We start from the raw sequence: 72,089 nt of genomic DNA on the forward strand, positions 1-72,089 counted from the left end.
ATGGGCACTCTTGCAATGTATGTTTCTGGCAGTTAGATTCCTCATGTACAAGAAAATACCATCAACTGGAATAGGAGAGATGGATTAGAAATATGGAATTTCAACTTCATTTTCTAGCAAATAGGAGCAAACAATGCAAAAGTAAAGCACTCTTTAACTGATATAGGAGCAATGTCTGGATAAGAAATGAACGATGAGGCACTATAACTTTTTTCATTTTTCTGAGAATGCAAACAACTATGAACATCAGATTAAAACTTCTGAATTATATTTATTCCTTAATTTTTAGTTTTCATTTCAATTTTCCACTAGTTATTAAGTCCTGGTAGAAAGTATGCTAAGCCTGTGCAGCTACATTATATTATAAGTAATAACTGATTAAAATTTATGTTTCAGATTTTAAATTCTGATTGAACAAAGCAAGTTAGACGCAGTCTGTGGTGTACTGCTGATCCATGTTTTTTCCTCAGTGTAGCAATGATGCAGCACATCTAGCAGCTACATCTGTTTCTATGGCAGCAGATCTCTTGCTGTGTCTCTCTACATGTTTTCATTTACAACAGACTGTTTGTACAGTCTAACATGGTTTAGTGGCATACAACTGATACTGTCCAACTAACCAGCCTTGCTACAAATCCACCCAGTGGGCTCCACTGGTAATATGTTCCTTCAGAGGTTCTGAAGTATTTTGGTTCTGTTAGCTGCATGTCCAGTGCTAGGTGAGCTACTCTTGTTGTAATTTTCAAAAATTTTATCTTGAATATCATAAAGTATCCATGTAGCCTCTGCATCACTTCACAGATTAAGATTACTCTCATCAATTCCTTTGGCTCCTCCCCTTACCCTTCTCAAAGACAAGAGCTCAGGGCTTTGTAAACTAGTCACATTTTATATCTTAAGTATGGAGGAAATTAATTGTGTTGCAGTGACCCAGTCTCCATTTATTTGATGAATAACTGAAGAGGAATTAAGAAAGCACTGATTGTACTAATTAGCTGCCTACACTGCTTGATAAAAATCACACACAAATTTAAAAATTCTGATTTTGCTCTTTCAGTACTGCTTACTCTTCCATTTTGTATAGCATCTTCAACTTTCTCCTGACTCACTTTTTTTCTTGGGTAAGGTATAAGTTTTGGGGTTTTTATCTGAATTCTTCCACTTGCATCATAGAAGTTGGTGAATGGAGAGCTCTTTCATACATTTCATTAAAAATACAAGTGTTTTAAGAAACCTTTTTCCACCGTCTGCCTTGGTTTAGCAGGTTAGAAAAGTCTGCAATCTGTTAGGCACACAGAGCTCACAGCACATTTGTTTTGTGTTACCAGTCTGAATGTGCTATATGAAGCTGTCCTGATCATTTAAACTGCATGTTTCTCTTCAGTTCTTCTGCTCATTCTTTGGTAGTAAACCAAGGCACTAGCTTGTCATCATACCCATCATACTATTTAGTAGTTCTCAGGAAACTAAAGCCTAGAAGTGGCCACAGCCTGAAACTATTCCCTGCCCGGCTGGTTCATAATCAGTGTTGGGAGATACAGGATGCTGGAATCACTTCTGTGAAAACTCTCTTCTCTTACAGGAGCAAAGGTAATTGTCTTACATGCTACAGGAGGACAAGAAGTATCAGAGGAGACTGCAACTATACCACACACAAGTTTTCAGCCCCTGCTGATGCTCTATGAAAAAGGTGTACACCTGGACTCTAGTAAGTATCCACACCTCTCCTTGACTGAAGCAAACGAATTTCAGGGTGACTGGCCCACAGGATCAATTATGTAGCTCAGGCAAAGAATTTCACATCAATTCGTACATGAAAGAACACCAAAACAATGCATACTGAGAACTTTGATAGACCTAGCCTGTACTAATTGAACACATTATGGCTAATTTTAGAGAGAATTGAAATATGGCTATTGTTTACAAAGCGTAGTCATATAGTTTACAGGTGAAAATGAGCAAAGCTATTGCTCCCAGTTGTGTGATATTATTCACATAGCAGAGATGGTGTTCTGGCCCTGGCACATGGTAGGAACAGACATCATAATCCACTAACTCTGAAGTAGGAGCAGATACAAGATCACATTGCACTCAGATATGCTCTAGTCTCCTCTGAATGATTTGGCGAGACAGCAGAGGTTTTTCTTATGCATCATTTAGTAGCTACAGAGATTTGACAGATCCACAAATGCCCATGACTCCCATTTCTTTCTGGGCAGCCCTGGAAAAATAACTGATATGGAAAAGATGAATGACACCTGGCCTTTGAAGGTAGGGAGAGGTTTGGAGGGGGGATATAATTTTTTTCCCTCAAACATGAGAAGTGCTAGAAGTGCTTTCTAGGACTGAGCAGAATTGCTTTAGCTAGGGATAAGTTCTTAGCTTTTTTTTTTTTTTTTTAAAACAGGAATGTGCTGATAAGGCCATTGAATGTGAAGATTTATGTTATCTTTTATGGTAATATCACAGATTTCATATATGGGAGGTATAATTAAATGATGTCTATTTGCATTTTTGGAATGCATGAAGACATTACTGCAGGCAAAGAAGAGAAATTTTAGAGAGAGTATTTGCAGCCTCGCCACAATTTTTTCCTTGATTTAAATTGTAGGTTTAGCTTTCTCCTTCTAAACCCTGCCTTGAACATGTTAACTTTGTGTTGTGTGTCTGTATGTGCATGTATGCAGCTGGCTTTCCCTTACTTTTATTTTGAATGTGGAGCATGGAGACACTTTGAAGTTTTATCCCATGTTTGATACATTCTGGGCTTTAAGGTTTGTGAAAAGATTTTGTTTGTGACTTTATGCGCAAGGATTCTAATGCCCTTAAAATGTTCCTGCCAAATTAGGTGTGCATGGATCTGTCACACAAAAGGTCTTCATAAATCTGTACCAAACTGATTCCAGTACAGTCTTGTCTTATGTGAGTTCTTATACCAAGGCCTCTGAAGCTCTTATAAAATCCAGTACACAGTAGATTTAAGTTTCAGTTTAATCAATCATACCTTTGTGTGATCACATTAGTCATCAATCTGGATCACAGTGAGCTCTCTTCAATTAGTGACACTTTTGCTGTAGCCAGAATGGTCTAAGAGAATGTGACAAGGTTTGTCAGTAGAGGTGCTTTCTTGTCTTAGATGAAGTTCTGTAATATAATGTCTACATCAAAGATACCCTTCAGAGGGGGACTTTTTTTTTAATCCTAAATTCAGATGTTTATAATGTGCCCTTTAAAATGTTTGAACTAATTGTTTTGGCCCCTTTGTGATCCATGGAAAGGGCCATCCCCAAGGGAGAACTCATCAGATTTGCATTACATGTCAGCTTTCAGCAGTCCTACCCTAGTCTGTTTTTCTCTCTTGCATCCTTCACAGGGTCTCTCTCAGCCATACCAGCCATCACTGTCTGTAGCTTTCGCAGGCTACCAACATGTGTCCCAGATGATGGGACACCATAACCTTGGGCCACAGCCCTTATGCTTCACACAGCCTCACTCAAGGCATATAATGGACTGCCACAGCAGCATCTGCTGCTGGCCAAAGGAGAGGCCTCTCCTGAAACTGCCTGCTCACACCATGGGGGAGGACATTCTTCAGCCCCATGCACAAGAAGAAAGTGCCTTCTGTCACCACAGAGGGAACAGTATCACAACTGTACAGACACTTCCCTTTCTTTGAGAGACAACATACTGGTTTTTATTCTCTTTTGCCTGAGGGCTCCCATCTTGACTTCTCATGAAAGTCATGGGACAGGGATTGCCAAGTGACCCAGATTCGCACCACAGCTTGAGGCGAAGTCAGCACAGCCCACATGCCTTGGCGTGGAGCATGTCCCATGTGTGATGTTGTACCACACAGCACTGTGCTGCCTGGCTGGAGTCTGCAGTGACAGCAGCTGCCCAGTGTCCCCAGCCACAGCACGTTATCTGCTCCAAGGACACACAAGTACAAAGGGGCAGCCTGCACAAAGGCCCAGGCACACTTGGGAAAGCTTCTCAGAGTCAGCGTGCTGCGCTGCCATGCATTGCAGGGACTCTGCTACTCCCTGTGGTCCATCCTAGGCCATTGGCAATTCTGTTACTGCTGCGTCTTCCACCCCAGGCACCTTGGCCCTGCCATTGCTTTCAGGGTGTTTCAAGACAGGCTTGGAGACAGTTTTTGCTGTTTGCTTACCACACTACCTTGTGTGCCTTCTAGGTAAGACTGCTTTTTAAAGTGTGCTGTTACACATAAGGTTTTTCACTGTTGCCAGCAAAGGGTGTATGACACCTGTTGACTCCTGCATCCTAACTTCTTCCCCTGGGGAGAGCCTGTCCTCTCAGGTTTGCCTCTGACATTTGTCCTGTTCTCATTCACAAATCCAAGGCTGACCTCACCATGTCTGGCAGCTCTACCCAACACTAGCAAGGTGGTTTAGGGGCATTAGGGGCTTAGCAATGCAGCTGGTACTGTGGAATGATTGAGCAGGCACGTCCCCACATGACTTAAAGTTCTCAATTCACTTGGGGTTTTTTGTAAAATGTTTTTTGGTTAAAGTTTGTTTGGACACTGTTCCTTATAAATTCTTACCACTGTGCAAGGTCTCAAGGTTTCTCACTGATGACCACTTTTACACATCATGAGATAGCTAATATTGAATAATAATCGGGGGGGGGAATGAGACTTTGCTTCACTACAGAGATAAACAAAAACAAATGAGGAATTTTATCTTTATTTCATGATGTTAGCACAATAAACTCACACAGTAGCATTGATCTGTACTTATTTAACAAAATACATTTATAGCAATTTACAAATTATTTTCCATTTGAAAACATGGCATAACATTTTATTAAACACAATACTTTATATAGAGAATTCTCATTTAAAAACATATTTTATTTTTAAGTATTTTCTTTTCTCAGTAAAGCACAGCCTAACAAAGAAATTCGTGCCTGTTAGCAAGTAAGAAATCAGAACACTAAGAAGATGTCACCTGTCAATTTATTTGATTAATTTTAAATTAAGGTACCAGTGGAATGTAAACAAAGAGTAATTTTACAAAAGGCTCCTTATCAAATATACATGCAGAGGTCTGAGTTCCAATGTATATATTATTACATTTCTGCTTTCTAACGTAATATAATTTGATAAGCCATTATTAAAAACAGTAGCCTTTGGCACTTTGAGTAAAAAAGAATATATCAATATTTATGTATAGAACATAATTTCAATGATTACACAAGAGCTTTAAAATCTTTTCTTAAGAAATAGGAAACTTTAGGAAAAATATCACGCTGCACTTGAAATAGTGCAGCAAGTTTTAGAGTAATAAAAGCAACATATATGCCAATATATATCTGACTAAAACCAAGGAATAAAGAACAAACACTCCCACCAGGAATCCTGCTGTTTCCAAAACAGCTAAATTGCCAGAGGGAACATTTTCTAATCTTTGCTTTATTGCCATTATTCTCCATTTCAATTTTCCTTTATTTCCAGGTTCATCTACTTATGCTCTTTTCCCCTGCACTTACAAACTAACAAATGATTGCATCTTATTTCCCTGCATTGATAGGCCAACAGTGTTTGTGTCTTACCCATTCCTTTAAAGCTAATCCTACCTGCTTTATCCTGTACCTAGACTAAAATAAATCCAAAGGGTTTTGTTCATGAGAGTCTAAGTGTTTGTAATTCCTAGGAATCTTGTACAAAATTTCATATTAAATACCAAGGACTAAAGAGACATCCTTTTTAAAAGAAAAAACAAATCCTGACTTGTAAATACTAGCATCTGAGAACTTATTTCTAAAAATACTTTTTTTTCTTTTTCTCCTGGTATCTATGATTATTTTTCCCAGCTGATGTGCCTTAAAGTGTGTCTTCAACATACAATGCCTTTAACATACACAATATGCTGCAACCCTACTGGGTAGCTTCTTACATGCAACCTGCAGAATACTTTCTCCCAATCATCCTAAGTATGATGGGGAAATTTTGTATCAATAGCAGAAAGAGTATGGTCATTTCCTTAAGGACTGACACTCTTCCACAGCACTGGGTGATGGGCAGGTGAGGGAAGCATTGCTTGGCACAGTTGGCTTGACAGCAAGCATTCAGCTAAGCCTGGAGCACCTGTAAAACTGGGAAGTACATATAAAGCTTTCCATTGACTCGCAAACGCCATCCTCATACTTGTGAAATTACTTAGGTTTGGGGCTGGGTTTGGGATTTTGTTTTGGTTTGGAAGTCTTTTTTTGGGTTTTTGTTTTGATGTTTGGTTGGTTTGGTTTTTTTTTTTTATTTTTGGTCTGTGTTTGTTGTGCTGTTTATCTTGAACAAGATGATTCTTCCTTCTACCTCCGAGTTGGCTGGGGTAGGGTGGGCTTTTCCTTAGAGTTCTGTGGGGTAGGATTTGTAGACAGTTTTTAAGTATAGAGAATGTATCTGTTTCTCTGATACCCTAAATGAGAAGAGGATTTAGACCAAAACTTCTCTCAAGAAGCCAGAGAACAGACCTGATCTGCTACTTCTTATTCAGTGAGAGGACTGCTAAGGCATTCCCTTGCCCTCCTAGCAGGGGAGCTGGCAGGTGTCTGAGAGTAGTTCTCTTTCAGGTAGAAATAGGAGAGAATGAAGAGCTGCAGTGTGTGAGCACTGCCCCTGGCTTCCTTCAGGGTTTAAGTCAGACCCAAATGAAATGAAACATTTCTTCTAGCAGGCCCATTCTAGGACATGCCATGTTTATTCCTTTCAGAGCTTATCCTTTCAATAATTTTTTGGCAATAGAGATTTTTAGCAGGCAAGTTTTTTTCATTATATCCAAAGCTCAGTTTGTTAAAATAATTCATGTTCTCTCAGTTGCAGAGACCTTCTATATTCTTAAGTGGCAGTGGTGGGAAAAATATCATGCTTAAGAAGGCTCTGGAGGGTGTCTCAAGGGAGGTGAACTGTAGTAGTGGCACAATGCAACACTTGTTCAGTGATTCTGCAATACCAAGGCATTCCATTCTTTAAAGCGAAGCACAAATCCCCTACGTGATGGTGATTGGGGTGAAACTTGTGATTGTTCTTGTGGCATACTAAGCAAGTGAGGTGAAATGACTGCTTCTAAGTGTGAGCTATAATATTAATTCCTGTCTCCTTGGAAGCTGGTCAGGAAAGTTGCCATCTATTTTTATTTACTCATGGCTCACCTTTCACATTTGCACATCTTGCAATTATTGGTGTCCTGCCTATTATTTGTTGAAAAACTAATAGAAAAATTGAAGGGTTGCTGAAGGACAGAAGAAGAAGTTTAAAAATGTAAAATCTGAATGACTTGTAGTACTTGATAAGACCCCTTAAAAAACGTAATTTAAAACATTCTACAAGTTAGCCCACTAAGAAGCAGCCTCTTCATTAGTAGCACCTGTTCTTAAACAAAAGTTGAGCAGTAGCAGCAAAACTATTCAAAATAGATAGTCATTCCATTCTAATGGAATGTCACCCACACATTTTTTGTTGCAGTAGACATCTTAAAGAACTACACAAAACCTTTGCAATCTTTGAATGTGACAGATCCACTATAACAAAGCTGTAAATATTTCCTACGCTAAATGAATGCAGCCAGCATCATCATAGTATTAGCAATATTACTTGTAAAGTAACTGCACATCAATATGTCATGTTTGCAGAATCTAATAATTATGCAATTTTTTAAAACATGTAAAGTTATCATCAGCACCATCCTGTATTAAAGATTTGGTGCAAATTCTGCCAAGATGAATATATACCACTGATACAACCTTTGCTGTGAAAAAGTCAGTAAATTTTGGACACAAATATAAAATAAAAGGTTGGCACATTCAGGAAATACAGTGTCTGTGTTCAAGACCATTCTTTTAATTGACATCATCACCCTCAGATATATGTTTTGAATCTGAAGAAACAAGTTGCATGAAAATGCTTCACATTAGTTCTGGCATTGTGCTTTTCCCCCCACCACATGCTGTTCACAGGCTCATGCACATTGCACATCAGCAATGCAGGGCTGCTGGTCAATATTTTGGCACATAAAGGTAAATATCAGCTCAAAACAAAGGGAGCAGAACCTGTGTCAAGATGTGTTTACTTTGTGGTGGTATGGACCAGTTGATATGTCTCCTCTTAATCCTTGTATGCTCGTGTGGGGGATGTGCCTTTATAGAAGATGTTTCTGGTGTTCTCTGGACTGCTCCCTCTCTCAGGGATTAAAATGATGTTACCTTTTCTTCGAAGTGTTGAGTCCCGGCTAGAAGAAATGGACAGAGTCTCTGAGCCAATCTCACTTCCTTCCACTGGTGTGACTCTTATCGTAGTGATTCCATGATGGTGATGCTCAGCGTTATCTATGTTGCTTCTTTTCCTGTCACCTGACCCATAACTGTCTTTTAAGGAGTCACAGCTCTCAGAGTCTCTGTTAAGATCATTTAGCTCGTATGTTTGACGAAGAGTGACTTTTTCAGGACCTTTCCATTTCCATGACCCACTTCCTTCACCTTCTGATGGCATCTGAATTACAGGTCTGTTATTTTCTGGATGGGCCTCAACTCTAACAATGCTGCTTGGCTCATGGTCTGTCAAGGTTTTATATCTGATGGCTCCTGTACAGGTCACTGTGCTTCCCTCTGAACTCTTTGGACTGCCCTGAAGCACCCCTTGCTGCTTAGACATGGCTATTACCTGCATGATTCTTGGCTGGCTATTACTCCTGCATGCAACACTCTTCTCAGCAGCTTTCAGCCATTTAGCTCTAGCTGAACTAGTTTTAGGTGATGAGTTCACGTTCTCCTGAGTCTCTTCAGGAATGTGTACTAGCTGAGATGAGCCAGGACGGGACTGAATAGAGACCCTTGGCCCACCAGTAAGACCTGAGTTGTTACAACCTGGTACACTGCCAGGTTGGATTTTCAGGTATTGGGTAGTTGGGCCATGATGATCACCATTTACACCCACTCTGGAAGGTTCTGAGCTTGACCTCATTTCGATAGCCCTTGGTGGTGACTGGCCAGATTCAGTCTCTATTACCTGCAGTGACAACTTTCGACTTTCATTCTTGTTCTTCCACTGGGACAGCAGCTGTTTGGAACGGGCAGAATCCATTGATGCGTGTATTGTTGCATTTCGTCTTGCTGGATCTTCCAAGGATGGTGTGTTGACTCTTGGCAAAGTGTTGCTGAAAGTAACCATGTTCTCCTTTCCCATTGGGCTTCGTGGTGTTATTATTTCTACATCAGCATTTGCTCTCTTGAGATTGGTCAGAGAGCCCGAATCTCTGTGGTTTCTATTCAGGATACCTTCTGTACGGTGAGAGACAATGCCATCGCTGCTGCCGCCGTTTTTACCTGGCAGGATTCTGCTGGCATCTTGACTGAGGTCTGTCAATGACCTTAGAGGTTCTCTGTGAAAATTTTGGTGAAACACATTCTCGTCACTTGGTAAGAAGTTCCCCACAGCATACAGGCCCTGATATTTGGACAGAAGCATCAACACTCGGTTAAGAAAGTTGTAAAGGACACATTTTAAGGTACTTTCATTGCATTATTTTGCTTTTAAATAGAATTCAGTGACATAATTACTTCAGCTAAACTGATGATATGCTTACTTGCCTTTCCTCACTAGTATAGCCTCAGTCCAAGTCCTCAGTCTGATACCTCTATGTATGTATGAAGTAGTCTCACTAGGATAACTAAAGCATACTATTCATGGCAATAAACAGTCATGAGCTTTCTTCTTTTTACCGAGGAACAGATACAGCCACAGAAATAATGTCTTGTTAGATAAATAGCAAAATAGATGTTTGTAGTCTCTTAGGCAAGACTATTTTACAACTATACTACCATCTACTCTGATTTACTGAACCTTGTTACAGCTAGAGCTGTTCTCAGCTGTTAGCAGATTCTGCCCTTTCTGCTGCACAATAACCATTTAATACAATATCTACATCATAGAAAAATTTATCAACTTTAAATCAATTGCTTTCCAAACTGTGCAGAACTTTAATAAGATTTAGTTATAAAACATTTTCCTAATTAGTAGACTTGCTGTAAAATGCTGTCATTTTGAAAAGACTCCACTGAGGTCGTTCTGTGAGAGGGTCAAATATCTGACTTGATCACTTGAGTTACTTGTTCTTTACACTCCTTTCAGAATTATTTGTAATTTTACACCCCTCCCCATCCTCCTGCTGGTGCATAGTTTTGAGGGCAGATTTACTGAGCACTGGCTATCCAGGACACCGTACTCTCTGCTGCATGATGTCACACAACAGTATATGATGACCTTACAAAGCATACTTTTTTGGGTATTTCAGACATGGGGACAACACCTCCATTTAGGTAAATCTACAACAGGGAATAATTTGAAATAATATTCTCAACAGAGTGCCTTTCTGCTCACAGTGCAATCATAGAAGCTAACTTTAGTAGCTCATGGGGTTTCTGTTATTACCCTGTCTGCTGTTTCTTCTGCCATTGTGAAAGCCATTTTTCCCTGGTCACCTCTGCAGACCATCTGCAGATATCTTAGATTATGTTATCACAGAAAAATGGGGTCAGGAAATTAACTAATTTTGGTATTATACTAAAATTCGTCATTGACTTCTTGGGGGTAAAATCATGCCACTGGCTGTTAAGACTCTTCTGTTCACCTGCCCACACTCAAGCAGAAGCTTGATTGTCAGCAGAAGCTCTGATTGCTCCCAGGCACCTGTGCTGGTCTCTGAACATTCCTGCTGGAGAAATACTGAGAGCAGCGAGCAAAAGCAAGTGCTTGATGAGCTTCCTCCTGACAGGTACAATCAGGCCTGACCTACATGCTTCCTTACAGGACCCTTCCAAGGTGCTCCATCTCTTCTGACACAGTAGAAAGCAAAAGCATAGGAATAACCTGATTTGACCACCCTTTTTCCCCTGCATGGTTTCCCTAAGGACTTCAAAGAATCACAAGTGTGTAATATTGCCTTAAATTTTTTGCAGTTTCAGCAATTCACTCAGCTGAATTGCTCATACCAATTCAATAACTTTTTGAGATCATAAAGTGAACACTGTCAGTATCAACTCAGGTCAGCAACAAATACCAATTAATCAAATATTTTTCTTGTGCTATGCTTTTAAGTGTGGATTAGAAGAGATGAGAATATATAAGTGTTTAATGAAGCACATAAAGTTAGAATTGTTTCTGTATACAATGCCAGATGATTATATTCCACTTTATGCACTGTTATGGAACTTCACATTGAAGTACTTGTTTGCTTTTTCCTCTTTGCTTTTAAAGTCATTATCCCTAATTCATCATCTTCAACACATATTGACTTTATTTATACCTATGACATGTGAGCATGATGAAAAGTTTTCATAAAAATAACCAGTACTCTTATTCCAGCCTTATAAGTTTAATTTGCTAAAACTTAACCATGACTATTATATTTACCAAATAGAGAGCAATTCCTCCTCCTATGAGAAAGCCACAGTAAACATCAACTGGGTGATTCTTATACTGGGTGATACGAGTCAGACCGCATATAATTCCACAGATGATAAAGGCGAAAACCAAGAGTGGTTTAAGAAGTTTTGAGGAGTCTGTTAATGTAGAATTGAAGTACATCTTGAAAAAGAAAGAAATAAAGAAGCAATTGAAGAAACTTAAATATACCTAAGAGGATTTTAATTTCTCACATTCAGTGTTTCTTTTTTATATAGACCACTAGTACACAGTAATATTACAAGTAATCTATTTAATTTTACTTTACAGCCCTATTAAAATTTGCTCACTTACTGCAGAAAGATCTGAAATCACAAGGAATGGATTTCCAAAAACATAGGCAGTGTTGTTTATTGACATCAATTAGGATAAGTATTTTATGCCTCAATACTGTTCCAAATTAGCACCTAAATGTTCTATAAATGTGACTAAGGAGCCACCGCTTGTGAAATGCAGCAGCCAGATGTCATGCCAGATGAAGGCAATAACCTCTTCCTACAAAAGCTACCACCAGATGCTTTAGAGAGCCATTTCTCTACTGAGGGCCATAATATCAGGGAGGTCACAAAAATTAAGTGGAGGTGGTTCATTAGTGTTATTCCAAATTCTGGCCTTTTTCTAGGCAGAATAAATACTGGCAAGCTCTCAGTACATGCACAATACAATTATCTAATGCCATTAACTGGTCGTTACTGTTGTTCTCCTCTGATTTTTACAGCATGAGTGATGGATTTACTTTTTAAACTTCAAGTAAGTTGTCTATAGTACAAACATTGCAGGCCATACTGAAGAAATATTACTGCTCGGAAGTGCAAAATCAGCTGTGATTGCTGCAGCATGTCCCACAATTCTCTGCTAGTGACTGATGGGTTTTATTCACTTGCTTTGCAGTAACACCTTGAAGGCCTCTGGGAGGGATTGTGCCATTTCATCCATGCTGCAAATCTCTGGAGGTGAAACCAAACTACATCACATCAATGCATGGCCCTTAATGCCTCAGATTTAAAAGCAGCAAATCAAGTGAAGACAGCAACAAAGAAAAGGCAGCATACATAACAGTTAATTTGACTGGTAAGTTAAAATACCACTCTGTAAGACAGATAAGCATTTTATATGAGGATGATATGTGGCATCAAATATACTTTAACATAATACTTTTTTTTTGCTTCTTAACAAAGGATATGAAACAGTTGAATATTTTCCTGATTCTTTAACAGCTGAAATAAAACCAGCTTTATTAGTAATTTTATTTTGCTTTCAAATTGGTAGGATAAAAACATCCATCCATCCATCCATCCATCCATCCATCCATCCATCCATCCATCCATGATATCCAGGCAACACATAATTTTACAATATACAGCAAATTACTTTTTGACTTTTGTCTTGTATAAATGAAACTGAACAGAGTTGGTTACTCACCGAAATGTACACTGCTGCAAAGGCTGCCAGGGTGGCATGCTGAGAGGGGAATGACTTTCTGCCAAGGAAGGACACTCAAATTATACTTCTCAGTTCAAATGCACAGTGCTAGTGCTCATTGAAAAAAACACTGGGTGGTACAGCCATCTTATACTTCCTAAGCAACATGTGATCTATCGGTAACATTTGTCATCAGGTGACATTTTTCTCAGAGAGAGGCAAACTACATCTTTATTTGCTATGTCTATAGGTTTATTTAAAAAAAAATAATTCAGCACTTTACATCCTGACAGAAGCTAATGGAGCACAACAACATAGGGAAGTTATTTTAAGAATTACTGGGCCCCTTCTTGATGGCCAGAGAAAGACAATAAATGAAAACATGTCCAAACTCTGAGATAGTAGGCAATATCAGGTCTGCTCTTGAAATTGCTGAGGGCCTTCTACTCCCTCTGAAAATCTGGAGACTTGAATGATGTGGACTGGGTCTTGAGTTACAAACTTCGAATATGAAATTTAAAAGTGACAGCTCAGTTTCTACTTCTCTGACAAGAAAAGGAGGTTTTGTGCAAGCAGGTGCTACATAGAACCATCACATGAGGCTCTTTAACATTTTAGTATTATTCTAGACCCATTTCAATTCTCTAAAAACAACTAAAGAAAAGTGATGTGAATGCAAAAGAGGTTTTTACATAGTAGAGAGAAAAAAAGCTAGGTTTGAATTCAGTAATACCTGTTCCACAGTGGACATCTAGATCACAGAAACCCTAAAAAAGTCTGTGACCTCTGAGCTCTAGGAATGAGTCAGATACAGTGAGGATTTCTCTCTTTACAATGGTATAGATATGTAATGTAACATACTGCATGTCTTAGTGAAGAAGGGATTGTCTACCTTGTAGTCACAACAGCAAGTTTCACCTGAGAAAGCTCAGCTTGGGATAAATACTTAAACTGTAATTCGGCTTCATAGATGGGTTTTGTCACTCTGAGCTCCACATACAGCCAATTTCCTAGCAACACCTGAGTGAGCTAGTTTAAAATAGCGGAGACTGAAACACGGTCCTTTAACTTTAGACAGACATTTGTTCTGCAAAGCAGAAGAGTCTAAATTTCTTTCCTACGCATTTTGCCTTGTCTGTTCTACATAATTAATTGGCAGTTAAAAATGTGCATGTAGTTCAGTGTGAATGCCATGCTGCTGACCTGAATTTGCGCCTATGGTGCCAGCAGGTTCATGACCCTGGCCAAGATGAAATATACATGGTTTCTTTTGCATTTCTAAAGACAGATCTAAATCCTTCTTTATCTTATTTTATTTTTGACCTCCCTGAACAAATCTTTCACAAATAGTATTCCCGTGGAACAAGCTCAGGGTCGAGGACAAGGAATAAAGACATGAAAAAAAGGTAAATGTTTATAATGGCTAATCAACTCCATTACCCTGTGCAGGTTTTAATGAAGCATAAATCTGCTTAGAGTCTCTATGGAACTGATGTGTATATTTGAGTCTACGAACTTTTCTACCACTTAACCTTAATTTGATGGCATTTTTGTAGTATATAAGGTGTGTCACAATGGCACAGTCAATTTTCTCTTTGTTCTCTTTTCTATTCACATGATTTTCAGGGCAAACACAGACTAAATGCATTCTCTGTACTCTCTAATGGTGTCACTGCTTTTGTTCCTCTGTTATCTTTTAATCTAAAATGAAAATAACTCCAGCTAAAAATATGTAGCCTTTTTGTATGGCTCTTTATTGAAAAGGTGAACAAAGGTCTCAAAGAAAAAATGTCCTGAACTCCTATGACAGTGTATCACTCTAAATGCTCATGCATGAGGATGTGTAGAGAGGGAACAACAAGAGAGTCCCACTGAGAGAGAGAGTCATACGGAGTCAGAACATCAGAGATGACAGAGGACAGAGACCTCACTGGAGAGCTGAACAAAAGTGACTGAAAAGGCTCTTTCAAGAAAGTAGAGGAAAAGATGGACAATAGGAACCACTGGATATTTGGGGATGTTGCAGAAAAATGATTTAATATAATCAGTTGGATAATTATGTGCTCCTCTCTATACTTTTCATACAGGAGTCCAAAGGCAAATTTCTGGATCCAAAGTTTCTGGGAAGTACCCAGAATGCCATTAACAAAACCAGAAAAAGTTCCTTCCAAACTGAAATTACTGAAGTCAAATTAAGCTTCTGTACTGTAGAAGCTACACCATAGCTTCTGTATAGGTGACTGAAGAAAGTAACAAATGTTACTGAATAACCAGTAGCAAGTCCTGCTTTGCTGTGGTAAAGTTGAGACTGGCATAAGGAAATAACAACATAATAAAGGAAAAATGCAATAAAATTGAATTAAAGAGAAATTGTGGGTGGTGCCAGAATATTATAGATTGCCAAATCCATCCTCTATGATGAGAATAACTTTGAGATATCAATATATGGCTGTTTTTTCTAGAGAAACAGAAACACCCCAAACCTGATTGCTTAGTCTTAATATGTTACAACTAATTTCATTGGTCTTTTAGAAGTGATGGTATTTAAAATTAGGAGCAATTGGTGGTTTTGGAATGGCTACAGGCAGTCAATTCAAAGCAGTAGATATCATATTTGAGATAACGAAATGAATGAGATGTAATTGTGAAAATGCTTCTGCCTGCTTCTATGTAATTGTGTCCTGATTTCCTGGGACACCATGCAGCTGCAAGACACTGCTTGCAAGCATCAGGCTTCACTGGCAATATCCCAGTAACAGCAAATGGTTATGGGGAAAGAGATAAAAAACCTGTCAGAAGTACCATGCAAGAAAAGACAGGTTTGGGAACACACAGCTTTATACTGTTGTGGTATTTCCTCTAAAAATAGATTCTTTTCAATGTTGCTAATATAAAAAAATTAATCACAGAAACAGAAAACAAACTTGTCCAGCAACTCCCAAACACCTGAACTGTAATGTATGTTATACAGAGGTCTCAGACCAAGCACTTAGGAGACTTCCTCCCCTGTCTGTTACAGGGAACTTACCCACATATCACTTCAAAAAGCAGTAGAAGCTATATATAGTGACAACTGTATAGGAAATTGCCTCCTTTGAAGGGGCAGAACAGCTGCTAATGACTGTGCTTTGGAACCTGACAAAGTTTTCCAAAGCTCACTGCTAGACTAATATCTTAATGGAGAAAATTGAACATCACTAAAAAGATGTTTATGTATTCACCTTTAACTCAGACTTTAACTATGAAAAAAAATCTTGAAATTGGAACAGAAAATAAAAGAAGAAAATAAATGCTTAAAAATGTACACAATGAAGAACAGAACCAACCTTCCAGCGTTGATGATATTGAGATCAGCTCCTGAGCAAATATCTTCCACAACATATGAATTCTCTGAGCAAGATACATTTAAAGATGTATAGTTAGGCTTGCAAACAGTCAGGAAATATGGTGCCTGATATCCTGTTGATAGCTGTATAATATCAGTAACAAGAGCAGTTGCACAAAGACCAAACACATGAACACCTAGGAAAGAAATCAACAGAGCTTGTTAATTTTATTATATGCAATAATTAGGTTGATTAATCATGCAAGCTACGTTCAACAGAGCTCTGATGGCTTTTGTTATTGGACTTGAGAGAATTTAAATGCAGAATAAGAGAATTTAAGTGCAGACCAAAAGCTTATTGCAAAGTTGAATTCTTTAATATAGAAATTTTGGTAGTTTATGCTTGTTTTCTTCCTATTGATACTTAAAGTTTTGTTTTAATGCCTTGATGTCTTCCAAAACTGGAGCTGCTTCAGCATGGAAAGAAGTTTTCTGAATTGACTAAATAGTAGCCAGCTTTGAGGAGAACATATGTGCTTATCCATTCCTTGGAGTTTCTGACTGGAAGACAGACTTTTAGTAGCATGGACAACTGCCCATTAGATCATTGCTCTGAAGACCTGTTCTCTTTTTGCCACCACGGAATCACCAGCTGGTGATAACTTTGGCTACCTTCACCCCTCTGTTGTTTCTTGAGTATTGCGTCCTTGTCACTAATCCAAATATTTAAGTCTATTTCATAAGGGATCAATGCTTCTGACTGATTAATAATGCCAAATTCACAAGGCAATTGAAGTAATGCCATTGCTTTACTGAACATTTTCAACTGCTCTTCTCCTAAAGATTTACCTATAATTCCCTACTTTTATTCATGGAGATAAATTTATTTTTCATGTTAAAATTGAAAGAATGCTAAAGCCATTAAAATATGAAAATACTTCAAATTCAGAGTGGGAATTGGGGATGAAATTCATGTGTCCTTGAGCTTGTTTTTTTGGTGATGGAATACCAAACAGGAGAAGAAGTGAATGTGGAGGTATGTTTACAGTCCTCTTGCTCATGGTGTAATCTACAAACCCTCTGCTTACTTCCTCCCTGCTGCTCTTATGAAGCTTTACTGGTCACAGATTGCATAACCTCACTTGTCACTACCTCCCTGTTTGCCAGACTACCAAAACCCAGGGAATGGTTGTCCTACCAGGTTTTCAATCTGCTGCCTTGCTGGTTGTCTTTGCCTAGGCTGCCTTGTCTAATGAAAAATTTCTGAAAAGAAGAAATCTTTTCTTTAGCCACTCCTTGGGAGAGGAAATTAACAGTAAGAAGGGGATCAAAGTCCAGCTGCCTTTCAAAGTAGAGTTTTCCACAAATGACAATTAAAACAAAGTAAAATGAAAGAATTCAACATGTTCCTCTATCATTTAAGTTGCCAGATTCTAGCCCTTTTTGAGAGGCAGATAAACACATTCCAGAAAAAGAATGTCAAACCTACTGAGAGTTTCTGACAAGTTTTCACTGTCATGCTGAATACTGTGACAGGTGGGTTGACTCCTTATGATGCACTGAAGACAGGCATGGGAAGCTATACACTGAAATAATTAAGAAGCAGCCAGCTCGAGGTAGGCAGGGAAGGAAAAACAAATTACTCTTCTAGAAATACTGACAGTAGTACAGGAGAGGAAAGGGAAAATGGAGAGTATAGATGCAACATTACTGAGTATGGGCCTGCTTTGTAGCAGTCTGAGTTTCTTCTCACATTTTCTAGCAGAAAATCTGTGCTACTGACAGTTCTGCACTGTTCTGAAAGCTGTTTCAGAGAAGCAAACCTGCATGGTGAAAACTGAGTATATGTGGAAAGTTCTTTTTTGTGAGTAACAATTAAAACCCACCAACAAATCTGACAGCTCTTCTAAGAAAAGAATTGAAGTTGCATCCTCCTGCATTAATATTGGCCTCTGTTCCAATCCCATTTCTTCTTTTGGACAGGCAACAGTAGAGAATTCCTTCTCCTATCATTATCTGCAATGACAAAGGAACCATTAAATTGAATGTAGCACTTACTCAGAAGATCCTGATTGAATTTAAAGGGCTGTAATATAACTGTAACACAACCAATGTCATTCACTGACATGCACTCAACTTTAAAAGATTTATATCAATATGTAAACATAAATGCAACTTAGCCTGAATGAGGGCAGGCAAGAAAATGGTTCTGAAATTAAATGCAAATGGCATACAGTATACAGTGCTCAGTGGTATCCAGGCCTTGATCTACAGCTGAAACTTGATGCTTCTACAATAATAAAACAGTAATTATAAAATATCACCTCTAGAATAATCCAGAGCCACTGCAATATCTTAGTGCTCCTGAAGTGGTTTTAGCATTTAGTCTTGGCCACAAGCCTAGCAATCCTGAGCAGCTTCCAATTATGTGACAGCCTGTTCTGTATTTGTTTAATTTGGCTTGGGTTTTAACCAGATCCACAGCAGCAGAAAAAGTTCTGTCCTTATGGTCCCTCGCAACATACCAAGCAAAACAGATTATGACCAAAACCCTAGACAAGAGTTTATGAAAGGAAGAATATCAATAAAAAATTGCACCACTTGCTGGAAAATCCAGACACATTTATACATTTGTAGTCTCAGATTTTATTCTTTTCCTTGTTCAATAATGCAACTATTTGGAATTCTGTACAGGGTTTATACAGAGTTCAGAGTAAGGGTTGGATTGAAATATTGCAATTAATGAGGCAGTTCTCACCAGCAAAAGAGGATTCACTCTGTCTATCCACAGCAGCATTGAAAATGAATCCATGCAATTCACAAAGATACAATGCAATGAGATGCCAAAGCATCTGAATTATGCTGAATCTGCTGTAATTACCAGTGGTGGTTGTCTATACTTATATCTCCACCCTAGGAAAAGGGAGGTAAAGTGGAAAAGCTTAGTCTAACTCTTTATTACCTAAAGTTTTAATAAACTGAAATTTCTTGACCAGGAAGATTGAAGTAGTGAAGGTTCTCCCATGACATAGAAAAGCCAGTGGTAAGGATTATTTAAGGAATTCTAATTAGCTGAGAGCTATGGCCACTACTATCTGTCCACATTTGATCAATTTATTGCTGAAGCTTCCCAGAGAAACCAAGTATTCCAAAATTAAAACTCAGAAAAACTCCAATAGTTTTTAGCCAAGTTCTAGGGAATTTCTGGTACAGGGAAAACACCAGACGGATTAGCTTGTGTGATAGAGCAAAAAACGACAAGGCCTATGTCAAAGAAAATTCAGAGGCTGGTGTTTCCACATAAAAAAAACCTCCCAGAGTAGAGAGGGCAGTAGGAGTGAAACTTCCAGCAGTGAATTTCTCTCCTTGAGAATTGATTTCCCAAATCAATGTGATCTAATGTCCTAGCGATCTCTGTTGGAAAGGACAGTGCTACCTCTAAGCAGGTTTTTATTCAGTGGCTGATAAGAGCTTGAACCTTCACTGATACGATTAAATTACATGTCCTAACATTTCTGAATGAGCAACTTGAGAGAAGATCTATCAGAGGATCAGATTCAGAGTTCTTTGAAGCAAATTGAAATCATGCTGTAATTCAGGTATATCTATGTTCCAGACCTAAAATATCCATCTTGATAATTTCTTCAGGTCCAGGTGTTCCACACTGAAGTCCCCTGCAGTTTTTGAATAAATACATAAAATTTCATCTAAAACACAAGCAATGAGACATATGTCAATAATACAAGTAGGTATTTTCTGTAACCCTTCAGGGCTACAGAACAGACCTGTTTAAATGCATTTGTTACTTAGTAATAATGAGAAAAAAAGCACAGAGAAAAACCAAAATGCAGAGCCTCAAAGCCAAACAGATCCTTGTGTAATGATGGCTTTGGAAAATAAGTCATAAAATGTTAGATTTTTTTTTAATAAAATATTAGTCTAAAGTGAGTAGATTTGTATATGTTCTTCAGTCTTGAGAAAATTATTATACCAACAAAAATAACAGAAAAAAATTCTATTCTAGCATTTATATAAGGTTTAAAAGAGGGATTGACGCTAGAATTTACTTGTCTTCTTCCCATGCTCGCTCTTTCTTTCTCTTTCTTTCTTTCTTTCTTTCTTTCTTTCTTTCTTTCTTTCTTTCTTTCTTTCTTTCTTTCTTTCTTTCTTTCTTTCTTTCTTTCTTTCTTTCTTTCTTTCTTTCTTTCTTTCTTTCTTTCTTTCTTTCTTTCTTTCTTTCTTTCTTTCTTTCTTTCTTTCTTTCTTTCTCTTTCTTTCTCTTTCTTTCTTTCTTTTTCTTCTTATATATACTCTTTGGAAGTATTTCAAATGTGGCTTAATCACACTTGTCTTTTATTGAGTCTTGATGACCTTCTGTCTCATACTGTAGTAAGTCCCTGAAGTGTGGACAGAGGCCAGGATATTCAACGTTACTGGAGATCCTCAATTCCTCACATAGCTCATTCTTTCTTTCCTATCTTTCATAGGTTTCATAAAGTGTGCAATCTATTGAAATGTTCATGAAAACTAACTTACAAAATGCTAAACTCTACAATATGACAATGGCACAATTACAATCTTTATACACTGAGCTTCACCGGCATATTTTTCCAAAGAAAAAGGGAAGGATTGAACAAAAATGTCCCCTAGTTCCTTACTTCCAAAGTGGTATTGAATAATAAGGAGTCAATGCCTTTTGTGCTTTCACTGAAGGAGTTTGAGTATTTTGCACTGTCACTGCCCAGCCTCTAACTAACACAGGCATCACATTCATGCTCAAACAAATACAAATGAACTACACCTTCTTAAGGCTTGCAGCTTTTAGCCAGTTGCACTTTGAAGCTTTGGGATTTACTTTCTTTATCAAACTTTCTATTTTATAGGCATGCTCAAGTATGGATTTGAGTTCCACACATGGCATGCTTCTGGTTAATTTTCTGTACTACTAGTAGAAAGATTCAAGCAAAATAACATTCTCTATTGCAAAATTTCCTGCAATGCTGAAAGAATTGAGTTATAATCAAAGCCCTTAACAAACGCTATATAATGAAAGAAGCATCTTTTATCCTGATTTAAGGAGTTTGATATTATCTAGGCTTAATAAAAACTCTCTGAAGTAAAAGCCAGGTTTTACCACCTACTGTGGCCCAAGTGAGCCTCAATAGATTCCTTTGATAGCTGTTTCAGAAAAATCAAATTTTTTGTCAGCAGAAACACTTAGGAAACCCAGCCAAACCCCAGGACTAACATTTTGTTTTTATTATGGTATTTGGTGTTCGCAGCAATCATTTGCACCAGGATCACTGATAGTCTTAGTTCCCAGTTTCTAAATGTATAATTTTTAGCCTGCTGGTTGTGCAAAATCCTTCAGAAATGGTTTCTAAAGCAACGAAAACCAAATGCAGCTTTAAGAACTGTTAAAAAAAAAAAAGTTTTTAAAATGGTTAAAAAAAAAAGGACAAATGAAGAAAAAACATTCTGGAAAGCAAAGAGAGAACAGCACTTGATAATTTTTATACAGGCATCATATTTTATAGATTTTATAATGGTAAATTGGATAGTATTATGAAATGAATTATCTGGTTGAAGTTAAGGGAATTAAGAGGAGCTGGAAGCAGGGTTATATTTGCAGCTGGCTTTCGAGAAGTGCCTAACAGATGTGTAGTCATTGCTGTCAGGGGGAGAAAAGATCGTTTCAAAAGGGTGATCATGTTTTTTAAGTGCATAGAATCATCCACTCAAGGTGAATTTCTCTGTCCACTTGCAGACAAATGGCAAGTTTGTCTGGCAAATGGAGAAAGAGTGTTGTGAGCATAGTGCTCCTATCTGAACTCCTAAAATCAGAAAAAATGAATTCTCTCCTATGTATAGATGTATGATAATTTCTTTTCTGTAATATAGTGACCCAGCTGCTCATTCTGACAGGATATTTCTGTTCTGTTGAAATCATCTCCTCCTTTGGGTGAATGATTAAACCAGCCCACTTTTGCCTGCTCTTAATGACTAACTTGCAATTTAGAGGTGTTTCAGTGCTATTTGGGAAAATGTAATTGAGTTCACTGACAAGATTGATACCCCGTGTCTCTGAATGAAGCCAGTTCTAACAAAAGTGGCAAGGCTGTGAAAGGCTTGCATTTAAAAAAAAAAACAACTTTCATTTTTGATGTATCTGAGAGTATGGAGATGCCCTGTCTGTAAAAGTTCAAATATTTGTACAACATAACAGAATGATTCAAACTATTCTCATCCAACTGTAGATGCTGTTTCTTAGCATTAAAGAAAGATACCATCAAGACAATGAGAGTAGATGAAGTGCTACAAGGAATGTTCTAAGGAGTGTATCTCCTTTTGTTACAGAAGAATGAAATATGGATTTAAAATCCTAAGGAAACTAGCCTGGTTGACACTCTACAGCCTAACTGAAACCAAAGGAGTTTTTTATACTAACTGAAATTCTGTTCAAATTCTTTATTAACAGTAGCACTTCAAACTTACCGTAATTGATGGTCCAGCAAAAACCAGACTAAGCAACATCAAGAAGGGAACAGACTCTTGTGTAGGTTCAATATATGGCATACTCAGACTCTTGTCATAGCAATTAAATCCAGAGTGAACTGGCTTGAAGACATCAGTAAGTTCAAGAAAATAGAGGCTAACAACAGAAGATGCCAATATGGGCAACTAGAAGAAAAGAAAGCAACAAATTACTGTTTGGAAATGAAATAGCAATGCTTTTGCAAAGACAACATAGTGTGTTAATAAATCTCTTTGATGTTTGCTGTTTATATCTAACTGCTCCTTGTCATGCCTATTTTACTATCTCTAAATAATTAATTCTCTAGAGATACGATACTGTTCACATGGTATCAATAATCCTGCTGCATACCAAGCTAGTCAAAACACCCAGCCCAATCTTTAGCACATATAATTTAGCCTTTTCATCTATGAATCATTAATATAAAAACTTTGATTTAATTTTTTTAAGGAAAGTATCAGAACTGCAGTCTCCCATGTGAGGCCTCAGCACTCTGCTGTTCTTCAATCACCCTTTTTGGTCCTTTAGCAACTCTCTGTCATGTATGACAGTCTTTACATCAAAGTCATTTTGAATTAAGTTTCAAAGTAATAGTTAATGAAAACCAGTATCCAGTTCTTCCTTAGAATCTATATACGTGATAATGCACATCCATTTTGCAATTCTATCAAAAAAGCAATTAACTTTGGCAAGACTCAGTCTGTTTAGAACTTTCATGACTATGGTTCACAATTCTTTTAGCCTCTAGCTATTTAGTTATCTAACCCTTTGCAATTACTTCCACTAATCTATTAAGAGCAGAGTTGGCCTTTCTGGGAGCCCAAATTCACCTCTCACCATGAGCTCCTTAAAGCACAGGATCAAACACTAAATATCTGTGGAAGGAAGTAATTTAAGAGAAGCTATAGCAAAAGGGCATTTAAAGCTATTGGTTTATCAGTGAACAATAAGAGCAGCCCCGCTCCCAAGATGGGCATTGGAGCATTCAGAGGTGACCAGCAGGATGTGATACTCTGCATCCTCCTTAGTAAACACTCAGAAACAAACAACTGGTTGCTCTTTTCCAGAGTCCTCCAGGAACAAGGCAATATGAGAACAGCTTGCTGCTCCTCCACTGAGTTGCAGAGTCCTTCCTGCTCTCTGTCCTGCAGTGAGGGATCCTGTGGGTAACAGCAACTGAGAGCAGGAGAAACAGCGACTGTCCTAAAAGAATTATGGGCATACTTAAATTATATCATCCTTGCAATGCTCAGTTCACATTTACAAAAACATCTGATTGTTTAAAATCAATGTAATTAATCCCATTCTACAATGCAATATAAAATGGGATCCATATGTATTTTGGGAAAATGATAAATAAAATCTACTCTACATGGCAGAGGGACAATGGTTTCTTGCATAAACAGGCAATTTTCTGATTTTTAAGTATTGAGCTTATAAAACTCAGGTTTTTGTGTATAAAATGTAGCTCTGGATGATTAAAGAAGGAGGGTTCTGGCTATATTTAATCAAAATTTCTTTTAATATGACTTTTTGTTTAAAAAGAACAGCTTGTCTTTGATGTGCTGATTTGAAAATGGTGAGTTTTCAAAGTGTTCCAAGCAAAATCTGAAGAGGGTGATGAATAGAAGAATGTTGCTTATCTGGTTATATCTGTGTTCAAGTTGATTGCATTGTAAGGTCACATAGTATAGGGGCTGTGATTGTGTACAAAGGGAGAAAATGTGGATTGGCATCCTTAAGTGCTGTGAGCATTACAGAAATAAGATTAGGCATTTAGGAAGTTGCTTCAGTAAATAGTGTGCATATGTATATTAAATATATGTATAACCCAAACACATCCATATTTGCACTTACATATTATACCATCCATTGATATTATGTACAACAGATAACATACACAGTATGTAATATATATTATGTGAATACAAAATAGATAACAATTATATGATCTGACAGAAATATGTATGGAATAATTACATACAATGTCATTAAATTAAGTCCTGCTTCTTGCCCATCACAGGAAGAAGACCAGTTCTTTAGCAGGATGCATTCTATAATACATATTTTTTATATACATATATAAATATATAATCCTCACTTCATGCTGAATGCAGCCTGACTGACCATAATGCAAGCATACATGATTAGTCAACATAGGCTAGACTGCTTCCAGTCATTATAGATGTGCAGGATGAAATAGGACTTCCCTGAACTCTCCATACTCTGGAAATACTTGAGATTAATAATTTAGATTAAACTTCAGAGTACAGAACTGGGTGCTCTTCTCTCAACATCTTCCTGCGCAGAGACCCTGCTGGTTGGGGTTAGGAGCCTCTGGGCCCAAAGGCTGCCACAGTGGACCCTGTCCTGGTGTGCAGAGAGCTTGCACTGACTCTGTGCTGCTCTTGCTAGGACATTGAAATTCTGTACAGCATTCGAAATCTCAACTTCCCTTCTGCACTACATTTAACTCTTAAAACATTTGCAATGAATGACTTAGTCAGGGGCCATGTCCCATTGGGCAAAGCACCTTACAACAGGACACAAACTTATTCCATTGGGCTAAATGTACAAAATAAGCAGATGCCTATTGTCTCTTCTTTTGAGAAATTATGCCCCTTTACCAGGATGTCCCCAAAGGTTAATTTCCCAGAAAGGAAACACAGAACAGGACCACTCATGGAACACCTTGCATTCAGAGTTTAATCTTCAGTATTTTTCCATCTCTCCAATACCAGGAAGGGAAAGTCTCTCCTTGAACAATAGCTTGTGCATTAACCACAAGGCAAACTCTACTTGGATCACAATATTTTTAGGCAGGCAACTGTTTTAAATGGCAGTATTCAACTATCAAAAATAGTCAATAGTTGAAGTGGTATTATTGTGGAACGGTAAAATAAAAGGTAGTGAATAACTTTTTCTTTAAATTCCTGTATGTAAACTTTAACTCTTTTATTAGTTAAAAAAATCAAGGAATTTTAGGAATTGCATTTTAGTGTCTTATGACTTCAGTACAGGACTCCCATATTATTTCTGATGGTAATTATCTATTCTGCTAAAGAAAATATATAATTCTAAAGGATTATGAATCTCTAGCATAGCTGCTTACGGTACTAATGAGTAGGTCTGTAGTCAATTTGCTGTACACAGATGTCAGATCCCAAAGGACATTTCTCTTCCCATCTTTTTAAAAATACAAATATAAAATGTGTCTTCTAAAAGTCTAACATTTCTAAAAAAGAAAAGGCAAATGTTTCTTAAGTCTTCTATATAGTATAACTGGCTATTTAATATATGAATATTTATGGAGTGTTCTGCTTAAGGCAGCAGCATTCTGTAATTATAGACTTCGGCGCCCAACACCTTGAAAATGTCAAATATAATTAGGTGGTAGAATGTGTATTGTTTTAATTACAAAATGAAATAGGAATTTTCCTGTGCCTAATTAGAATAATAAAACCCCCAATGTCAATTCTTGACTAATCCTGACTAATAAGTCTTTATACTCTTAGTTCCTTGGGTGGATAATGGAGAAAGATGCCTGTTTAGCTTTTAATTTAGACCTGTAAATTTAAAGCTTGACCCAAATGGTAAAACCCTGTTTGGCTTAGAGTCTTAAAGTCAGAAGGTTAATCAGCGCAGCTACTGAAAAAGTTTGATTTGTGGTCTATTTTAACATTTAACAAACTATTTAACATAGTTTTAAAGTGAGATTTTTTGGTTTTTCCCTCCTTGCTGTTTTCTTAAACTGTAAGTTAAAAGCCCTCATTAAACCACAGAACTTTGCTATTAATAATAATTAACTTTATCAATATTTTAAAACTTTTGCTGTATTGAGTCCAAGTATCAGAAAAGATGTTCTCTGTTCCCAAGGGTTCAACCCAGAGATGTTGTAAGGAGAAAACTTCCTGTGTTACATAGTGCAGGACAAACCAAAGCAGCATTCAGCAGCACAACAACTTCTCTGAGCTGATGATGCATGTAACAAATCCTCCTTTGGGCCAAGAGCCACAGGACAGCCCCCACAATGATAGATCACAGAATCTGAAAGAAAAGATGGCTGGCAGAGGAGTTCAGAGGTGGAGGATCACAGTTCTCCAGGCTGTTCATCTCTTCTGTGGATCATGCTGTGATTGCTCTGGGCATCACTTTGGGGTGCTTCTGGTTTACTTGCAAGGATTAAGATTGTCCAGGATGCACAGTGCAGGCACAATTTGCTACAGATCATATGACACAGCCTATGCACGGAAGCCATGCTGGTCCTGCCCAAAACTCAGAAGTTGGTTACTGCTTAACCTCTGGACCCAAAATTGCTGGGGCACCCCCAAGTACATGGAAATGCTTCAGTTAAAACCTTTCTAAGATTAGATTTCCATGACTTTGAATGTATGTAACAAGGAACCTGTAGAGCTATAGCCCACTAAATACAGTATCATCACTCCTACTAACAAGCTACAGGTTTTGTATTGAGTTTGTGAGGACTCGGGACTGAGGCTCATCAAACAGGCTTTGTCCTTAAACCTTAGAAATCAGGCTATGGCTAATTTGTCATATTTTCATATCTTTATATGCTACATCTCTGCATGATTTTTGTATTTATATCTAGCAGTAACAAGTAGTTATTTAGTATAAAATGAACTGGAGTGTAGTGCATCCTAAATCCTTTCTCAGGAGCAGTACAACGTTGATGGGGATTCTTCCTCACTTTGGGAACTACTTTGTTTCATTTTTATGTTTGCTAATGCACGTTTACACCTTCCTCTCTCTTGATTTGTCTTTCCACATTACATCCCTATCTCCTATATGTGGCATGGCTCACATATGTTTGATTCTTGTTTTTGACCTCTCTGTTACCCTTCAGTTTTGCCAGTTGCAGTTCTGCATTTCTTTATCTGACCATTGGGTCAGTTGTTTATAACCTTGAGCTCTCCAGTACCAGTACATGCCCCATCTCCTACCCTACACTTCCAACTCCACCAGATTGCACTCTCTGTAATGCAGGACTACAGGTCTGGTGTGATGGCAGCGGTCTTGCAAATGGGTCAGTGCAAGGTCAAGGCTTAGTAGGGAAGTCTCATTGGAGTGGATAGAACCTGGGAATACCTGGCTTCTATAAATTCTCTAAAACTGTACACTGCTAGTTTTGTATTTTACTCTTATATACATCAACATTTAACTAAGTAAAAAGTCCCTATTTATCTTCAGGAAAATAACATCTTAAAATTCATGGGCTTTGTGTGAATTCAGACCTGGAATGTCACATACTCAGATACCTGAACCTGTTTTGTAGGTTGCAGTTATGTGACTTTTGCTTTGCTAAACTGCACTGTCTGGGCATTCTCACTTATTCTCTCCCAGATCCTGTGGTGATGTTGCCTGTATAAGAGGTAGGCAGAAAACAGAGAAGCAGCATGGATGTAGCTTTCAGAGAAAGTCAAGACATAGTTTGCCAGATGCAGACTGAAGATGGTATGACTAGCCCAGCTGCCAAAAGAAAGGGTTATGGGATGCCTGATACACTGGTGAGATATTTTTTATTTTGTAAATAATTTTTAGACTTGGTTGTTCTGCAACCCTTCCACAGCAAGCAAGGGGTTCCTGAGCATTTGAGCTGCCTCCTGATGTTTCTCTTGTTTTCTGGGAATTGGGAATCTTTGCAAGCAATAAAGTAAATAAACAGGATTGCCTCAAAGAGATAGCAAATTAATGCCATTGCTTTCCCAGCATGAAAAAAATATCAGCCAAGTCTTTGAGAGAAGGATGGTCTAATTAGTAACTATGTTTAGTTCCCATGACAAGGCTGTGGCATTGTGGAAGATTCTATTATATTTATCATAAATGTCAATCCTTGTGCCAAGGAATTCATGGTCTGAATGACAAGGCATAACAGATGGATGAGAAAAGAAAGAGGGCTGTAGTGGTTGGAGGAGACAAGGTGTTGCTTAGCCAGCTACTAACAGCAACTGCAGCTTTCAACCCTCCCTGGCTGCTGTCCTGTTGTACTTTCTGTGAGATTCACAATGGACAGGAGGAGAGAATGGAAAGAGGATAATTTCTCTTATCCTGACAGGGGTGAATACTGAGGTCATTACTGTGATTGAACAGCTTCCAGAATAGGTCAGTATTAAGAAGTGGCACCAGCTAAATTCTGCCATTTTCTCATTTTTGAGAACCCATGACTCTGAAGAGAGAGGACTAAGCATGGGATGCCTATAGAGCAGGGGACTGGCTTGACAGAAAAGTGAGATTTGTAGATTTACTTTTATATTCTAAACTTAATTCTTAAATGTCTCAGGCTTTTTAAAGAAGACATTCAGTCTTTTCAGAAATTTAATGCTTCCATCTGTATAAAGGCTTTTTGCTTTTCTGCCTGAACTTGAGTTTCTGCTGCTCCTTGTCCCTTTTCTGGATGAAGGTTTCATCTGACCCAAAGCTATAAGGAATTAGTCTTTTCTCTAAAGTAGCTGTGCCTCACTTCTATGGAAGTTATGTACAGATACATGCTATAATGGTCTTTCTTCTCCAGGACTTAATGCTATTCGATTTAATTTCAACCTGAAGCTGAATTTCGAATCCCAGATGTCTTTGAAATCTATTATAATTACCATTTTAGAAAATTAAGTTATCTATATTTCCAGCATTTGTTTTAGAATTTGTTTTGTGACTGCCAGCTATAGTCTAGCTTTGGAAATACAACAGTTATCTTGCAACTCTTCAAATGTCTTATCTTTTACCAGATCTTAATAGAAAGGTCTCAGTATGTGTAAGACCAAAAACAGAGCTGATATATCAGTGATACAATTCCTATTTATTTCAGAAATCTCAGTCATGCTGAATGCACAGTAACCCTAAAAGTGTTTTTTTATTTTTCTGTTTTTATAAATATATGTGAAGCAACAATTACACAGGGAGAAACCAACAAAATAAAAATTGTTTAACAAAAAATATTTTGGGGAAGGAATAATCTATAAATACTTTACAAATTTTCTATATTATATATTTTATATATATATTATATTAAATGTGTGTGTTTAAATTCTCAGGCAGAAGTTTAAAACACAAAAACACCAGTAATGCATTTTCTTCAGTGTGACTTCAAACATAATTGATGAGTCCTTATCTTAATTATTATTGTTTGATTACATCAATTATAATAACAATCAATTAAAAATTTATTGTTGTAATCAATTAATAACTACATACAATGAGATTTAGGATATTACAGGTACTGTTGATTACAAAATTTATTTTATGCTCTTGCTGCAATGTTATGGTAAATCAAGAACAGCAGCACTTCAACAAAAGGCAGTGCCATGAAATTTCAGCTAGACATTTTTTCAAAAACCCAGTCTCTAAGGGACAAAGCTGCCAGTCCCTACACAATGCTACAATTTATTGTACTCTCTAAAGCATGCTGATTTCCATGCATACAAAAAAATATTTAATCCTGTAGGTGCCAGCCCTTCTCCAGCGGCTTCCTCCCATGCTGTTCAGCCACTTCTGAACTCCCTACAAACTGAACTTTTAAGTGACAGGATCATCAGACAAGATACCATGTTTGTAATAGCTCAGCTCCTGTGCATGTTAAGGTTCCATAATATGCTGGTTTTTATTAACTTTGGCTCCAGGGTAATAGATTTTTAACAACTATAAAAGAAGATCACAGATGGTAGGATAATAAATTTTTGGAAGAGGTAGTAATTTGGAAAAATGTATCTCCATTAATATCTGACATAGTCAGGCTTTCTTTTACTGCTGGAAGTATTAGGTCAAGAGGATGTTGCTGGACTGAAAAGGAAGCAGGGCCTTCTTTCACTGAGAACTACTCAAACTCCACACTTGCCAAGCACACAGCCAAAACCAGAAGGGACATCTAGCTTGTGATATTTGCATTTGTTTTCCAAAGACAGCCTTGGCACAGGTATGACACTTCCCTTTTCATTCCTCTTTTATGGTCATCTCCTGCCAAAAGCTGGTATTGTTTAGACTGTACAGCTCTTCCATAAGCACAGAAGTGATGGGAGGGATGCAACATTGATGACTTGGCCCATGAATTATACAGCTGCTCTGAATGCATAGCAGCCTCCTCAGGTCTCGGATAGCCCCCTAATTTTGGGGATATTGGTTTGTAATGCAGCTTTATAAACACAACTGACATCTATCCTCTGAGAGTCAGCCACATGTCTGGGTCAGCTCAATGAGCACAGAGCTAAGTGTATTTCTCCTCTCACACATGGTTGACTCTTTTGAGAGAAAAAGACATATTTAGAATATATTATGCTACTTTGACAGTAGCAAAGGGATAATTTTATCTTCTGCCATTGGGGATCTTTGCTGGGTGCAGCCCCCAGTTAATTTAACAGAAGGCCAATCTAGAGAGCTATATGACTATACTGTGCCTCCAAGGCACAGCATTAGGGTTTAACTCTTACATTAGATCCAAACATCCAATTCTTAGGAAGAAAGATTTATTCCTACCTCCTGTTCTCTCTCTTATTCTAATCACTGCACTCCCCTGATTTTTTTTGTCTTTTGCAGTCACACCTATACATGACTTGAAGGTCATTGTAATTTAAATATTGTGGGTCATGCATGGCTGAACAGCTGAAAAGCATTCCAGATGTGATTCAGAAGTGCTACTGAGTATCAAATGATGTTTCAAGCCCAGCTCTCTCAGTGTAAGTTAGAAACAAAAGGAGGAAAAGCATCTGTTAATGAGACACTTGCCCCTTGCACTTATTACAGTTGGGTTTCGTGACCTCCTGAGTTCTGAAGCCTGGAGTTCTGCAATGATAACAGATCTTTGTGCTTTCTGCTGGCGAGAATTCCAACTCCTTTGGGGAACAAGGAAAGTAAGTGGTCTTCTACTACTAGAAGAAGTATTTCCAAACTGATTAAGGCCTGGCTGAACTCTGGAAAATGTAGAAAAAGAAGTTGTACCCATGTACATTCGTAACACAGAGTCTGGAAGACAACATAAGGAAGAAAATTTAACTGCACAAGGACAGCATCTAGAATATCTCCAGTTTTAATCCCTGGAAGTTACACAACCAGCAGATGAAGGCTGTGCTACAACAAAACAGTTTAGCTGGAGAATAAATGTATTGAGTCATGCAGATTGACAACACCTTGACCTTTTGCATTCCCACATATTAGGCACTGGATGAAGCAGTAATGCCACTGAAGTCAAAGGCAAAATTTATGCAATTTCCATGAGAACAGGATTTAAACCAAGAGTTTTTGAAATGGGAGAGCATGAGTAAAGACAGTCTATTTCCTTCACAGAGAGAAATCTGTCTTTCCTGACTCCAAAGTGTGACCACTCTGCCAGGAATGGAAACTGTGTAACTCTGGAAGTCTTCCAGATTGACATTAAAATTCAAGACATCAATATTTCTTCCCTAAGTGAATATAATAATGATATACTCTGAATATGCTGAAAACAAAGTCAGTTAACAAAACCCAAAACTTATTCCAGGAATACTTATTTTCAAGATTTCCCAGAGGTATGTAGACTTTTTATCATGAAAAGTAATTTCCACTAGGCCAGAGGGACTATGAATTTTCATGGAAAGCTTTGTCTTTCTCAACTATGCAAATGAAATTCAGATAACCCATACAGTCTACAGAACCCTAAAATGCTGTAAGCATAATTAGGAATAAAAGAGGCCTAACTGCCTGACAGTGATGATTACCATGTCCTTCAGGTAAGTGTGCACAAGGCAATCTAAAATTATTCAGCTCTTGGGAGTGTGTGCTCATCAGAGGTTCTGCTAAGCAGAACTATTGCCAGTCCTTTAAAATAACCTCTAAAACATTCTTATGAGACACAGGATAAGTTATCAAGTTATTTGACTTTATGAATCATGAAACTTGAAAACATGTAATTAAAAATGTGCTGAGAGTTATTTCATAATGTTTATTTGCCTCTAATGCTTTTAGAGAATGACCCATCCACATTTTTCAGAAGCTGTCTCTTCATTTTCTTTCCATTTCCCTGTCTTTCAAAGCTCTAGCCTGATTCTCTTTTTGCTTTTCCCATGGAAATAAGGACTACCTCCAATGATCTTAAGAGAAGCATGTTAGTTTTATTTTTGTTGGAAACACCTGCCAGTTTGACTTCATAAGATCATAGAATATATCCTGAGTTGGAAGGGACCCACAAGGACCACTGAAGTTCAGCTCCTGCCCATGCACAGGACCGGAAGAGTCACACCATGTGCCCGACAGCACTGTCCAAACACTTCTTGAACTCTGCTAGTCTGGTGCTGTGATCACTGCCCTGGGGAGCCTGTTCCAGAACCCAACCACTCTCTAGGTGAGGAACCTTTGTGTAATATCCAACCTAAACCTCCCCTGACAAAATTTCCCTCCTTGGGTCCTGTTGCTTGTCACCAGAGAGGAGACTGGTACCTGCCCCTCATCTTTTCCCTTGTGAGGAAGCTGCAGACAGCTATGAGGTCTTACCTCAGTCTCCTTTTCTCCAGGGCAGTTGGCCTGCCTACATTCTATGTAATCATATTTTTATCTAAGCCTGAAAGTCACTGCCACTAAACACATTTTTTTACTGGAGTTAATCTCATTCATAACACATTCTTAAGGATCTTAACAGTTGAAACCCCTAAGTGTCAGAACTGTATTTGTTGCTGTTTCTAAGGTTCTGCATGCCTGCATTATATTGATTGTTACGTGTATTATTTCACTCATTTCACTCTTTAAAGTATATTTCATTTGTATAACATGAATACATTCCTTTCCTACCATGCTTTAAAAAATTTTACTTTCAACTCAACATTTTTTTCCCAAGTCTATGCTTTTGTCTAGCATTCAAAAGGAAAAAACAAGTACATTTTTAGAAATGTATTTTCTAAACAATGTGTTTTTCCTTGGGCCTAGACCTCCTAAATAGGTCTTGCTGGAAAGTGGATGTCAGCAAGCCCTACTTTTCTTGTTTGAAGGTGGAAACTTAATGGGCTATGGGTTTTTTTGTTGCAGTTCAGAGTGGGAAGGCACTGTCTGCTATGAACAGGAGAGAGAGAATAAAAGTGGGTGAGTGCTAAAAGAAAAAAAAACATAAAAGAATTGACAGTATTCAAAGACAAGATGTTGAAAGCCTGCTTCTTACCATCCATTTATGAAAGTAAAAGATTTAAATTCAGAAAGCCTTATTTAAAGTAGGTAAGTTTGGGGTTTAAGTAGTTGACTGTTGTTGGATTGCATTAGGACCTTACCTCCTACTTACAGAAGAAATCCTTATTACATGGTAATGGCCATCAACCACACTGCGTGACTCCTCTATCCCTTACACTTGCAAACTTCTCACTGCAATTAAATGATCTCTGAATAAATCCCTCTTTATGGAGTACAACTTAATCTGGTTCTGTTTGAGCCAATCACAACAGAAGATTTTAAGTAATCATGTCCTTTCCCTGATGCTGTTGAAGTGCTGGCATTTACTGTGCTCCATAGCTTTATAAAGGCACTCTCGTTAGTCTGATTAGAATTAGTGCGCATGTGTGCAAACGCAGAGTGGGCGTTCACAGGGAACACAAGCTACATGCTCCTTTCAAGTATCACATGAATTGTTGCTACCCTTTCACCTAAGTGATTTAAGTACTCAACTGAAAAGTGGGAAATGGTTTCAAATCCTCCTGCTATGTAATGGGACAGGGCTGATAACTCACCAAAAAGCTTCCTAATCGACCTTTAGGTTCAGGTGTACTGCAGTCAGTTTTTCTCTTGATGTTTCTTTTACTTTTCAGTTCAAGAGGGGCTGTAAGTCTGCAGTTCAATTATTAGAAATTACTCTTGGTGGGGAAGGGCTCACACAGGCTCTTGACTGCTCCTGTGACTGAATAACATAGAAGCTTTAAAAGTTCATTAGGAGACCTTTCTGTTAATTGAGGACTTTGACTACCTCAGAGAAACTGGGTGTTGAAAAGATCTCCACCTGTTTTTAAATGAAGCTTGAAATGTCTTGCTGGGGGACTTAACATTCCAGACCTAAGTGGAGAACTCTCCTGCCTCATGTGGGAACTGTAAGCAGAGCTCAGTGTAGGTTCTTCACTGCTCACAGAATCCTTTACCTTATTCCTTGGAACAGCTGCAGGGAGCTTCTAGGGAAAGTGTACATATGCAGTCAGTATTACATAAGGCAACTCTTAAGAGCAGCAGGCACACACTTTGTACTATTGCTCTGCATTTCATCCCATCTTGCTGCAGGCCAAAGCACAGCCCACCTAACAGCACAAGTTCTGTTGTGTCTTGCAGGACCACTATATCATTTCCAGCATTAGAGTCCTGCTCAGGCTGAAGTACAGCAACCTCCCTTCCTGCATGGATTCCCAAAGCAGCAAAGAGAGCACAGAGAGTGAAGAGGTCCCTTACCCTTTCTTACGGGCTTCTCCAAGCTTGACCTCTCCCTCCTAATGCAAAGCTAATATAAGATATATGGTACAGGAAGTGCCTTCCATCAGGGGCTTTCCTTGAGCAGGCCTAATCACATTGATAGGATGAGCTTGATGCTTCCATATAACCAGTCTCTGTTAAGCTTTCCAGTTGGTGCAGCCTGGTGCTCGCTGCTGACCACATCCAGGTGCTTACAGAACAGACACCCCAATGTTACCTAAAATTCCTTCTGAATCCAACCCCCTTCTACCTTCTAGAGAACCTTCAGAGCCCTTCAAGAGCATCTGAGAGAAAATATATTTTGTTTCATATTTCACCCTATGCTTATATTTCAATATTTTTTATATATTAAGTATTATATATTTTCTGCTTTTGAGTGACAGGTATAGTTAACTTACACCGTGTTTTACCATTAAATTCTTCACATTATTTTCATGGTCTGTTTCCTATCTAAGTTAGGTACATCAAAGTGCCTCAGGCTCATTTCCCTGTGAGTAGGGTCACATGAAACACCTTACTCAACCCATAAAACATATTTACCTTCCTCTTTCTGCTGTGCCGTTAAACAAATCCACATTACAATGGTTTCTTTAAGCTTAAACTGTGTCTACTCATGGTCTTCCAGAAGTACCTAAGTGACTGTACTTTCCAGGGAGGCTAAGTGCTTCCAAGTGACACACCAAGCAGCCAGTGCCTCTGCAACTCCACCTGCTACCAGCTGAGCAGCCATAGCAGGTTTTGCCCTAGAAGATGTGCCGGGAACCTTATTCTGTTTTCCAAACAGACATTTTCAGCTCTGATAGAGGAAACTCATACTTCAGGGGTCAGTAAAAATATATCAGTGATTACCTATTGAGAACATTTCTATTTATGTAAGCGTTCCCTTATGAACGTGATTTTTATTCTATCAAGGCAATGCGAGAGGCGTTTGCCTAGAAGCCAGCCCTTCTTGAAACATGTCTTCCTCCCGAGAGGTTCCCATGCACATAGCCCGATTTAGTTGAGCAACCCTTTCATGTTCCGAGTAATTCTTAGAAACAATTCCTGCTTCAAAAGTCTCGAAAGATGAGCTTAATTTATGTCTGCTCCTTATAGGAAGCTTCGATGCTGGTTTCGGCGAGCCAAAGCGTCACGTAAGGGTTTTGCATCAGACGGTGCGGAAAGAGCACCGAGGCTCGCTCTGTGTCCGCGGGCGCACCGCTCTCCCGGCGGCTCGGCTCGGCTCCGCTCCCCGCGCCCGCCGCCAGCCCCCGGCCAGCCCGCTCGGCGGAGCGGCCACTCACCTCCACGAAGTAGAAGCAGGGCAGGAGGGTGACGCTATCCTTGGTCACTTTGCCCTTTTGCCGCTCCTTCGCGGACATGCTGGCGGGGCTGCGGGCGGCGGCCCCGCGGCCAAGCGCTGCCCCGGCCGCTCGCAGCCGCCCGCCCGCCGCGGGTCTCCTCCGCCCGCCGCCGCCGCCGCGCCGAGCGCTGCGCCCTGCGCGGGGCTGACGTCAGGAGCCGCTCGGCGGCGGGCGGGGGTCCCGGCCAGCTTAACTCCTTCGTGCCGGGCCGGCCGGGGTCCCGGCCGGCTTAACTCCTTCGTGCCGGGCCGGCCGGGGTCCCGGCCGGCTTAACTCCTTCGTGCCGGGCCGGCCGGCACCGCGCCCGGGGCAGCCCCGCGCCGAGCGCACACACACCGGCTGCTCGGGCTGCGGCAGATTTGTGCGCGCACGTACGGGTTTGAGAGCTCGGAACAGGATCCCTGCGGGCGTCGGGGTGGTCGGGATGCACCTTGAGGAGTCTGCTGCGTTTATCTTGTTTCTGGGAAATACGTTTTCTGAAACAGAGTGGTAGAAGGTTCCAGGGAATATCATTCCTATACAACCAATGTTCTCTTCTCGCAGGTGTTCTCTTTTGGAAATCAGGATGCTAATGACAGCTCACCTCAGTCTTAGTGCCAGTCAGGGGGAGTAGTGTGACTGGGACTGAGCCAAACTGAGCTCTTCAACCCCATGTGCAATACTGAGGCATGTGTTTTCTCTGATCCGTGAAGTATCTGGTGCAGTTTCTGCTACAGTCTTGAAGAGAACAGAATTAACCTGAGCAATTGTTTCCATGGTGAAATGTGCTAAGATCCTATTTATGGATCAAAGTTTCCAGCCTTTTCTCAGGCAAGCTCCTGTTGATGTCAATGAGAGGTACCCTGGATACGGCCTGCGGAAATTCTTCATGAAAGAGCATTTTCATTCTTTGTAGCACATTAATAAGGTCTGTAAAAGTTGTCTTGTGCCTAAAAGCTGATTCTTGCATTGTGATGTTCAGCTTTAATGTACAAGGAGAACAGTGTTACTCCAGCAGTCATTGTTTATTTCCTGTCTTTCTCCTTTTGGGGGAAAATAGAAATTACGTGCTGTTCTTGTTCAGATGGTTGCTAGTATTTTAGCTGCTATGGCAATGGAGGTGAAGATTCTCATCAGCCCCTTTTCTTTTCTATCTGTTCTCTTTTCATTTATCCAGAGTGGATATGCCAATCCATGCTCTGCACTGAGTAGACAAGCTACATGAGAGGGCAAAATCAAAAATGTGCTTCATGCCTGCAGGCAGGTGTGGAAGGCAAATCTGTAGTCTGACTCCAAATCATTGAAAAAGACTTTTCAGAGCTGCAACACACGTTGCCATACCAACACATATTCTTGTCTTAACCCTGTTAGGAAAGATTTACAGAGTTTCTGCCAGCTCAGGAGTCAAGGCAATTGCTGGTAGCCATGTAAAAGGCAGGTCAGGGGCCTGCAGGTAGTGGAGGTAGTCAGGGGCGTTAGTGGGAACAGAGAAGCTGTTCGTGCCTGTCTATCAACACTAAATTCCAGGAAATTAAGTGGTGTAGGGATGTCCAGTAGTGGTTCATACTCATCAGTACAAGTCTAACTTTTAAATAAAATAAGTCTCTTTTTGTTAATTTTACTGGTGGGTCATCCCAAGTAAAATACCAAGAGTCGAAGAGCTGTTATAAGATTTTGTTCTTGGAGTGGGTAGTGAGTGATATAATTTAAATTGCATTTACTGTATCAGCCTTGATTGTTGTGAAATCATGAATCTGGCTTGAAAAGAATCAGCACACTCTAATAAAAAATATTCAAGAGTACTTTTTCTGTCTGTTTCACACACAATTGCTTCATTCTGGGCAAATAAGGGGGATCAGGTGCTTCTCTGGTAAAATGAACCAAAAAACCTCATATTATGATGGAACTTTAGAAACTGGAAAAATTCCTCCTATAAATTATATTTTATCATTGGACTGCCTAAATGCCTGTTAAGAGTGCATTTATGATAGGTACAGTGAAACAAAAGGTAATAGCTAGCCTGTAGTCTACAAACTCACTATAAAGTTGTGTCTGGTGGGAAGGGTACCATGCAAGCTGTGTGACTGCTGGAAGGACAGGGAGAGTTGTGCTAATTCTCTGTGTTTGTTTCTGTTAGAGCTAGGAAAGGGGTAATATGTGAGTTAGCTGAAGTGGTTACTTTTTGTCAGTGATAGACCTTGCCACAGAATCACAGAACATGTTGAGCTGGAAGGGACCCACAAGAATTATCAAGACCAAGTCCTGGTCCTGCAAAGGACCATCTCCAAGAGTCACACCATGTGCCCGAGAGGATTGTCCAAATGCTTCTTGAACTCTGTCAGGCTTGGGGCTTTGACCACTTCCCTGAGCCAGTCAAATGCTGAGAAGGAAGATGAGCCTTCCTCCTGGTATGCACAGTGACCCTGTTCCAGCCTTCATCTTTAACTAACTTTGACTAACAGTCCTTTGACTAATTACCCTGTAGGGTTCTCAGTCCACCTGCTTCTCCACTACACTGGAGGTTCAAGACCCCCAAAAATCTTGAGACTGTAGTGTCTCTGAAAATAATCAATCTATCTCCCAGTCATTTGCTCGAATACTGAGTAGCCTGTCCACTTCTTATAGTTCCTTCACCTGGTGGCACAGCTCCTCACTCACAGCACACCTTCTACAAAAGAACTGCTCATCATCCCCAGCCTCACAAAGAGGCATCAGGTGCTCCTGGAAACCTGTGACCTGGACAGCTGCCACATCTACTGTCAGCATGCTCTGGCATGGCTGGCTCAGTGACTCTGGCAGCTACATGATTTTAGTCAGAGAAGGCTCACCCGTGCCTGCGTCCCAGCGTGGGGCCAGTCTGTCTCTCACTGCTCTAAAGGTGACATTGATAGGTAACTGTGGACATGTCTAGGGGGCATTTCTCACCTTCTCTCTGGGCTTTCATGTAGGTTCTCACATGAGACTCAGCAGAACAGTCGCTTTCTCAAGAATAAGTAACAGATAAGGCACCGCTTCACCATTTCAGCCTTGGTGTGCTGCCAGCAATGAATTCCTTGCTGCCAATAGGACTGGCAATAAATTTGCTAATAAATTGATACTAAATTAAACTCATGTCCCCAGGTCTAGTCTGTTTTGCCCAAGACAGTAACTAGTGAGTGATATCTCTCTGTTCTTGTCTTGACCCATGAGCCTTTTGTTATATTTTCTGTCCCCTCTCAAGCTGAGGAGGGCAGTGATAGAGAGGCTTTGGTAGACACCTGGGATTTGTCTAGGGGCAGTCCACCACAATGAGTCTCATCCACATGATCTCCTAAAGGAAAATGTGTCGGTGGTAATTAATTCAGAAACACCTCCTGTCCATTTCAATCGTGATAGTCTTACAAGAAAGTGTGGTGATGTGTGACTTACGAATGCATCTATGTGTTGGATAGTCATATGAACAGGATCTGCATTATTCCTGACAGCTTTTCTACCCACCTTCAAGCAAACTCAGAGAAGTGTCATGGAACATTTAGCATAAAGCATAAAATTGTTTGTTTATGCTTTGCTTCAGCAAAACAAATCAAGTTCATAAAAGCATTTAAAGGAGCTGGAGAGCTAAAAGATGGAATTCATAGATGTGGATTATAGGCCTCTTCTGACTCACCTAGAGTGAGTTTTTAGGAGTGATTTATTCTTCCATCAACAAAAAGAAAACTTAGGAATCAGTGGGTGTCTCTGGAGTCTGCAAGATGATTTTTTAGAGCTCAGTTGGACCCAAGTCCTTGGCCCCCTAAAGAAACATTGTTGGTAAAACTTCTTTAGGTGAATAAAGCATCTGCTTGTCAGGCAGACAAAAGATGCCACAGTTGTTAGAAACATGATTTGAAATTATTTTCCAATATAATCTGGCAAAGTTGCACTGCAGGTCATTGTCTCTTTGTCCAGGTGCTGTCTTCCCTCTGCAGCAAAGTCTGCCTTTGCTCCCAGGCTTTGGTAAGTGCTGGACACAGGCAATGGCTGTGGTTTCACTGCTTCCATGGCAACAGAAAGCATACTGCAGAAGCAGGGACCAGTGTTACATCACTGAATAAACCCACTTGAAAAAGCAGTATGAAATATTATGACAAAGATTTAGAGGAGCTGGTGAGTCTATGGCTATGCAGATTACCTGGTCAGAGAGTGGTTCTGGGGGTTTCTAGCAAGCAGAAGTTTGGCCAGAGGCTGCAGCAGCAGCTGCAGTTGCAGTTACCATTGCTTAGTAGCCTAAGGAAACCTGCTTTCTTCTGGTCACCACACAATTTCCCCACAGAAAGGCCACTTCTGGGGCTGTGTGCACGGATCAGGGTTAAATCATATTATATAGATTTTTTTGTTTGTTTGTTTGGTTTGCCCACAGAATGCAGAATAGATGATGTGAACTCAGCATATTAAAACAGTAATCCTCTCTTGAGAAAGGGTGGCATATGGGGCTGGGCTTTGCTGTGTGGAACTGACAGCTGTTTTTTGTTCTGCTTTGCTTGCCATATCAGAATTCAAAAATGCAGCAATGTGTGTTTGTATATATATTTTTCTTTCCCCTATCCCGCCCCACTCCCCCAGTCCCTCAAGAAAATCTGTTTGGGGGAATTTCTTGTGTGTATTGAATTCACATGTTATTCCATGGGTAAATCTGGGCTGAGCAAGTGAGGGGATGTTGCTTGTTTTAGTCATTCATTTCAAAGGCTGTTTTGGTCATAAGATAGATACATTTTTATGGATATTTTATGAACAGGCTTTCTAATCATTTGTGCAACTACCTCAGTCTAGTCTGTTGTTTGGAGCATGGCAGCATCTTTTCCAGCAGGTAAACAAGGCACCTTGCATACGAACGTGATAAATGCTATGAAAGGGAAAAATTACAGCTGAATGGTATCAAGGGCATCCCCTTAATTATCAGCACTTGCATTAGCTTTCTTCAAGTGCAGGATTTTTTCCTTGCTTTTTCATGTTAGGGAAAAATCTTCCTCTTTGACCCATCCGTAGATCCCATGTTGGCAGCACACAGCACTCTTGGATAGATGGCATGTGACAGCACTGGGAGATTCATAGTGGAACTAGTTCAAAACATATAAAAGAGATGCACAGTGCAGATGGGAGAGTTAAATTCTGCTTTGAAGTTGTAATTACAACAAGCAATTGTTTCTCTGCTATGCCTAATAATCTCCTGTTGTTGTAAAGCTCTGTCTTCTAATGTCTTTTCCTTGGCTGCTAGATATAGGTCACAGCTTTAAAGTAGCAGATGACTCTGAATGATTCCTGGCTTTCCTGCTGCCATTTACACTGTAGTGTTTGGTTTGAAAAATGAATTTTGCATATTTTTCATGACTCATGCTAGGTTCATTTTTCTGTGGCTTTAAATACTATTTATGAGCACATCCACATAGTATTTTTCAGACTTACATGCCTGTATTTTCTGGTCTTAGGCAAGTTATAGGTTGCAAGCCATGTGGCTGCAGAAGCATAATGTTGGACTGTGGTTTGTATGAGCTGCTTGCTTTTAAGTCAGATTTAGTCTGGGTGATTATGTGGCTTTTTAGTGAAGCTGCCTTGTGGCTGGCTGATGTTGAGTCTGTGTTCACTATGGCCTGTGCCCAGTGTGTGTTTATTTCTGTGCTGATAATGGTAGAGTCTTGGTCACCTGCACACATCTGTATTTAAGATATTAGTTACAGGCATGAAGGTGCAAATATGTCAGAATGTGAAATTCCCAGCCCATTTCTGGAATAACAATGCCCCTTTAAAGCAACTTCGTGTAGATATCAACAAAAAATGAATCTGGATTATTGTGCAATGACCTGCCACAAATATTTTCTTGAATCTGGGCAGGTTACAGCCAGCTAATTAGATATCAGCCATTTGGTGCATGAGCTCAGGCAGAGAGAGTTTGAGTAAGAAACTAGAGTCATGCAATTAACAGTAGAACCCATTTGTCTAAGTGGAAATGCTGGAATTGCAGCCGAAATTCTCTTTGTCCTGCAGTCTATATGAAATACCATGTCCAAAAAGAACTGGTATACTTGGCTGACATTTTCAGGACTGCAATAGCCTCTTGATATTTATTAGTTCATCCCTTTCTAACCACTGCACGTACTTGCTTCTCAATACAGTTTTGCCACATCCAAGATCCTGCTGTCATGTTTTTCAGCTTAAATAAACACCTTCTCGAAATGGAGAATTTTTATTAAAAATGCATGTTTCAAATTCCTTGAGAAAGGCAAACTGCATGCATGACTTTGAGAATGAAATTTAGCAAGGGAATTGTAACGACACAAGATAGTCTTATTCATAGGGGATAGCAGAAAAATATCTAAAGTACTAAAGCTTGTATTTTTCAGAATGTTCTTAAATGCTCCAAACTCAAAAGAGACAAAAATATTTTATTTTTATAATATTGAAGTCCAGTATTAACTTCCATATGAGCACATCTATTATTTTGGAAGTCTGTAATCATAGTGCTATTTGTTGTCAAGGACACGAATGATGTAGACTCACAGCTGAAGAAAAGTCCTGTCTCACACTATTAAATATTAATTTTCACTGTTAGTTAGTAAAACCAAGGCAAAAAAAACCTACCCAATGTGTACATATGTACATAAATATGGGTTTTTGTATTTATGAGGTCTTAAAGCAATGTGACAATTGAGTGAAATCACATCATCTAAAAATGACTGCAATTCCACAATAGCACTCAATATGTATCAGGATTTATATTTATATTGTATAGCACCAGAAAACTCTGACTGAACTAACAGAAAAGAGAAAAACATGAAATACTTATTTTATTATTTGTATAACATTTTCCTTGAAAAAAATCAACATCATCAGGCAGCAGGAAAACTCATTGTCAGTAAATGTTGAATAAATGCAGAAATGGCACGGTACAAGAATCAGTCTATCATCTTGTTAGAATAAAAGTGAATAAAATCTGATCTATGAATAAGTTGAATAGAAATACCTGGATTATAAAAAACAGTTGAATATTCCCAGAGACAGTGTTCTTTATAAAATTAGTGCTTGGGCAAAAATATAAGAGGTTATACAATAATTTTGTACCTTGGTTCTGTAATGTGAGAGTGAAGAGCTGTCAGGTGGCTTTCAGCCCCTTTGTGATCATGCTTAGAAGGCTGTTAAAATCAACCATTGCTGAATTAAATGTGGAAAAGTCTATTAAGAATGGAAATGTAGATGTGAACAGTCAACAGGTCTCACCATAGAATTATCTTGCTGAAGTTCGGAGTCCAAAGCCTGAACAGAGTTGTAATGGCAACTGTAATAATAATAAGATATCTATAATGTAAAGGGGTAATTCTCCTGGTGCAGTTCTTCATTTCTCCTGGCTGGAATATCTTAAACACCATCAAGCCATTATGAGTTCTCACTGAGTTTCAAGAATTGTAACTAGTAGGTGTAATTTGCAGAAAAAAATGAAGCTATTTGGAAGATATAAGATGATTTTGCAACAGGGCAAGCAGAAGTGGGGACTATGTATGCTTGAGCTGTGTGCAGGTCATGGCATAGTGTGGCAGTAAGTTCTTGTTTGGTTACTGCTGCTCCATTAAAACAAACAGTAGGATAAGAAGGAATGGGGAAAAACAGGGAACTAGATATATCTGGTGGCTTAATGAGTGCCTCAGCACCTGGCTTCCTCTGTGTGGTTGCTCCTGAATTTGACACATTCTACAGAGAAAATGGTGTAAAATAATGGGAAATTAGGGCTCAAAGTGTTACCTAAGATAAACTGAAGTAGCTCAAATGCACTTCAACTTTGTTGCCTGCACAACAGCCCGTGGAAGCATTCAGAAACACCAAATATTATAGTAAGCATAACTCCTGCAGGACTCTGCTTTGTAGACTGGCTGGTGGAAAATTCTCCTGCTGGCTTTATGATTCTGCACTGTGTCCCTCAGCCTGGTGAAATGCCTCCAAAGGGAGATCTGACATCTTTGTGGCTTCTGTAATACCAGTATAAGAAACCCCCAAATGAGGAGCTAAAGCTTTGCTCATATAACTTAGGAGGAATTAGTTTTTATCATTAATTTTATAGATATAGTAGAGAGGAGAAGCTGTGTAGCTCAAATTCAGCAGAATTCAGATGCCATTTCCAGGGAGTTCCACCCTGAAGGGACGCTCTATGAATTAGGTGGTGAGATCTACAAAAGGGGAGAAGTTCCTTTTGAATGCTGTGGGAGTAAATGGCTTTTATGGACAGACAAACAGCTGTCAGTTAACTGAGGTGCAAGGAGCTGTGCGTTGCCTGAGGCAACAGATCATTGTAGGTTAAGGGAGCCCTTAGTGATTTGCTTTAGTAAAACTGTGTTGAGCTAAAATAACTTCAAGAACAAGTAACTTCATCCAAACACTTGCAAATCCATGAAAAATAAGACATTCCTTCTTGGAGATATTATTTTATAAGGCCTACAGCATTTTACATACTAGGATTTCAAATTGCAACTTAATTAGAGACCAGAAATTCATTAAAATCTGTTTTCCTGTTGTGGACAAAGGGACATCTCTCTGACCAGCTTTCAGCAGTACCCTTGAGTTGCACTGAAATATAATTATTGATAGCTTTAATCTAACTCAAAATAAAAAGCAAACTGTTGAACTTTCAAAACAAAACCTTACAAAAGTGTTATTAATTCCAGATTAACTCAAACACACAATAGTGTAGCTTTATTCATCTTTCCCAAGAGTTAATTTATGTTGATTGAAGGATTTATTTGTTTGGAGTTTAAATGACTTTGATAACAGAATATCAATATAAATACTTATTTGGTAGAATTAATTTTCATGTGTTTTTCATTACTACTATTTGCCTTCCTGCTCCAGTAGAATGCTTTCTGGATATGAATTCTAGTGATATATAGGGAACTGTGACCAGTGACAAATTACATATCTAAATCCAAGGAAAATAAATGAAGGAGGTATTATTTTTGTAACTGCTTAATGCTTGGTTTTACCATCCTTTGAATGGGCTCATCTGTCTCTCTAATGGCAATAATTTATTTCAACTATTTTTTCTACATTTTTACTGTTCTGGTAACAGAAAAGTTAACCATTTTGATGTAAAATTCTACATTTAATTGATAATAATTAAATAAGAGTGTGGGAATATTTCCTTTCATTCACACTGCAATTTAGTTCAGGGAGTCTGATCTGCTGTTAAAAGATCCTAATGTTATAAATTTCACTATAGTAAAAGAAGTAAGGCAAGTAATCAGCAAAACTTTCTGGTTTATGTACATGCAACTTGATGAATATGCAGATGAACCCTGTCACCATCTTTGGTACCAGAATTGTTTATGGCTCTTGGATATCATCAGCTAGTTTATTTATAGCACAAAAGCAAAATTAAAAGCAATGAATACCCCTATCCTCTAAATGAAATGGGTTAAAATGTTACATTTTAAATTGCTCTGATGTCAAGGATGTGATCATTGTTAAGAAGAAAAGTATTAACATTTTCCCAGGACTTGAAGTGTGTCCATTTACTTGTTAATGGATTGGTGGCTGGAGTAATAAGTATTGATTTGTCTTGGGATATAGGTGAGAGATTTGGAGATTTGATGTGATGTTCCAGAAGCAGGTATTGCTGCCCATAATATGGACTACATATTTCAGTAGTTCAGTTCTTGCCACACATTTTTGTATGTTCTTCTTGTATGTTATTTTATGCTCTCTAGATGCTTGTGTGTCTCATGTTTGTATCTCTTTCACATATTTTCCCAAGTTTCCTTGCCATTTAATCATCCCAGTTCTATCACTCAATTTTCTATAAACCTTTTATTTTCTTTTCTTTTACCTCAATGTCTTATTTGCTCCCTCCTCTACAGTTTCTTACTTTTCTTGCCTCCTCCCCATCCTCCCTTGCTTGTAGTTTTCTGTCATCCAGCTCTTCCACTCTTCCATTTTAATGTTTTCACCCTCTTCTGTATACCTTTGGCATATCTGTTTCCAAACTCCTTGCACCTTTCTCCCTAGTGCTTCAATTCTTTGTTTTTCCGTACTGTGCTGCCTCCTGTGTACTGCCAGCCAGCCAGCCCTGCTTAGGGCAGTAGCTATTTGAGACAGAAAGCAGAAACCAGGAGACTGAGCCTGCAAGTGAGGAGCAATCTGACACCCTTCTCTTTACTTGGGCCCATGCCCTGTGTTTACCATAGCCCTCGAAATATTACCTGCACCCAGGTCACGGCTGTCCAGCGGCACCGTCCCCTGCTCACCGGCAGAAGTGACGCTAAGGAGCTGTCCAAGGTATGGCTGCAGTCCCATCTGTCTTGTCCCATCCTGTTTTGTCCTGTACTTCTATCTCTTTGTCCTTCAGCATTTTAGCACGGAGCTTTTCAAGAAAGTGACTAAAGTTGTATCCAGGAAGCCTCTCTTTCTCTCATCCTAGTAACTCCAGTGCCGTGTGTGGGGCGGTATCTGTTATCTGTGACCAGCTAATGGAATCCAGGATAGCAATCTCAGGGTGCTGGAATCAGTAGGATGTTGCAGTGCAGGCAGCTCAAACACCACTTTAGCTGGGTAACATAAGGAACACAGTGGAAAGCCGTATCTCTTATTGCAAGGTTTGGCAGAAGAAACATGCAGTTTATGCATGGAGATAGAATTCCAAACAGATCACCGGTGTCCTGCTTCCCTAATCCCTTGCTTAGTTAGATTTCTCAGATATACAGGTATGTTGTTCTACCTCAAATTCATACCATCCAATTTGATTGCTTTTAAGTGCTGGGAAAATGCATTTAAAATATGCTTCTGTGCATTGCTATCAATATTGTGAACTGTCACCTAAGCACACTTTTCCAGTATGTTGACCCAACCTTTTATTTAGAATATATGTAATGGATATCTGGTGTATCAAAGATGTGGTGAGAGATATTGACAGGTACAGGGGATCAACCTTCACCTCTCCTTGTTCAAAACAATTATTTGTTTTCATGGGCATTCTCAATTAAGTAGGCTCAATTCTTGTCTGGAATATTTTCATCATCGGTTTGATGAAATAACATCTGTACACAGAGGAAATTTTGTCTGTTTTTCAGTTTGTTTAATTTTTACATATGACGATTCATGGTGTGTATTTAGTTTGTTTCTCAAGAGGTTCAATTTTCCACTATTTATGTGGCTCTTTCCAGGAGGGATCTTCCCAAAACCTAGAAAAATAGGATTATAAACTCAACTTCTAAAAAGCAGAAGGGTGGCATTGGCACAGAATATAAAAAAGTTGTTGTTTCTGTCATCAACTTTTTTCCACACTTTTTTATTTTTGTCCCTCATAAACTCTCTGTGATGAAGTTTAACCTTTGTAAAATGGAGATAATGTCCTTTGCTGTGTTAGGAGATGGTGTGAGTGTTATGTAAGCCATAATTAATTAAGTACTGTGAGGCCATTAGAAGAAAGTCTGTTGTTTTTATTGTGAGTTTCTGTAACTCTAAAAATACTCAGTTGGGTACAATTTCTAACCACATTGACTGAGTCCTCTTCCCAGAGGAGCTACTGGACTCTCCTGTCCCTAGAACTTTTAGGGTCAGGTGTGGTAACAAGAGGTCCAACCCCTCCTCTGTCAAATCTCTCCTGGTCACACTGCCACTGAATGACAACACAGCAATTCTTAGCTCTGTGTCTCCAGAAGAATTTACAAATAATATATAAAGTTCTCCTAGGAAACAATGAACTTGAGGTTGTGACTTCCAATGGGTATTTCCTGTGGCTAGTGTCTTTTTTAATGCAATGCCACATTTTAAATGACACAATGGGATGATTTTTCATGTGGAAATTTCACAAAATAAGAAACAGAAGTTATTATTATTAGCACTGTTCTATGAATTATCTCACAGATTTTCCTTTTAAACATAACACATAAGATTATTATATGTAGGTAATAATTTATCACCTTTTGCTATACGTAAATTCTCAAGTACTTTTTTCCTCAATATATTCTGAATCTCTAAGGAGTCTTTTAAAATGTAAAATAGGAAAGACAAGAAATAAGGGTTGGCAGAGAAATGCTGACATTTTTTTTATATCCATCAGCTATTTTTCCAGTTCTTTCCTGTTATGAAGATATGGTGAATCAGTAGTGTTAGCAATGTAGTGATCGAATGTCTCGGATATCAGTTCTGAGTAAGATCATCCTTTTTTTTATTTTGGAAAACTGTTGAATATGGGACAAATGGAAGCTGATTCTTAAGTGATGGTATAAAAAAAATTATAGTCACTTGTGATTTATAAAAACTATTCCAAAAAACATAACTCTGGCATGTAAGAAGAGAAGTTTGCCAGGTAAAGTGTAGTATTCCTCTGTGGGTTTTTACTTCAGGAGTTCTGTGGACTCTAGGGATAGGAGAGAGGAAAATCCCCACATGGCTCTGTAGATGAAAGTTGCATTGATTTAAAACTCACCCATGCTACCACAAGATCTATAGAGAATAGGTTACTTCATAATAAAAAGGAGAGAGCATTTTTCTGAGTTATTTGCTACTAGTTAATCCACCCCAAGAAAGAGGAATTTCGATAAGATACAGAGCAGAGAAGTGCAGATTACTCCTGATATAATGGGACATATATTAATATTGCATTAAATGCAAAAATTAAAAGGAAGTATTCATAGCTGTTCCTCATCTTTGACCTTTTCCACCTCCTCAACCTCAAAGTCCTGGGAGTGAAATGTTACTTTAAGTGCTATTTTTATCTGGAATGAATTTTACAGTAATGAGTATGTCAGGACAACATCATTTCCCTCAAGAGTTTCTCTGTAAAAATTGTTGAAAACCAACAACAGTTGTTTGCCTTCACTTCCAGTCTTGATTACTAAACCTTGGATGGAAGAATCCTGCTGAGTTCCTTGCTCCAATGAATCGTCATCTGCAATTAAATACTGCAGATGACATCAGTTACTCAGTTATACTTGATAACATCAATGCCTTCAAAGGATATTGACCTGCCCCCTGTGCTGTGCTGTTTGCCTTCTGGTTTGTGAGAGAGCTATTGATGAGAATTGAGCCTGAGCAACTTGTTCTGTACGAGGGCAGCCAGGGTGTGTGTGGAAATGTTGGTTATTGCCCAGCTCAGATGGTAGAAGTTCCACTGGAATGCCTAAGGGAAACCTTTACATCAAGGGAAACATTTACATCTTCACTTAGTAATTCTGCCTTCAAAATTTTCAGGCAATTATGCTCTATTTAGTGCCTGGGACATTAATGGTATTTAGTAAAACAGCCACAATCCCTTCAAAATGTGGTGCTCAGGGAAGGATGGTGCTGAGCAAGAACAAATAAACAAAAATGTGTGTTTGATTCCTTCATATTTTCTTAGGAGATGCAAAGAAATAAAGGAAATAATTTTGGCTATGGTTAATGGAAAGTACCCAATATTTCAATACAGGTAATCTACCATGTATAACCTGACTATTTTAATATGATCACTTTTTAGATCAGTACTCTATTACACATAAAGGGAAAAAATCTGGGCCAAATTGAAGGTAAAAAGTCAAACTGTATTTTAAAGTATTTAATGAGGAACTGCACTCCTTTGCCTTTCTAAAGAAACAGCTTACTGAAATGAATCCATGGTCCCTTTCTATGCTGAAAAAAAGGGTAAATGGGAGAAAAAAGTTAAATGATGCATTCATAAACTCATATTTATTTGATATACATACAGGGCAGTTTTGTCTAGAATTGCCTGAGATTTTTTAAAGATATCTTTTGGCTGTTCTTTTCTGAAATTTGGATTCAGCTTTCAAAGCATTAACCTTTATTGTAATGATATTTCCTGCCCCACTGGTATTGCTTACATCACTTCAGTACCATCGAATCTTGGATCATTACTATAAAACATAAGAGAGGGAGGGAGGGAGGAAGGAAGGGAGGGAGGGAGGGAGGAAGGGAGGGAGGGAGGGAGGGAGGGGGGCAGGCAGGATGGAAGGCAGGATGGAAGGCAGGAAGGCAGGAAGGCAGGAAGGCAGGAAGGAAGGAAGGAAGGAAGGAAGGAAGGAAGGAAGGAAGGAAGGAAGGAAGGAAGGAAGGAAGGAAGGAAGGAAGGAAGGAAGGAAGGAAGGAAGGAAGGAAGGAAGGAAGGAAGGAAGGAAGGAAGGAAGGAAGGAAGGAAGGAAGGAAGGAAGGAAGGAAGGAAGGAAGGAAGGAAGGAAGGAAGGAAGGAAGGAAGGAAGGAAGGAAGGAAAACTCAAGAAGGCATAGCCAGGAGAAAATGATCCTGTCTCTCTTCTTGAATGAAGGGAAATACCATCACAGATCAGACTACATATGCATAATATATGTATTTTTCCCTTCTATTTTCTCTCAATCAAATCTGATTATGAGGGGAAACTAAAAGAATAATGGACAACTGGAAATTGCTAGACTGTCTTGGTTTAGAATGCTTTGATTATTATTAAATGAATTAGTTATGCCATCAGGACAGCTGCATTCGAGACAGAAAATAGCCTGATTCTGCCTTCATTTTTATTTTGAGCCAGTGAAAATAGCATATGACTGAAGTCAACCCATCTAATGAATCTTTCAAAATACCTTCCTGGCAGGAACTACTCAAAACATAGCCACCTTGTGAGCAAAACTCACTAGAACCAAATATTGCTTCCTGCTTTTTCAGAGCAGCTCTTTTTATTTCTAGTAGGGTCTGGGAACATAGTCTAGTGCTTTGGGTTTTCTTGTCTCTTCAGACTATACATTACAGAAAGAAAAGGTTACCAGTTCAGCAAATTTGTAGAGCTCCACTGAGTAAAAGAGCTGACTTAGTATGGTTGTAATACAGAAGAACATTTGGAACACTTAATAAGAACAAAATACTCACTCCTTTACAATGTGTGTTTTAGGCATTTATTTACCATATTTTTTAGGTCATATTAATTTTAATATTCAAAATAGACAAAGAACCCTATAAGATAATATTTCTCTGAATGTCCTGTGTGCTTGCCCCAAACATGAGATCTGGGAAAACTGGGACAGTTGCTCTGAAGATTCAGGATCAAAGGGAATATTTACTTTGAAATATATAATGTTGTCTTCATCTTCCTCTGTCAGGTTTTTCCCCCTCCTACTTGAAAAGGAAAGACTATCTTGGTACCAATAATGAAAAATTCTCAGGGATATGTGCTGTGATGAAAATACATAAGATCACCTGGAGAATAACAGCATTTTAATTTATATAAAGCCTAATAATGCTGGAAAGAAAACTGGTCATTGTGGAGTGTTTGATGGTCAACTGATATTTTAATGCTATCAGCCCAGCAGTGCAGTAATCTGGATTTAATGAAAGTAGCTGTGTAAGAAAAAAAGGACTTACGGTAAAGCTGTATTAAACATCTTTCACAGAAGAAAAGAGGGGTAATTTTGCTATTGACTAAATTTGCTATCTCCCCAGTGAGATGGGTACTGCAAAGTTTTTGGGTGTCTCATGAGCACTGTTCTGTTCTCCCATTCGTTGTCCCACACTGCTCTCCCTTAGCGCTGTATTCTTCCATGTCACAGGGAGGCCACAGATATCTGGGCCAGATATTTGGGCACAGATTAATTCTGCCCATGTTTAGATACTCAGTGCCCAGGTTTACCATATAGTCAATGGAAAGAATGGCTGTCTCCCATTCTGTGGGAATGAGGCATCTCCAGAAAGCAATTCAGGTTTCAGGAGCACCTAATGTACTCCCTGAGCCCTGTTGACTTTTGACTTTTGTAGTCAACAAGTTATAATTGGAAGCCCTTAGGTGAAGCTATGTTAAATAACTAAATTTGGACAAACCCAGGCCTTGGTAGTATTTTTTCCCCCAGGTTATGCCAGGGAAAATCTGTCTCTTAGAGTGTCAGGATTAATTTGAGAGGAATGCATCCCACATATATAGCACTGAACTAAGATCCACTGAGAGTTGCAGTCTTTACAGCGTATCTTCAATTAATGTCATGTCAAATTTGTTTGTGGTGGAAACACACATACTACATTTCACAGGAAATGTGAAGTCACAAGCTCATATTTCACTGAGTAGAGTTCTTGTTGCAGCAGCTTGTGTTTGTGTGAAGGTTTATCTGCACTGCAATTGTGAGAGCACACCAGGCAGCACTGATTTCATGGCTCTTTGCCCCGCTATGGTAAATGCTGCATTCAGCTCAGTGCAGAGGCAGACCTTTTTCTTCCTTGTTCCAAAATGGACCCTGCTGTTGCCCACAGATTCACAGGGATAAAAGATGTGATTAATCTGTGGGGGTTAAACTTCTTGTCCTTACTCAGTAAGAACTGGTCATTTTAACTGCACAATAACATTAAACTCCCAGGTATGAACTGCATCATAAGAAGCAGACTCAGTGCAGAGCTACATTTACTCTGAAATATCTAATAAACTGTTATATTTCTTTCTCTGTAACAGGATAATGGACCCCGAAAAATTACTCACTTGGTCCTGATGGTCTCCTAAAAAAGGAGAAGAAAAAATTGACTCCCATTACCACAGAAACAAAGCTAGCCAAAGAGGAAAATCTGCATGATATGGCACTGTGTGTTTTTAGCACCTCTCATCCTTAGCTCTAAAATGAACTCTAAAATGCTAATTTTCAATTTCAAATTGCTGGTGGTGTAATTAAAATAGACATTTTTACTGGGATTACATACTCCTTCTTTTTACAGGGCTATGATATTTTAATAAATGATAGTCTTAAGTCCTGAATGTACTAATGTACTTACTTGTGAAAAGCTGTTATGTCTATATTCATTCAAAGTCTCATTTGTGCATATAAATATAAATATATAAGATATATTCAAATATATAAGAATATTAAAATATGTAAATATATATATAAATATACTGTTTTCATGGTCTGCTTCAGATATCTCTATTAACAAAAACAGTCAGAGAAGAATAAGGAGACACATTTTAAGAATTTCAAATTTTCCTGTTTTAATTGAAATAGATTTATTGAAATAAATTGAACTTTCAGGCCAAAGAGTGAAGAACCCCTGTTTATACTAAATTAGAAAAATTCCAACATTCCCTTAAATTCACTTCTGCTCCAATGCTGAATTTACTTCTTTTTAATCTTTCAAATTCAGCAGGAAATGAGTATACAAATCTCTCCTGTGTGCAGTCCAAAGAGCAGGGATGGTGACCATCCCAGGCATTGCATGGATACATTCCATGGATGCTGCCTGGGGAAAGCCTGCTGCTTGTAGCCTGCCCAGAACTGTGTGCCTGCAGTTACAGCTGTGACATCGGGGCATCTTCTGCCTGCAGACTGGCTCTTCACAGCACCAACAGCGCTCTGCACCACTGGTCTGTCGTATTACAGGGGACATTAGGGCACTTCTCTTTCCCTCTGGATTTTTTACCTTCTGAACAAATGATTTGCTGCATGTGTCACTGAACATCATGAGGAGTTTATAAAATCTCCCTATTTTGGGCAGTATCTCTGCTAGAGAAAACCCTCATCTTCAGGGTACGAGTCATAAATTGAGAGTTTCTCAGTGTGATTTCATCCTTGCTAGACTGGCTATTGAAGGTTGGAGGCTTGTTTTTTTACAATATATACTGAAGAAGAAAAATACTATGAATATAAGCTATCCCATATGCAAAATTCTCTAAATTTGGATAAAGCTGAAAATGTTTATTTTTCAAGTGGGCAATCTCATAGAGAAATAGCATTAAGATCTTAAAGCAATGTAAAGATATGTGAAATTCTGTAAGAATATCATTGCTGTTCTATATTAAATACTACAAAACTGTACAAAATGTGTCAGCATACACTAAATTCAGTGACATTTTCTCGTGGGGGATCAATATATCATCAGAGTCCTTGGGGTCTTCTTTACAGTTACAGCTGCAGACAGCTTTCAGTTCAGATAAAGTGATGTCAGCTTCTGTAACTGCTGCATCTCAGTTGTGCATACTGCACGTGAAGATTGCCCACGTACGTACTTCACACTCCTTTGTAACTTTGCCCAGTTTCCTGTGTATCAATCCATATTCATATTCATGCACTTGCAATTAGCCTGCTTGTTGGAGTCCTGAGAATAAAAATGTTAATGTATAAGGGGAAGTGAGGGAAAGGATGTACGTTTGTCCTCTATTGTACAATTAGCCTCTAGTGCACAATTAAGGACCCAAAACCAATCAATGGGTGCACCACTCACTGGATAAACAGACAGCACTAAGCATAATGAAACCTTGCTATTTTTTTAATATCTAACAATGACTGTAATAAAAAAGAAGTAATAGTTGTTTGTATTACCCTCTAGAGAACATATATTGCAAGGCACAATATAAAGGGTGGGGTATAAGCTGAATATGCTTGTGAAGAGGGTTTAATTTAGAATTCAGCTGATCTACTTGCAGTGGCACACTTCAGAAGCAACTGTACTGCAGTGAGTAATCCCAGCACACTCAAAATCAGGCCAGTCAGATTGCTTCTGTATTTCATGTTAGGCTCTATTAAGTGGCTGTTTCAAATGTTTTTGAGGTGGTATTATCAACAACCAAAAAGATAGTACCGCTCTTCAGTACTAAGGCTCATTTTTGTCTGCATTTGGCTCCTTCATTGTTTTTCTGTAGCCTAGAAAGCACTCAGTAAAGGAGGAGATGGAAGCAGAGGCTGACATCCAGGCATGTTTTTTAAGAGCATCTTTAATAAGAGAGAGAACAAGTATTTCACTCTGTTCACTCAAGCAGAACCAGTTACGCTATGTCACTAATGGCACACGAACCCAAGCATGCTTCCTGCTCTGCTGTCTGCTTTTATCTGTGTGGTGGGTATCACGCAGAAACAAAAAAGACAGGAGCCATTTTATTTCAGTCTCTGCAGTTCCTCAGTGCAGGAGCACCACAGAGCTTTATTTTCTGCTAGGTAAAGGATGATCTCCATGCAATTGTATGGAAAGGAAGCATGCAGCTTATTTATTCTTTCAAGTCAACCAACAGGTTGACCGCGATGTGCAGGCAGGTTGGCGTTGGCTCTGTCCCTGGAGCGTGTGCGGCTGTGGGTGCTGGAGCTCTGCTCCCTGCCCTGCCAGGCTCTGCATTTCCTCCTCATGCCTCTTCATGGTGCAAGAACATGGCAGTAGAGTTTCTATCCAGCCTCCCAACTGCTGGTCAGGGAGATCTGTGTGTGGTGTGGGCTGAGGGTGAGCAAAGGGAGCCCGGACAGGGCTGCCTGGAGTGCGATGGGCCCAGGCTGGGGCTGTGGGGACAAGCACGTGAGGTGGTGGCATTGTCTGGGACAGAGTGACACCAAGGCCCACGTCCGCCTCAAGCCCTGGAGTCCTGGCAGTCAAACAGGAGTTCTTCTATGGGAGGTAGAAGTCTGCTGTCTTTTGAGCATAATTGATTTATAAAAATCAATCAACAGTGATTTGCATTGCTCCTTACTTTGCTGTGAGTGACTGTCAGTCATGTGTGCATAATCCTGTTTCAGTTGGCACCAACAATTCCTAATGGGATTTTCCACTGCATCGACACAGTGCATTCAGAAGTGACTATGCATCAAACTTGCTCAGTCAAAAAAGGGCCTCAAATATTTGGCTTTTTTTTGTTGTTGTTTTGTTTTAATTTTCTCAGTAAGTTCATGTAATATAGAGGCAGTCACATGCTATTAGAGCTTTTCATGTTTATCCCATTATTCCTCTTACTCCTGGCAGCAGCTGTGTGCGGGCAGACAGCCACCAAGAGCAGCCTCTCGCCATGCTGCCCATCATCCAGACTCTCCCCAGTCCAGTGCTCTGCCATTCCCTGCCTTTTCCTTTCAGTGCCCTTTTAAAATACTTTGGGCACCTTATTTTCCTTCAACACAAGCGTTTCATTTCATGAAAAGCATGTAAGGTAGTTTGTGTACATAAATGTCTAATGCATATGGATATTTCCTAAAGACTCTCGTTACTTTTTACCTGGTTCTATTAATGTTGATTTAACAGGCATAATGAGTAACTGATGTTGCTGAGGATGGTAATAATTTTTAATATTTTTAATTACCTAAAATTATCTGTCCTCTGGAAGACATGAGCCAGAGATTGAAATATGCAGTGAAATGTTTTTTAATACATTGGGGAATTGAATATATTATAAGAACTCACATGGATGAAATGCTGATTAGTATTTAGGAAGACTAATTATAGCTAAAGGTTGCTCTGCAGAGCAGAGGTTGATATGCAGCTTTGCTGTGTCTTCAGAAATCTCAGAGTGCAGGACATACAGCAGACTTTACCTTTTTTGAAGTCTGGTACATGTGCATTTGTATGGCTTACAAAATGCTTTTTGCATGCAGTGAGCGATCGATTGGTATGTAAATAAGAAGCCAAAGCATCACACAGCTGTAGCAAAACTGGATACAACTTCCCTGGAAAAAATGAAGTCTGATTTCTAAGGGTGTTCATCTAACAGGATGAAACTGTGCAAAGCTTGCAGGATGTAAACAGGAATATTTTTGCTGATTTCAAGGGCTTCGTGAGCAGGGAATAAAGTGTACTGGAAGGCAATATATGGGGTGGTTTTTTTTTAAATCTATATTTGTGTATTTTTTTTGAATAGGTTTTTCTACTAATATACATTTGCAAACTCAAAAATGATTTTTCAATTTTGACAGAAGATGCTTTCTGCAGTATAGCTGTTCAATTGTATATATGATGCTTTTTCATACTGAACTTTACATATATTTGCATGTACTGTAGCATCAAGAATGTTTAAGCCTTGGGGCATAAAATGATCAGCTACTCAGAATAGAAAGAAGTTCATCCTTCTGCCAAACAATACATTATTGAAGCTAAATGTTTTCTGGAGCAACAGTGGTTGCTCAGAAAAGATATAAAACTAGATAGGTCTTTAGTCTTTTCTTACATAGCGCTTCCAATGTTTCTAAATTGCTATTGACAGCTAAAATTGAAAGAAATGTTGATTGTTGCAAATGTTGATCCACAAAATAGTTTACACAAAAGGTTCCACTGAAGGCAGTTGGGCAAATCTCTGAAGTATTAAGATTTGGTTCAGAATATTAGTTGTATAAAAATGTAGAATACTAAATAAGTGTTCAGTAATATTTATCAGTAAAAAATTGTAAAACATATTTCATTTTCCAGCCACCAAAAATTCCCTTTCATAAAGCCTTTTTCTCTGAAAATAGAAAAGGAAACAGCAAATCCATTAAATGCCTCAGTGGCCAAAGCATTTCTGCTGAAGTCCCTGATTTATTCTGATCTAGAGCTAGATGGCCATAATGCCTAACAGAGTCCTCCACTCCAAGCTAGACACCCAGAATGGGATCCAATAAGACAGTTTGAAAAGGAAGAGCTTATAGTGCTTATTACAGAAATATTTTTTTCCCAACTAAAATAACAGTCAATAAGGTGACCCAAAACAGGCCAAATGGACATACTTCTTCTGGTCAGGATATTATTTTTGTATAGTGAGTAGGATAACTAAACCAGATGTATCATTTCCACTGTTCTAGAATATAATGCTTCCCAGATTGCACCAGGTGAAGTGAGAATTTTATTTGTGTCTCAGATGAATTATAAAACAACTACTTTCTTAATTATTATTAAAAATTTCATTAGAAGCCAGACCGAGGTTTTACAGGTGACTTCCTCTAAATAGCTGTATCACATATCACTTTTTCTCTAAATTTCAGAGGCACACAGTACCATTCCTGTCCCACAGAGCAGTTATCTGCCCACTACTCACCCATCCTCCTGCCCTACTCAAGGAAGCTTTATTGATTTTGTACTGGATTCAACCACTGTGATCATGGGTGTTCTTCCCATAGGATGGTACCAAATTAGGGAAACCTGTTGCCCTGAAAATTAAAGCCTTCTGATAATGTTTTCATAGTTTTAGTTACTTTCCCACACAAGTTCTATAAACATAAGTTGTTTATCACATTCCTCCTAAGAAACATCTTTTGATGGATGTTTCTCATGACCAGTGTGCTTGGGAAGGTGGTAACTTAATTATCCAATCCCTGATCATTGTTGAGAATCTATAAATACTGGAGTCAGAGTATAAATGTGTTTTTTTCTGTTCTGACACTGAGAGGTGTTTGTGTGAATTATTTTGTGTCCTCTAATGATAGAAACCTATGCATCTCAGTTTTGACATGGCTCTCTGGGCAGCCTATTGGCTGTGGCATGTCATCCCAATGATGACTGAGTTCTTAATGGGAAATTAGCATGTGGTCTTTGGTCTATGATGGAAGAACAAAGCAGTTTGCATGCCCAGAGCTGAGACATCTGAGGAAAAAATGTACCTTTGTCATGGTCCAGGTACAGAAGGAAACAAAATGTATTGGGAGCATGAGCAGATGCAGGTATAGATACCAGCAATGGATGGAAGTACAAAGGACACTAGTTCAAGCTTCTTCAAATTTACACTTATGTAGCTGTAGCTAGAAGACCTTGATCTTCTGTGTGAAGTCTTTCTTGAGCCACATCCCTTACCCTTAGTTTCTTGGGAAAAGGCTTTCAATACTGAAGCTGAGGGGTGCTAAGTATGTGTGAAATGTAGGAATATAGGGTTCTAAAACAAATGTCATTCCTTGCAGTAAAATCTATTGGGAAAGTATGTAAATTCTGTAAAATTTTACAGAAATTGTTTTCAACTTCCTCTTGCCCAGCATCTCCCCCAGGATACTTCTACAATACCACAGTCAAACATGTTGGAAAGGAAACAGCCTTGACAACATATGTTATTATCCAGTAATGACAATGCAATTTTTTTCTACTTGGGATATTTCCTAATGCATGCCATTGGTTGTGTACCATTCATAAAATCCAAACACAAATGGGTCTTCTTATAGGAATTATAACCTTCAGCTTCCTACTTGCTTACTATTATCTACCCTGAGGTTTCTTTTATGTACATTAAAAATACTTAGAAAAATTCATTATTCTTCAAAATCATCAATTACATGTTTGTGTATCTTTGGTAATTTGAAGAAGGTAATTATTCCAGCTGAAATAGAGAGACATCTTGGTAGAGATTGACTGGTGAAGTGGTTGTGAAAAATGAGCCAGAGTAAGACCACCCAGAGATAGACACATCTGGTGAGTGACACCACTGCTGTGGTGTCAGCAGTATTTATTCCCTATCTTTTTTAATCCATCATTCCAATTCCTATCTGCTGTATACTCCTCAAAATTTTTCTGATGTACTTATTTGAAATGCCAGGAGATCAATCCATTGTCACTTAAAATCTCATTCTGAACAACTTGGAAATCTGTTTTAAAATTCACTATAAGTAACAAGCAGGTTTTCAAGACAGCTGAAGCTATCACTTCACTAACTAGTAAGTCTGGATGGACACCAATGTAAACAATTCCAAAGACCATTTTAAAATGTATGAATTATACCTCAAAAAATTGTATCACCAAGTATTTGAAATTATGTAAAAAAGTATGCAAAGTGATATCCCCAAAGTAAAGCCACAAACTTGTTCAGAAAATATCAATATCTTAAGATCTGTCTTTCTGCACATTAAGGCCAAAAGTCCAATTCATTTCAACAGCAAAAGCAAGGTCACTAGTCCTTAATTGTCCTTCTTTCTAAGAATGACAAAAAGAAATTAAAAAATGCCTTTATCAAGAACCATTAAGTTCTCTTCCAGAATCTTTCAAATATCACAATTCAAGTTGTCCTTCAAATGTCAGTGTCAGATTTCAGTGTGAAGTAGTCACTGCCTGTTCTATTATTACTACTACTGCCTACCTTGATAAAAGTCTTTTCATAATACACTCTTTTTAAAGATATGCAGCAAGATATTAATTTGTCTTTCCATCTATCTTTTGTACTGTTTTTATTGCAATAGCATCTGGACCTCAGGAACAGACACTATATTAATGCTAGTTAAAACAAAACCAGAAAAAAATTGTGATTGTCTGTGGCACTGGGGTGCATTTACACTCTTTTTTACTATGTGGCATTTAGCATTTATTCATTTTGTTTAGGAAAGTTAGCCAGAAGTAGAAATATAACTCATAGCTGTAGCTAAAGTGAAGATGGATCGTGGCATATATCCATAGTCTAAAACTTTTTAGAAGGCCAGTTTTCAACACAGTGTGTGTGAAACTACGAGCTGTGTGCTTTATTCGTAGAAGTAATTTTAGGCAGGAGCCCTCTTTGCCCACACAGCTGTTCCCCCCGAGTATGTTAAGGCTTTCAGTGGTTCATTCAAATGAATAGAAGTCATTGCACGTTTTCAAGTACTGTCATTGTCCCAGTAGTCTTTGTTAGCTGCCTACAAGCCTTGCATTTTCTAGTAAGTGCCTTGAGGTAAGAACACTTACACAGACATTTTCTGATCTCACAAAAAGGACCCAACAAGCAGTTGTGGTGATCAGATGATTTTGACACTACTCACTAGAACTGCTTTAACACACTGATTTGACCCACCTAGATTCTGCTTCATCCACAGTAGGTCTTCTTATTTCTTTAGAATTTGTCACATCTTTAACTGTGAAATGTCATTTCACTTTGTTTACATTTATATCCCCTTTCTGGCAACCAAGTTCTTTTTATGCTGGTGTCCTCATCACAACTGGTGTTTCAACAAGCTTTCCCTCTAGGGGTTCTTTTCTTTTATGCAAATACTTTTCAGATATTGCCTACTGTTGGAGTTTTTTTAACTACTTTATCTTAAAAGTCAGATATTAGCAACTATGTCACTGACTCACTTGATAATAATACTTTATACTGTCATCTGCATCTGCTTACAGTCCCTTCCTTAAAATGTCTCTCATCAGACAAAAGTCCTCTATTGAGTGGTCAAGCAACCTAAACTCTGCTAAGATTAGACATTGAGTCACCTTGCAGTTTATTTAATGCTGTATTTCATATATGTTCCTTCTCCTGGGCCTGGAATAATTCCATTAAAGACCAGAGAAGGCCGTTTTTCCCAGCTGGAAGCTCTTTGATCCTGTTCTTGATGAAAATTTGCAGTGACATTTATCAGCATGAAGTAGGATTAATAAATGCTTCTTTTTTTCCCATGATAACTAACTGTAGCTCAGGACAAGTATTTGTGCTCCTGCCAATCATCTTTGCTTTCCTCCAGACCAGCTTTGATGACTTGCTCATAGACTCTTCAATGAAAAGTCTTGATCATTCATTCAGACCTGGTTTTCGTGTTGTAAATCTGCTTCTCCCGTTATCCTCTATCTGCTATTTCTTTATCCGTTATTGTCCTTTTCTTGTCTCTGTTATGATTTTCTGTATAACTCAATTCATTGTCTTCATGATCCTGCTTATTTCATTGCCCTCTCCTCTTCTTATGGAGCTAGCTGCTCCTGTTTGCCTCTTGCTGTGCCTGCCACTTTCTGCTTTTTATTTCTCCACCTTGATAGCACAGTGAGCTTTTATCTTGCGCTTATTGCATGAATGGCTACTTTTCTGTGTCTCTGTGTTTCAGATCATCATTTTCTTCAGGGATCTACAGTTCTTGAATCTTCCATGATGTGTTGTCATTTCTCCTCCTTTATGTCCTTAAATCCCCTTTAAATACTTGATTCTATGTACCCATGGCAACAGCCACTTCAGATTCTATGACCAAAGCAAGCACTGAATTAATTCTGCAGCGCTTTTCTTGTTTACCACATCACATAAAAATGGGAGAGCTGATTTTTCTTATCTGATGACTCATAACTCTCCAGTAGAACTGATGTTTAAGCCCTTTTCTTTGGAGCTGAGTGAACAACTCCCAAATAACACGTAATTCAGCAACAGTAACCTTTTTTTTCTTTTTTTCTAGTTATCATGAAACAGAATCTGTTGGATTTTTACAAAGAGTAAATATTGAATGGTTGTTTATGGTGTGTTGAGCTTTGGAATATTCTTCCACACACCTTTAGAGAAGAGAGGTGGTGATGGGCACCACATACCTGGTATGGTGAGGCAGGAAATAGGATAGACCAAGTTGGTTAGCAGCCATCTGTCACTCCCACAGACACTGTCTCTTGTGAATGAGTGATTGAAAATGTGAATAAATGCAGGAGGTTCAGTCTGAGGGGATGGCTTGGCAAATCCTTGGCAAATGCTAGTAGGAAGCTGCAAGCATCCCTCAGTCCATAAGGACAGCTGCTGATAAGCTCATCACAGCACAGAATGATAGAGAGCACCAACTAACGTGTGAGGAGAACTGTACAGCTGTTACATATACAACATGCACATTGTCAATGAGAAAATTAGCAGTGAAGTGCAGAAGTGGCCATGTTACGTAGAAGGATGCTTAATTAAGCATGAGTGTATGTGTATACAGAGCTGATTGAACTTGTGAGATAAAGTTCTGGTGCAGTTTCTCATGGCCATAATACTAGAAAGAACCTGCTTATCTGATTATCCAGACCGTGAAGACTAGTTCTTTTAGCAAAAAGCTCTCCTGCAAATAAGATCCATCTTGACCATCTGTTGCCAGATGGAAGTGTTCTACTTCTGAATCACTGGCTGCAATGACATATTTAGACAATGAATCTTTCATGGTTTGATCCAAAGCACAAACACATATTGAGGTTATATTTTCTGTTTACTTGGCCTAAAGTTATAGTATGGCTGTATACTCCTATGAACATGCTGTTAGATAGTAGATGGAAAATCCAGTAGTTCACACCCACCCTTAGTGATGTATCTCAGATGCTTGAATAAAAAGTACAGAATTTATCACCAAAAAATGTAAAGACAACATAGAGGCCCTATTTCACTTTTTTTTTTTAACTCTGTAAAATTTTTTGAGGAGCCTGAATGATTCAGCATATGTGTTGGCCACTGTAGGCAGTGTTTTGGTATTCAGACAGGCCCAGAATACAGCTCACCAGCTCACATACCTTCACATACAGGTGTATACTCAAACCTCCCCAGTGGAAAAAAAACCAAAACAACATTTTTTTCTTTGTTTTCTGTAACTTATTTTCTGTGATTTGATGGTTTTTTTTGTGGTTGTTTTCTTTTTTGTTGTTTTTTAGTTGTTTTTTTTTTTGTTGAACAGACTAGGAGGAAATAAAAAATGCATAAGCTATCTGGGAAGTTTACAACTATGCAGTAAATTTTAAAATTATTGCTGTTTTAATGAAGTATAAAGATGATTATCATGGTTAAGTTCTTTGAAGTTTGTGACTTTTTGCACACATTATTATGCACAAATTAGGTTTTATGCAGAAGTTGAAAACTGTCAGTGAATTTTATTTCAGCAGAAATAATGCCAGGTTTTAGTCTTAGATTAGCTGAGTCCATTTGGCCTGTAGGAAGTAGAACAAAAAAGTGGGATATGAAGAAATAGCATGTAGAGATTTATATATGCCAGCCTCCATAAAGTTTTTCTAAATGGGAAATAAATGCTACATTATTATGCAGCAGAGTCGTAGAGACTCTTATAGCGCTGACATTGTGCACCACTTTGATCTTGAAAAAGAAGAATGAGAGCTGCTCCCATCTGCAGTTGTATCACATCTTGTTGGCAATACAGAATTTGCTTAGATAATCACATGAGGAAAGTACTTAATATATTTTAGGATACAGTTGAAAGAAAAACAGCAGCTAAAGGCTGGGAAGAAAACCATTACAGTGTATTCAGCCCAGCTCCCCAAAAACCACCATCAGAAATTCTGCAGTTCAGCAGTTCAAGACAACTGGAGACGCAGCTATTCTTAAATACAAATTAGTTTAGATATACATGTGATTGTGGTGACTCTATGGTTCTTTTTAGCACTTTTGGTGAACACTACTGGAATTGACTTTTTCTGAAAAAAAATATTTGGAAATAGTAAGTTTCACAGGCTGACATGTGAGGTAACTTGTAATTAATATGAGATGGAATTGATCCTTGCAACAAAAACAATAATGTGTGATATGTCTACTCATAACTAATAAACATTACTCAAAATTTGAATATTTGGGATTTTGAGAATTTAAAAAAATCAGGACAGAAATGACAATACTGAATAAATTAAGGGAAACCACAGTATGACCTCACTCTGCTAAGTTTTGTTCTAGTAGTACTGTTGATGAGACACAGAAAAAGTGCACTAATCAATTGGATAAATTGTATCAGCAGCTGTCTGACATCTGATTGCAGATGATGACAGGCAGGTCAATGTCCATCACTGACAGTGGGCCAGCTCATCACCCACTATTGGGTAGTGGCTGTGACTGATCACTCCCGGAGTTGAGATAAGGAGTGCCCAAGCTGGAAAGAACAGAGAAAGTGTGGCTGGCCAAACTTCAGTGACTCTGAGCACTCAGCTGAGCACTGAGTGAGGCAATGAACTGTGGACAGAAGATGCTTATCATATGTAGGTACCACCATGGATATATCAATCAAGCTTGACTCACCCACTGCTTCCACAGCACTCCATCCATGCCTGTGAGGAACTCTTGGCAGCAATTCTGGTGTCATCAGTGTGTAATTAAAACAAATCCCTTGAAAATTGCATGTTTTATTTGTGAATTGTTTGTTCAGGGCTTTTAGGATTGAAGACTTGGTTCCATTGGGTTTAAAACCCAGTATAAATATCCCATTGCATGGCTGGTGTCATTCATACCTCCCTGGTCATCGGTAATGCACAGAGAACTGCAGCTGATTTGGCCTTGCCTTGTAAATCCTCTCCTGAATGGAGAGCAAGCTGCAGACTAAGACATAACATTCCACATATTTGAATATTTTGATTCTAAATCAGAGAGCAAAGTGAAGACAAAAAGCCATTCCAAGATCTATATTATTCCAGACTGTTACACTGCAGTAACTATTCTAGTGAATTTCTGCAGAGATTCCCACAGGCAGCTGCCTGTGTGGGAAGGTGTCTGTGTAGATGCCTTCTGAGTGGCAAGGGCTTCCTGTTATGATAGAGTTGCAGTCACATCCATGATGGATGTGGTGGATTTTAAATCAGCACCAGTGCTCTTTCACTCCAGCGGGCTCTTTTTTATGTACAAAATTATAGGATTAAGGTTTGCCTTGATTTCACAACCGGAGTAATTTTATGGAATTCTTTTATTGGTTAATCCCACATTAATTTGTCTGCTTGCAAAACAAGTGCATTCTTCCCTCATCTTCTTAACAGAAAAATGACCTTGTTATTTCTGATACTGCAACTTGTTGGGCAAAACTTAATCCTGTCGCAACAAACATAATCCCATGAATCCTCTTTTTGCTGATAACACTTTTTACTGTCTGAACTCCTTGGGAGCTTTTGATTTGGTGTTTGACAGGCTTCTAGGTCCTTCTAATGTTAATCTTCAGATAGTGAGTAATCTAAGAAAGAGAGGGATATAGTTTCTCTAGTTCCTGGCTTTCATCTTTCATGGTAATAAGATTGTCACTCTATGCTGTTCCAACTATTTTACAGTTTTTTAAAAACTAATTTTGTTTGATTCAAAACTGGAGAGCACAGTTTAGCTCTCAGTGTCAGCGCAAAGGATACACCCATCTGAAGGTCAGCAAAGAATGAAGTAACAAAACATTTGTGCAACATATGTGGAAATCACCGGGGAAAATGCTGTGTTGGTATATATTGCACTGCTTTCAATCTGTTGGTGACATTTCCCCCCATATTTCATTTACTCTTGACATAGATGTTGCTGTGTGTTGGCAATCACTGACAGCCTGGCAGATGTTACAGGGACCTTGTTGCCTGTGGATTAATACACTTGTGAGGTGGAAGGTTATTTCAAGGAAGTGGCAAAGAGAGTAAATGCCCTGGGCTTCAGAGAGAAAGAGCATCTGAGTTCATTACTAAGGTTCACCAGATAGTGGCACTCATGAATTTTCAGGTAGCAAAAGCAGCCAAGTGTGTCATTCCCTGCTCTAATCAGAGTGATTTGCAACTGCTCTCTCTCATGTGTCTCTCAGCTGATAGCAACCTATTCTTGCTCATTTTATGTCATTGGTTTCACACTACTTTTGAAAATACATTAAATACTGACTTTATCTGTATGATCTGCATCCAAGTTATCTTAAATACTAATTCTCCCCCAGCATCTTTACCATCAATATGTGCTGTGTTTCTTCTGTTCCTTTTTCCTGTTATGTATATAGAGATAAGCTCTCTCTCCTGTTGGAGAGAAATGCCTCTCATGTGTTTCTCTGGCAGATCTAAAGCCTGAAACGATCATCATTCCTAAGTTTTCATTTTACAGTATTTTTTATAAGAGAAAGGCAATTTAGAAATGTCACATACTTGGCTGAGAACAAACTCCCTAGCATTTTACATGAAAAGGTATAGACATTAGTGTACAAAATTCTCTGTTTTATCAGTCCTATCTGCAGATGAGTTCTTTGATATTCTGTAGTTTGGTTTGATATTCAGGTTACATTACATACCAGACTCATCTCTGTTCTGTCAGTTATTCAAAGGGTGCCTTTGCTGTTCACAGAGTTAGCTTCCCACTGCTCTGTCTGTCCTCTGTCCTTACACCCTGGGATCAAAACTAATATACATGTCAGAGAAAAGAGAATTTTGGTTACTGCAGCACCAAGCTTAAAATGTAAGAGAAATCCTCTTGGAGAAAGAGGAATAAAAGTGTGAATATGTGGAATAACTTGATGAACTCTGTTCCTCCAAAGATGTTCTGAATATATTTCAGTATTTCCACCATGAATATGGTTCAGGTTATTATAGTATTTTTTCTCTGATCATTTTTTTCAGCCTTAGCAAAGCTAAAAAAATCAGTAAAGGCTGATTTTTTTGTCAGCTTTAGATTGTGTAAGAATTCTTACTGATATAAGAATGGATGCTTTGTGAAAGCCTGAGTGGTGTTTGAAAAAGCACCTGTCTATGTGCATATGCATGGAACTGAGAGGTAGCTGGAACTCAGATAAAAATCAAAAGGAAGATCTTCACTAGCAGCAGTTTTCATAATTAGAGTATCAATTACTGTAAAGAATAATTTTTTTTTCTCACCCCAATGACATTCAGCAGGAACAAGAGCCATGAAATGTAAGTAGCAAGTCTGAAACTCCCCGAGTTTGCACAGCAACTCTAATTCTTGTGTAGCTGGATATCAGGGCTGTGCCTTTGTGCTCACCAATCTGCACCACTGGGTGCTGCAGCAACTCTCAATCCAGCCAACTGCAGAGACCAAATCCTGGACAACTTAAACAATGGGCTAACGTGAGATAATGTGCTTGAATGGATTCTTAGCCACCTTCACAGCAAAGTGTTTGACTAATTAGTACAGGAATTAGCTTGGTGGGAATTTTAAACTGTCCTGAAGGCACCCCCAGGCAGCTCCTGCCATGCTCAGAACAATTTATGTGTTTCAATGTGTTCATTAGCAGCTGGACAGGAAATCTGGACCTTCCAGGAATTCCTCAGGTGATTTGCCTTAATTGAAAAATTGATCCAAGTGTATACAAATACTTTCAAGCCCACATACTCTAAGCTCTCCTGCATGATATTAATGCAGCACATTCACCCTCCTGACAAATAGATATTGATGATAAATAGATAGATATGATACAAATGGGAGATAGAAATGTCAGTAACTCAGAGGAAAGTATCAGCATTCTTTTTCTTTCTCTTTCTCTTCATTAAAATGCCATAATCTTCTCTATTCTCCATTATCTATATGAAGACTACATAGATTTGGCACATAAAATGGTTTCTTATTATGAAGATTTACTTCACAGCACAGTGACCTTATTTCCTTTTTCCTTGACTAATTCATTGTTCCCCAGACACATTCTCTGTTTACCTTCTCACAAGCCACTAAATTTTTACCACACTGAGGAGCATAAGTGCTACTGATAGTTCCAGTGATCTTTATTTGAATTTTAGTAGATTTTTTTTTTTCAGTTTAGTGCTTATCTTACATCTCCTGATTTATTGGTAAGCACTTTTTCATTGGTATAGCTGAACTTCACCCATAAATTGAAAGAAACAAATTAAATAGAATATGCCATTTGTACTTCTAGATAAATCCCAAGTCACAGGGAAACCTGTGATGAAACAGACAGCTAGTAATGATACAGTAGTGCCTTTGATCTGCTTGGAACTTGTATAGCACACTGTCTTTCACCAAAAATGCCAGAAGATGGACATACAGATGGCAATTGTGGATAACAGAAGTAGCAAAATAGTGAGATTAGGGAATTCCATTTAAGAACTAAGGATATTTGAAACAACTTTTCTGGCTGTGAAATGCAGTATTTAATAAATCCCTTGAAGTCATATGCAAGCTATGAGCACAAGTACTTCTATTTCTGAGTAAATTTGAAGTGATTAAAATCTAGGCATCTTTTTGCATTGAAAGCTGTTCAAAGATTCCCTGATGTTACATCCTCAGAGGATGTCTCCTTGTGCATCTGAAGTACTTGAGTCAGTAGATATGCCTAGAAATTACCAGTAGAATTGATTTCTAGACCCTACACAGAGTAGTAGCTACCTTGTTGTAAAAACATTTAGCTGTTGTGGCCCTGGTCTTGCTGCCCAATTCCCACCCCCTTTTCAGGAGGTAAGAGTTGGTGTTTTAGGGGTTACAGTCATAATGCCAGGTTGATGGTTGGACTTCATGTCTTAAAGGTCTCTTCCAAACTCAATGATTCTATGAAACCCTGCCCTAGAAACACGAGTGCAATTGTCTCATGTTGAGGAGAGGTATAAGTTGAGTGAGTTTTGATCCAAGTGGGATCAGAAACACTGAGAGCAGGTTTGCATCAACTGTACTAAGTGAGGATGTGCAGCCTACAGCTGCCAAGCGTGAAGTTCATCCTTGGCTCCCATGCTGCCGTCGTTCAGAGCTGCTGCTGCTCAGCCAAATGCTCTTGTCCAGAGCTCCTCCTGGAGGTGTGTGCTCGCTGTCTCTTCCCAAGCAGCACAGCTGTGAGCATGACGCTCCAGTCTGGCAGCGAGGCAGATTGGTGATGATACGTGGCAGGGGTAGGCTTGTCTGAGAGGGATCCTGTAGGTTGCTGTTAGGCATGCCCCCAGAACAGCAGCTCGAGGGAGACAGGCTGCCTCATGCATACAGAGAAACTGTTCCATAGGCTGCCTAGTAACTACTGACATAAAAAGACTTCACATTGCTAAAACAGAACTAGATCCTTATTGAGAGGTATTTATAGGGATGCTTGTAACATTTCAGCCATGCTCTCACAGATGGCTTCTTGATGTCTCATTCAGGCTCACTCATCTTTCTCCAAACTCATAGCAGCAACCTCTGGAAAGGCAATTTCACATACTTGTGCATTTATCCTGTGTAAAGAGGGGTTCCAGGCTCTGATCTGTGGCTACTGCCATGCTATGGAAAAAAAAAAGTCTGGGATACATCTCAGGCTCTAGAGTTCATCCCTATTTGAGTGCACTGAGAACTTCTGACACTGGCCAATACAAATATGCAGTACTTACACAACATTAACAAGAACATGTTGCTCCTTTGGTGCTATTCTGGAGAAGATGAATCTTAGTCCCTTTTTATTCTTGAGCTAATGGCTGAAGAGCAGACACATCTTGGTCCTTAATTCTCAAAGCTTATTCCCTTTTCTTCAATGTATTGTTAGCACTCAATAAATAATAAATAACTGCTATGTTGGTGCCTTTAATGAACTGAGCCTGTAGTCCCAATGTACAGTAGCTGTGCATGCACATCTCCATATGCAATATTAATGGTTATATTATGTAACTGTATAATGGAGTGTCAAGGAGTCTCTGGGACTCTTGCCTGAGAGAAGATTTGAAAGGAAAATGAACAGCAGAGTTTGGCCCTGGATTCATAGAAGTGAATTGATCAACAGTAGAGCACCATTTTCTATATAATTGATAAATAAGTTCAGCCTCTAATGATCTGGGAGAAGTTTCAAGAACATATACCCATATTTGCCTGCTTACAAAGCACTTTTTTACATTGCTTTGGATAAACACAAGCTGAATGCAGATAATTGCTGCTGTGTTTTATAGCACCAAAGACAGGGCTAAAAATGTCCAGAGTGACAGGGTCACAGCTGAAATCCTCCCAGCTCCCAGGGAGACCTGTCTGGTGCATGCGTAAGTCTGACAGAACTGGGCAATCACTCTGCTTCACATTGCTGCTGACTCCCTCGTGAGGGGAGGGAGGCACAAGGTCAGGCTCCTCCAGCCACCTTCACAAGGGGAGCAGAGCATCAGAGATGGTCAGTGCATTGCTGGGAGCCAGGCTGTACACACAGAGCAGTTTGGTTTTTTGATATTGCTTGGAAGCATCTGCTTTCTCTTCTCTTTAGCATTCTGACTCTTGGACTGCTGAGCCCCAAGCCCTGTGTGAAATATGTACATGCACAGGCAGGGCATGAGAGGGAGTCAGATGCAGTTTACTAAAGCATCAGAGGAAGAAAGAGAATCAAAGATGAATTTGGGAGGCCATGGAAGAGAGAGAGAAGGAGATCCAAGATGCTGTAAAATGTGCCACATGAGAGAAATGGAATGAGGGAAAGGGAGTATGTGGAAAGACTAAAGAGAAACTGGAGGGAGAATACAGGGACACCAGAAGGAGAGAGCATAAAAAATGGGTGATTGGTGAGACATAAATGAAGAACAGTGAAGGGAACAGCTGGGAAAAACAGAAGACAGCTAATGGATTATTTCAGTATCTTTTAGGAAGAGCCTAGGGGGAAGCTTTTAAAGTAGAGTTTTAAAAATTAAATAATCAGAGAAATAGTGGTTATATTGGTTATACAGGGTGTTTTTAAGGAAGAAGAGAGCAATCTAGAGGGACTACCCAGCATTTCAAAGTTTTCTAATTCTTGAAGATTCAAACTTCTCTAGAGGTTTTAGCCAATTTACTATATCAGTCACAGGCTGTTTCCTAGTATCATTCTATCCACAGTACTTTGTTTTCTGCTCTACTTTTTTCTACAGCAGAGATTAGTGCAGGTTTTTCTCTCAGGCAGTTATTTCTTTTTTTGTTTTAATTTTAACAACAGATCCTGATTTTCTTGCAAGGGAATAGGAAAGTTTTTGTAGGTGCAGTGCTGAGAATAAGGATTCTGTGGATCCATCCTTAAGAACCAAAGATCCACTGTACTGAGATTGCAAGACACAGCTTCACAGTTTGGTACTTCCTTTTAGTCCTATGTTCCCATGTTTCTGTAGAAGCCTGATAGGTTAAAATTTAAATTTTAAAAACCTTCAAGCCTTCAATTAATGCCTCTTCAGCAAAATCCTCTTTTTTATACTATAAGAACATGCTTAAGTTTCTTTGAAGTCAATAGAATTAGAAAAGCTCTGCCGAAAAGAGATAAAGGATTTGCTTTGTTGACGTATGCAGGCATATAATTAGTACAATTTTAAATACAAACTTTGTATAGATACTATTATTTGGAACACAAATGGCTGTAATCTATATAACAAGATAGTAAAATCAAAATTAACTTGAAGATCTTTCATATTGGAATAAAGAAGTGCATGTCAACAGTCCTCTTCCCTTATGTAAAGCTCACCATTCCTTACTTTGGTAGAAACCTGTGTTTTAAGCAGGCCTTTCCTAGTTTGCTGTCAGCACATTATTACAAACAAGGCCAGCTTCTGACAGATGGATACAATATCCTGTGTTTCCTCCACAGGTGAACATGATTTCCAGCAGCAGGCGTCAGTCTCAGAGAAGCCACATGATGTTGCCGTGCTCCGTATTAGTTGAGGTA

General features: G+C 38.8%; 1 protein-coding gene across 2 annotated transcripts; it reads right to left on the reverse strand.

Annotated features, from left to right (window-relative positions):
- Positions 1 to 7,718: 7,718 nt before the first annotated feature.
- Positions 7,719 to 36,570, reverse strand: PLPPR4 (phospholipid phosphatase related 4). Of its 2 annotated transcripts, XM_058842478.1 has the most exons (7): positions 36,456 to 36,570; positions 22,722 to 22,907; positions 18,113 to 18,242; positions 16,228 to 16,423; positions 12,902 to 12,959; positions 11,429 to 11,602; positions 7,719 to 9,463 (listed from the first exon to the last, which is right to left on the reverse strand). In XM_058842478.1, the coding sequence occupies exons 1-7, from the start codon at positions 36,531 to 36,533 to the stop codon at positions 8,126 to 8,128; spliced, it is 2,160 nt and encodes a 719-aa protein (XP_058698461.1). In that variant the 5' UTR covers positions 36,534 to 36,570; the 3' UTR covers positions 7,719 to 8,125. The 2 variants fall into 2 exon arrangements, with proteins under 2 accessions (XP_058698461.1, XP_058698462.1); XM_058842479.1 differs by lacking the exon at positions 11,429 to 11,602.
- Between the last annotated feature and the right edge of the window lie 35,519 nt (positions 36,571 to 72,089).

The sequence above is a fragment of the Poecile atricapillus genome, chromosome 7, assembly GCF_030490865.1.
Source record: "Poecile atricapillus isolate bPoeAtr1 chromosome 7, bPoeAtr1.hap1, whole genome shotgun sequence".
In the NCBI taxonomy this organism is placed as follows: domain Eukaryota; kingdom Metazoa; phylum Chordata; class Aves; order Passeriformes; family Paridae; genus Poecile; species Poecile atricapillus.

Bases quoted from the DNA above. Each gene is read 5' to 3' on its own strand.
- PLPPR4 (XM_058842478.1), bottom strand. From the start codon at position 36,533: ATGTCCGCGAAGGAGCGGCAAAAGGGCAAAGTGACCAAGGATAGCGTC. The intron at 12,960-16,227 runs GTTGGTTCTGTT...CTTCCTTGGCAG, and splicing joins AATATCATCAACGCTGGAAG to AAAGTCATTCCCCTCTCAGC. The intron at 9,464-11,428 runs GTAAATATAATA...TCCAAATATCAG, and splicing joins GAGGAATTGCTCTCTATTTG to GGCCTGTATGCTGTGGGGAA.